Source organism: Mastomys coucha, unplaced genomic scaffold, assembly GCF_008632895.1.
Source record: "Mastomys coucha isolate ucsf_1 unplaced genomic scaffold, UCSF_Mcou_1 pScaffold16, whole genome shotgun sequence".
In the NCBI taxonomy this organism is placed as follows: domain Eukaryota; kingdom Metazoa; phylum Chordata; class Mammalia; order Rodentia; family Muridae; genus Mastomys; species Mastomys coucha.
In genome coordinates this window covers 22,929,121-23,001,209 of record NW_022196898.1, presented here as the reverse complement: position 1 = coordinate 23,001,209, position 72,089 = coordinate 22,929,121, and the positions used below count along the sequence as shown (strand labels likewise).

General features: G+C 34.8%; 1 long non-coding RNA gene and 1 pseudogene across 1 annotated transcript; both read right to left on the bottom strand.

Moving 5' to 3' along the window:
- Nucleotides 1-37,935: 37,935 nt before the first annotated feature.
- On the bottom strand, nucleotides 37,936-45,515 carry LOC116092999. Its single transcript, XR_004119588.1, has 2 exons — nucleotides 45,441-45,515; nucleotides 37,936-38,008 (listed from the first exon to the last, which is right to left on the bottom strand). It is a non-coding gene; the product is annotated as an uncharacterized LOC116092999 (long non-coding RNA).
- Nucleotides 45,516-54,643: 9,128 nt separating this feature from the next.
- On the bottom strand, nucleotides 54,644-56,480 carry LOC116094367 (annotated as a pseudogene).
- Nucleotides 56,481-72,089: the final 15,609 nt, after the last annotated feature.

Genomic DNA, 72,089 nt, shown 5'->3' with positions numbered 1-72,089 from the left:
AGAAGTGAATTAACTTAACAAATTTTCTTGCATATTTGAAAGATAATTGTTTGAGCAAACAGTGAATTAACCAACTAAATCAAATTATGACATTACAAAGACAGTGTAACACAAAAGAAGTTTGCTCTAACATACTTTTTAGTAACAAAAAGTAGTTGATAGTTTGATTAAAATATTAATAGATTTATAATTAATTTGTAACATGTTTGCCCATCCACTCCTCCATTCAGTTAAAAATAATATTGTTACAGTATGAATACAAAGATTGTTATTGAACACGACAAGTGGAGAATGGAATTTTTAGATATATAGATATTTAGATTTAGATATTGAATGATATGAAATGCACCTCGAAATTGCTGTATATGTATATATGTGCTAATACAAGGCACACTGTCAATTAACATGATATAACTATGATTTTATACCTTAGCTATTTGGTATAAATTTTTTCTGCCAAAAAATATAAGAAATACAGTAAAATATAAAAGACACATTTGGGGCCTAAAGTACTGATTTATGTTACTAAATATTCCTTAGATTATTCATGCTTAATGAGCACAAATCCATACACATATTTATATCCATTAAATTGTTTGGATTAATTAACTTATTTACTTTATGCTTAGCACCAGTCCCATCCTCTTAACTTTCCTTCCCCCATTCCCCTATCCATTTTTCTTCAGAGAAGCAGTGGCCTCCCATATCTTCCTGAATATCCATCATCTTTAGCTTATCAAGCTTTAGTAGAACTAGGTGCTTCTCCTATCAAGGCCAGACAAGACAGCCTAGTTAGAGCAATGGGATTCAAAGGCAGGCAGTAGAGACAGGCTCCTGGTGTTAGGAGTTTCACGTGAAGACCACACTGCACATCTGTTGCATATGTGTAGGGGGCTTAAATCTGTTCCATGCATGCTATCTGGTTGGTGGGAGCCCCTATATAACTAGATTAGTTGATTGTGTAGGGTTTCATCTGAAGTCCTTGACCTTTCTTGCTCCGGCCAGTCTTCCTTCCCCTCTTCCATAAGATTACCAGAGCTCCACCTAATGTTTAGTAGTTAATGTTTAGATCTCAGGAAAAGCCTCTCAGGAAATAGTTATGCTAGGCTCCTGTCTGTAAGTATAGCAGAGTATTATTATTAATGTCAAGGATGGGCTCTCACTCATGACAAGGGTCTCAAATTGGGCCATGCATTGTTTGGCCATTCCTTTTAATTTCTGCTGTGTCTTTATCCCTGTCCATCTTGTAGTCAGGGCAAATTGTGGGCTGAAAGTTTTGTGGCAGGGTTGGTGTCCCCATCTCTCCATTAGAAGTCTTGCCTGGTTACAGGAGGTGGGCCTTTCAGGTTCCATATCACCTATTGCTAGTAGTCTTAGGTAGAATCACCATCATAGATTCCTGGGAGGTTCCATAGTTCTGGGTTTCTAGCTCATCCCAGAGATGCTTCGCACCACTGTTTTAGTTCTCTCTCCCTCTGGCCACCCAAGTCTTGAATCCAACTGTTCACTCCCCACCTTCTCACCCACCCTATTCCCTCCTTGGACTCACTTCTAATTTGTATTTTATTTCCCCTTGTCATAGATATTCAAGCATCCTCCCTTGCTTCTTCCTTGTTCCTCAGCTTTTTTAGATCTGTGGATTGTAGTATAATTATCCTGTCCTTTGTGGCCAATAATGACTTATAAGTGAATACATACCATTTTTGCCTTTTGAGTCTGGGGTACCTCACTTAGGATATACTATACTTCTATCTATTTGCCTAAAAATTTTATGATACAATTGTTTTTAATAGCTGAGTAATATACCATTGTGTAAATGTACCACATTTTCCTTATCTATTCTTCTGTTGTGAGACACCTAGTTTTTTTCCAGTATCTGGTTATTATGAATAAAGCTTCTATTCACATGTCTATGATCAAATGTCCTCATAGTATGGTGGAGGATATTTTGGGTATATTTCAATGAGTAATATAGCTGAGTGTTGAGGTACAACTATGTCCAATTTTCTGAAAAATCCCCAAATTGGTTTCTAAAGTGGTCATACAAGTTTGTACTCCCACCAGTAAAGGAGAAATATTCTTTTTACCTCCCATCCTTGCCAGCAGTAAACTGTCATTGAGTTTTTAATCTTAGCCATTCTAGTGCATGTAAGATGGACTCTCAGAATTTTTTATTTGCATTCCTTTGATGACTAAGGACATTGAACCTTTCTTTAAGGGTTTCCCAGCTATTAAGGATTCATCTGTTGAGAATTCTTTGTTTAGATCTGTACCCAATTTTTTAAATAAGTTATTAGGTTTATTGGCATCTAATTTTTTAAAGTTCTTTATATATTTTGGATATCAGTCCTCTGTTGGATGTAGGCTGCCATTTTGTCCTATTGAAAGTGTCACTTGCCTTTCACAAGCTTTTCTATTTATGAGCTCCCATTTATCAATTGTTGATCTTAGTAGATTATCCCATTCTGTAGGCTGACATTTTCTCTTATTAATAGTGCCCTTTGCCTTACAGAAGATTTTCACTTCATGGGGTCCCACTTATTTATTAATTGTTCACCTTAGTGCCTAAGCTGGTGGTGTTCTATTCAGGAAGTTGTTACATAACACTTCTTTGACTGAGGCTGGAGAGTTGGAATATCAGTAAAGAAAACTTGCTCATTCAGAGGACTCAGACTCATTTTGTTTTCTAGAACCTACATGCAGCTTACATTTGTCTGTAACTCCATTTCTAGAGAATCTGATGTTCGCTCTGGCTTTAGTGTGCACTGTTTGTGTGTAATGCACAAATATACATGCAAGTAATACACACATGTGGAAAATAAAAATAAATAAGCATACGGCTCTAGAAATGGTTCAGGTGCTCTTCCATAGACCCTAGGTTCAATTCCCAGAAACCATATGGGAGCTTATAACTTCTGTTAACTACAGTTTCAGGGGATTTCACACCTCCATACAGACATTTATGCAGACAAAACATAAATACACATGAAACAAAAATCAATAAATTGTAAAAACAAAAAAATACATCTTTAAAAAGCTTTTTAGCTCCTTCAGTTCTAAAGGAGCTGAAAAAGTAAGAGGTTTGCAACCCCATAGGAAGAATAATACCAACCAACAAGAGCTCCCAGTGTCTAAACCATCAACCAAAGAGTACATATGGAGGGACTCATGGCTTCAGCCACATATGTAGCAGAGGATGGCCTTGTAGGACATCAATGGGATAAAAGCACCTTGGTCCTGTTAAGGCTCGATGCCCCAGTGTAGAGGAATGCAAGGGCAGGGAAGAGCGAGTGGGTGGGTGGTGGGGCACACCTTCATAGAAGCAGGAGGAGGAGGATGGCATAGGGAGGTTCTGGGGGGGAAATCAGGAAAGGGGATAACATTTGAAATATAACTAAATAAAATATACAATAAAAAGGAATAAACTTTTTTAAAATATTTAATTTTAATCTGCTTTCATTATGACATTGTTACTTGCATTTTCCATTTAGCCATTATCTAATATCTAGTTAAAGAATTTAATAAAAGCAAAGAAGATCATATTAATAAGTATAAGCAATATATCATTTTCTATTATAAGTAGCCCTAAACACAATTCAATGTTGTTTGAGATTTAGACTGTATCATAGTGGTTCAGAGGAAGCAGTGATTTCAAAACTGATTCAGGTACATGATAGCATAGCATTCCTTGTTTAGTCTTCCTCTGCATTTTAATTCAGAGAGAATTTTCAGAATGACATTCAGTATCTCTTTCATAAGACAGACATATTTTTAGAAGTATAATTATTTCCTATTTTGAAAAAATATTTACAATGTCATTATCACTTAGAGTACACTGTGGTATTTACTGATTTTTTCTTTCAAATTTATATTATAAAATAATTATAAGAATTCAAATTTGATATATACAATATGTGTCTCTGGATAGTGATATATTTTCTAATCAATTGTTTACCACTTCTATAAATACAAATTAGTCCAGTGATATCATTAGACAAGATGGGTGTTTTTAAACAAATAGTGGAACCATATTATTGAAGTTTCACTGGTACAACTTTTCAGCCATGAATAGAAGAGTCTCTATAGAAGCAAAAATCCTGGTCCTCTGGATCTTACAATCTTCCTACCCCTTGTTCCATGATTTTTACCTGAGACTCAGATGTATGGATTGCATTGAAGAGATATAATCTGGGATTAAACACACTGCAATTGCTAATTCTCTGCACTTTGATTAATTGCAAATCTCTGAAAATGTCTTCATCCATTGAAAAAGAACTTTCTTTGCTGAGGGCTGAGAATTACACTCACCTGTGGGTATAGGAATAAGTATTTAGAAAATAGAAATTATATTGATTTAGGTACCTGGCAGTAATCGATTCTCCTCTTAGGTCTATGACCTCTTCAGCCTCAGGCAATTAGCTTGGTTTATAGTACTAGACTGATTTCCTTCCTACTGGACAGGCTTTAAGTCTAACTAGACAGCTGTTGTTTACCCAAAGATAAAAATGCCACTAATACAGCATTGAGGATATATTTTTAGTCTAGCCATTGTTATGGTTCATAGACATCACGGATGTGTAGAAATGATGTTTTTTTCTCCCTTGGCAGCTCACATATTACCTCTTGTACTATGAGAGCTAGTCCTTTGAAAGGAGGCTTCTGGTCAATTTTTCTAAACCCACTATTAGAAGTTTACTGAGTTTTCATCAAAAGACTCTTACCTTCAAGTTCTGAAATGTCACCAATCATAGTGGCAATAACTGTTTTGCTTCTAGAGTATGTTGAACTCATCTAACCAGCAACTCAAGGGGAAATTTCCCATATCAGGGCTATAGATTTTACTTGATACTTTATTGATTTCTGAGCTACTGTCATTTCATTTAAATAACATAACTACATTTAAATACTAATATTTATCTTAGTTTTGTGATATCTGGCATTTAGGTCACCTTAACACAAGCTACAGTCATTTGAGAAGAGGGAATCCCATTTAAGAAAAGGCCTCCATGTGATAAATCTGTAAGCAACCTTTTAGTGCATTTCCTTAATTAGGATTAAAGAGCCCAATTCATTGTGGGTAGTAACAACATGGGTTGCTGGCTTTGTGTTCTATAAGAATGGAGGCTCAGCAAGCCATAAAGAGCATGATACTGAGCAGTAATACTCCATGGTCACTGTATCAGCTCATGCCTCCAGGTTACTGACCTGTTTGAGTGTCTCTCCTGACTGCCTTTGATTAAGAACAGTGATATGGAAATGTTTGCAAGATAAACTCTTTTCTCCCCAAGTTCATTTGTTCATGGTGTTTCATCATAGCAAAAACTATATACATATGTCATGTCCAGTATGATCATGGAAAGGGACCCATGACAGGGTTTCCACCTTGGAGCAGAGCCAGCAGAACATGCGTCTCCTCAAGTACCAATGGTTGCTGTAGGGACAGCTTGTTTGTATAATAATATATTTATTTTACTTCATATTCTTCTTTCAGGGAATGTGCTTCTTACCGAGATTATTGAAGAATGTTCTCTCTGCCAAGGTTTATGACTCCGTAATAATCAGAAACAGCACAATTCTAGGAGGCAGAGGTGTCTAATGTTCCTCCACAAAATAGTAATGCAGTGACTTTCAAGAGAGTCCTTAAGGCTTTTAGAGAGAACATTGAAAATGTGAGTTCATGAATATATAAACAGGATTTCTCAACAATGCAAAATATAAGGATATAATACAAATTGTATGATGGGCTTCGCAGACCTGAAGAACAGAGGCAGCTGTACTAATGAGTCAGTAAAGGGAAAGGAACAGTTAAAAACAAGGCTCATGTTTCAAGTAATAAAGGAGCACCAGAAGTGAAGGAGTGTCAGTCTCAAGGTGGGATTCCATCCGGGTAAATTTATTGTTTCTGTTTACAAAGGCAGGCAGATCTCTGAGCTCAAGGTCTGTCTACGGAACAAGTTTTAGGACAGCCAAGCTCATGTAATAAGGCAGTTGGAAAACAGAAAGTTAACTGTTGCACATAAAAAATAGCCTATATGGCCGGGCAGTGGTGGTGCACGACTTTAATCCCAGTACCTGGTAGGCAAAGGCAGGCAGATTTCTGGTCTACAGAGTGAATTCCAGGACAGCCAGTGCCACACTCAAAATCCTTGTCTCGAAAAAACAAACAAACAAATAAATGAATAATAAATAGCCTATATGTCTAGATTTGGCAATCACAACCACTGTGCCCAGAAAATGGCATATGACTTGGTATGTACGAAAATTTACTTGCTGACTTTTACTAAAAATCAAGAAGTTAAGGTCATAAAATGATGATTTTTGGAATAATCAAAAGAGAACTTGAGGTAAATGACTGAACTGATATGCAAATAAGAGATTGGGCTTTAGTCAGCAAGAGCTAAACTATCTAGAGAGCTAAAGCTGCTCTTTTAGAATTTTTCTATCATGTTTTCAGACTTTATTTAGAAAACCCGTGTGTTTCACAGAGAGCTGTCTAGAGAGCTACATTGAGCATACCATAGAGCTGTCATCTTGCATCACCACTGACTTCGAGTTGTTCTTCTGCTACCTCCAAGCACCCCTTCCTCAGGGCCTCAGACTCAGCTGAGACTGGATGTCAACATGCATACATACATATATACATACATACATACATATATACATATATATATGTGTGTGCATGTGTAAAATAAGTTTATAAAATAATGTTTTCCTATGGATTTTTCAAACATCCATAGAGCTCTTTGTCTGTTCTTCCTCATTTTCCCTGTGTATTATATTTCCTTCCCATCCTCTCCCCTCTTGTTAGAGGTCCCTCTGTTTCCCCTCCCTCTTCGAAGAACCTGTGACCTACTATATTTCTCTCTAGAACTTCTTCTCTCCTCACCATATTCCTGCCTTCTGCATATATGAGTTTTGGAGGTAGAGTCCACGAATTAGATAAAACATGTGGTTCTTGTCCTGAGTCTACATTACCTCGTTCAGTATATTTTCTAGTTCCATCTATTTGTATTCAAATTTCATTATTTTGGTTTTTTTAATAGTTGAACATAATGTTATCAATTGTTAATGTTGGTTTGTTCCCATTGCTTAATACTGGGAACTGAGCAGGAATGAACATCACTAAGCAAAGTATCTGTGCACTAGGATATTGAGTTCTTTGGGTGTATGTCAATGAGTGTTATATCATGTGAGAGATTAGTTTCTAGTTTTTTGAGAATCTATACACTGATTTTCATAATGCTGTACTAGTTTACAATCTGTACAACAGTAAATTAAGACTACTCCTGAGCTCCATACTTGTTAACATTTGTAATCAATTGTTTTCTTGATCTTAGCCATTCTTAAATTGGATGAGACAAACCTCAAAGTAGTTTTAATATGTATTTTCTTGTTATTAAGGGTGTTGAACACTTTGAAAAGCATTTTGCAGCCATTTTTATAAATTGACTTTAGAGCTTTTCCTTCATCCTCATGGGTTTTATTTTCATTGTTTTCTTGGTTTGTTTGTTTGTTTATTTGATTTTCTTTTTTAGTGCTCAGACCTGCACAATGACAATGCCATATCATGTAACAACATGCAGGATGAAATATTATAAGAGCTTAACTCAAAAGGGAGAGATATGTGCAACCAAATAATACTGAGAAAAGAATAACCCTTATCCAGGGAGGAGCCCTTGATAAGTTCTTCATTATCAAGTGGTCAGCCCTAAACATGCATATATAAGAATAATGATAAATATGCCAGTAGGTTGTGTGTGTGTGTGTGTGTGTGTGTGTGTGTGTGTGTGTGTGTATGTGTGTTGAGGGTTAAAAGAACAGGTCCTGAATATGAGTGAGAGTTGGGGGAACCTTAAGGATTGGATGCTATTTCTACTTTCCCAGGAGGGGTTGTCCAGAACAAGGAATGAGTCATATACTCACATGACTTCTTGTGAACCTTCCCCTAATGAATACAGAAACCAATCACCAGGAGAGTAGGTGGAACTTCCAGATTGGACAGGGGAAGAGAGGAGGTATGAGAGAGATAGGGGCTTTTTGACAGGGACAGTTTATTGGAGAAGATGTAGCTACTAGTGTTTCCCAGTTTAAATGGTGAATCCTTGTAGATTCTCTAGAGGATTTAGATTAATATGGCTTACAAGATTAGGATTCTAGTTGATGAACCCAGCAATTGAATTATCATTGATTCTGAAAAAAAAAAAGAGGGGGGTAGATGGGAGGAAATACAGTAATGATATCCACATAATACTCATATAATTCTTGAAATTTTCAAAAATTTGAATAAAACTAAAAAGTAGTACCAATGTGTTGTAGGGACAAGATTTAAAGGAAATTGAATATATTTCTATTATCCTATTTGTGTCTGAATGAGTCTCAGATACAATGAAATCTGTTCAGTGATGTCAATTGATTTTATAGACTTGAGTTATAAGGATATTGGATAAATGCAAGAGACAGTTTTTAAGCATACATTATTAGACACAGATTAAAATTTATTTTATTTTAATACTATAAAATATTAAAAAATAAATATTAAATAGTTAAATATTATTTTATATATACTTATACTTTAGTTTTAAACATGATACACAATACTTTATATTTTGTTTAGAATCTATATATAGTACATATAAGAGTTTTAGTTATAATCTTTACCATTTAATTCTTTTCAGACACTATGTTTTCATTTTAATTAAGAATAGTCTGATACTGAAATACATGCATGCAATGCACAATAATCTAGTCAGTGTAAATTTATACTTTTTTGTGTTATATAAATTTATAGATGAGAAAATGCTTTCAATTTCAATGTATCTTTTAAATTATCTAATAGGTAATTCTATGCACTAAGTTCTTCTGTAGCCTTTGTCCAATTTCAGCATTGAGATCTGAAGTGACACAATAGGGTAGCATGTTTTTATCTCAGTAATTTTTAAGTAGCTTTTAATCTTTTTACTATATTCCTCACCCTAGAAAGTTTCATTCTCAGATTCTAAACTAGAATTTCTAAAAGTTTTCCTGGAGAATGTTGGTTTCTCAATGTGTAATTTTGTATTTAATCAGAAATAGGCCCTAAAGAACACTTTGTCTTTCTATGACTTATTTGATCACATCTCTAAATGTACATGAATGTGCACATGTGTAATACTCATCTTCTGGACATTATGCACTGAACCACAGCCAAGTCTTAAGAAGTTTTTTTTATATTGGTTATTCTCAGCCTCAGCACTTAGCTCCTGAATGGAGAGTGCTTGTCTGCATGCTGAAGTTACTTCTTTGGAGTCCCTCAGATGCTTAGCACAGACTCAATGTCTGCTTAGTAGATTCCAGTAACAGTGGAAAATGCTGCCAAATACCACCAAACATGTTCTGTGGAGCAAAATTGAACTCAGTTGAAAATTATTGTCCTATGTAGACAAAGTTAAGCCCTCTGTAAACAATGCAAATAGTTTCCCATTCAGGTTGGAATTTTGTTCAGAGTTGGAATGTTACTGTGAGTATTTTCTTGTTGTAAGAGGTCAGTGATAATATCAGAAGACACAGGATGTTAAATGCCTACAGCATTGGCTGGCTGATTTCTCAAGTGTGGCACTCTCATGCACTCTTAATGTTACTGCAATTCACCAATAAAAAAAACTAGTTCTTTATACTCCAGGAATGAAAAATTCATTTCAATATTTTATACTTTATAGTTTAACTGATCTTCCTCCTATTACAAGTAGTTAAGGATTTCTCAGATTTTTAAATTTACTTTGAAAGTCTGCCTGGAGAACCATAACTACATCTGCAGTTTAAAGTAAAACCAGTGTCTGGCACATGTACATCAGCTGAATCCTGACTCCTAATCACAAATTTATACCACCATGGAAAACTTTAAATCCACTAAAGCCTGTTTTCAGTTAATTTACTTTTACTTTTGTGCCCCTGTGTGTAGGTTTTCTCATTAATATGGGTGCCTATGGAGGTTAGAAGAGAGTCTCAGATTTCCTTTTTTTCTTTTTTTCTTTTTTTTGAAAGTTACAAATAGTTGTGAGCTACTGTATTTGGCTGCTGTGAATCAAATTCCAAACTTTTGCAAGAGCAGGTGCATGTATTAAGTTTTGAGCTATCTAGCAAGCCTCTGTTTCTTATGTTTAATTAGAAAGTCTCACCACTTTCTAGTTACCCATCAGGAATGTTATCATAAAAATCTGCAGTCAAGGGATTTATACTCAGAATTTCAACAAAAGTTCAAGAAATAAAAAATATATATACATTGCTAAGTTAAAAAGGATTTTATATCCCTAAGAATCAGGGAAATACAAATTAAAACTACTTTGAGATTCCACCTTACCACACTGTTGCAGACTGGGATTTCTTGTGGGGTCCCTTGTTCCGCGGGACGAGGGGTTCTGGCCAGGTGTGCATGGGATTCGGCTTTTGACAAACAGACTACACACGAGTGGTGTAAAATCTGAGTGTATTTCTTTACAAATGACATGAGGCTTTTACAATCATTGTAAAAGAGAAATGAAAAATCTGACAGCTCAACAGTTGAGGTACATCTGAAGCTATCTGTGTTGCATCCCCCCTGGCCAAGTGCTCTGGGCCCGAGGGACTGCGAGAGATACATGAATCTGAGTCCTAGCCCATCTAAGTTCTAGTACTAGTCCTATATGTGAGTCTAAGTCCTTCTTCCCCCAGTCCTAGTGCTAGACTGAAGTTATGTAAGCAAAATGACCCCCACACACCAAGGTCACCTGACTTCTAAAAGCCAGGTGTAGATAACTCTTCTTCAGTTCGTTGCCATGGTTACAGACTAGGTGGGTAAGCTCTTCAACTATGTTGCCTTTCTGGGCCAACAGAGGTTAGTCCCGGGGAACACCTGTTAAGCTACTTCCTAAGAGTGATTCAGCTACAAATCTAATATGGCCTGCCTATGTTGACTAAGAATGAAGATTTCACCTGATCTTGTCCTGAGATATTTCTCTCATTCTGTAAGATTTAATGCCCTACCCCCAATGCTGGAGGCTAATAGTTTGGATGGCTTAACATTCTAAGCCAGGGTTTGACTAGGACGTTGGAACATTGGTGAAGGTCAGAAAGCAATGTCTGAATTTTCTCTTGCTAGCTGTAAGAAAATGATATCTTGGTGAGTTCCTAGCACACTAGTACGAAGACATATCTGGGCCACCTTTGAGTTTGGGGTGCCAGGTGACAATTCAGAGGCTAGAGACTGACTTTCTTTGAAGTTTACGCCTCAGATACTGCCTTCAAGCAAAGTGTGCGTGGCACCACACTAGGTATGACTATCATCAAAAAATTTGACAACAAATGCTTGAGAAGAAGAGACGAGAAAAGAACACTTATCCCCTCTTGGTAGGGGAGCAAATTAATGCAGCCATTATGGGAATTAGTTTGGAAATTTCTTGAAAAGAAATGAAAAATAGAACTGCCATGTGACACAGCAATTTCACTCCTTGGCCTCTACCTGGGAAAGCTGGTGGGATACTCCAACAAGATTTGAACTGCTATGTCTATCATTGTTTTATTCACTATAACAAAGGACTGGAATAAACTTTGATGTTCATTAACAGACAAATAGACAGTAGAATTTAGAGTTTATGTATATTTGAGTATCACTCAGCTCTGACAAACACTAAATTAATTTTTTTATAAAAATCAGTGAATGCAGAATATGTGTTATTAAATGTGATCATACAATGTCAAAAATAAATAAAAACCAGTATGTTGCCTCTCATACAAAGAATCTAGCCAAGCATGTTAAAATGTAAAAACATTATAAAATTGTGAAAAATTATACACATGGACACAGAATATCATGAAAAAATAACCCAACAAATGCTAAATAAAAGTAAATGAAGAAGGACTAAATTCATGTAAGGGACATAAGTTAGGAAAGTGAATATACAATTAATTGCTTTGCTAGTTGTAATTTTTCATGGATTTCTTAGTTTTTAATGGATATTAAATAAAATATTTACAATACTACATAATTGTGATGTAATATGTAATGTGACACTCCAAATCTTGTCTTCTGAACATCTATTCTAACATAGAAACTCATTACATTGTATAGATTGTAGGTCTAGTAAATGCTGGTGTGTGATGCTTCATTTGCTAGAATTATTTTAAATAATAAAATGTATAAAATGTGCAAAAAAGCTTCTCTCCCCAAGGTTAAGAGCAACCCAATGTATGAATATCAGCATGAATATTTAGAAGACAACAACATGACTAATTGGTAAAACTGAATCTATCAAGTCCTTCCCAAAGGCTTGTGACCTCCAGAGCCACTAGATTCTGATCAAGATCACAGTATCATAGTAGGAATAGGATTCCCTCCTACGGAGCAGGTTTCAAAGCCAATCAGACAGTTCTTAGTTCCCACACAAGAGTAGATTTACTAATGTACTAGTGGGTACATCTCATCTGCATTTCAGGTTCCTTACTATGTAAATTATCCTGTTTAAGCTTTGTTGCTCATATTGCTTGTTTATTTTTCTTCTATTTTCAACATCCCTTAGTTCACACTATCAACTTGAATATTGCCAGGAGCCTTTTCTGACTAGTCTTCTCTGAAACTCTTTGTTTATGGAGCTTTAGTGATAATGAATCTTCAAAGTCAGTATGAATGGATTTGGGATTGCTTCATACATGCATTCTTATGTTTGTCCACATGATGTTTCCAGGGAGATTTACCAGAACAGAGAAGACTCATATGACTGTGGGTGTGATATCTTATTGGCTAAGATCCCAGATTGAACAAAAGGAGAAGAGCCAATAAGGGCAAGTATTAATTTTTTGATGCTTGCCAATCTAAAGGGTGAGAGAAATATTGCACCATCCCTGTGTGCAGTTTCCACTGCCAAATCTTCTCTAACACTGAGCCAAAATAAACCATCTGTCCCTTAGGTTACTTCACGTCAGGCACTTGGTCATAGCAACGGCAAAAAATCAATAATAAAGCTCCCCAAAGTAACTTTCTAAAATATTGCCTGTATTTAACTTATGGATACAAAATTCTTGGTTGGATCTTCACTGTGTGCTAGCAACTGTGATATACATTGCATGTAAAGCAACTTAGAAATGAACATGAACTTCTTTTCTAATTAAATATGTATTTAATTTTGGAGCTAGATTTTAAAAAATAAAACATATTAGTATGAAGATGAAGGATAATATATTCTTTCAATGAAATAAGCCAAGATTCTGAGATAGAGTTTAACTTAAGAAACATAGAGAAACACATTCTAGGCAATATTCCTTGGAAGCACTTCAGATGAGATATAGAAGTTGAAGCCTGAAGGAAGCAATACTAGATCTCCCAATGAGCATCATAAACATTTTGTTCTACGATTTGTGTTCATAGACATACAGATCTGAATGAAAAGTCTCTCCAAGGATGCTGTTATTACTGCACCTGCAGGCTGAAGACAAGTTGATGGCAGGATAGGAAGGGAAGTTATGTGTTGTGAGGAGGACCAGCCCTAGTTAGAATATGTGGGGAGGACTGAGAAGGTCATCTGTTCTTAGTATTCAAAGATACTGACATCAATGATTCTCATGATCTGAGAAAAATAGATCCTCTGGTGAAAGGAGTAAATGTGGATATGGTTCAGGAGGTGAAGAGACCAGAGGCAGGTCTGTAGTTCTCAGAGGAGCTACTGGCTCAGTAGATACATCTTGCTAAACAAGGAGAACAGCTTCTGAACAGCAGCATCTCACATCATTCCCTTGCTCAACCGCCTAGCTATAGAAGGAATATATTTTGTGTCCTCATCTGCCTCCTAAATCTCAAGCCAAATACTTTCTGTGTTCTCTATCATTTCACACTTAGGTAGCAGTATATTTGGTGGGAAATATAATTACTTTTAGGGAAATACACTCACTAAAATTTCATCAGACTAGTCAATGAATGATTCAAGAATAGTGTGTCCTAAGCCTTGGGGCTACCGTGAAATCTCTGCACAACTTGAGTGCCTGGTGTGGCTCATGATGTAAGAATTAAAGTAGTTGACTAGCAGTAAGGACTATAAGAAGAACGTGAAATTCTATGAGAGAAAACCAATGTTGATTTTAGACAGTGACACACAGGTTACAAAGGTGGTTCATGATCATTTTCTGCAGTTCTTCCCTGAGGAGTAAGTTCAAGTTTCCTGATGTGGTATCCTAATTGCAAAACAGCAACATCAATAACAAAAAGTTTCAATATCCACACTAGTTATTCTTACCTGTGAACACTTGTTTTAACCACGGGGGAAATGTGAACAATCCCATTCTTGTTCATCACAGCCAGAAGTTATATTTCAATTGTATAGTTGTGTTTCAGCTATTGGATAACATGTCAGAGAGATGGGCTTCCAGAAGTACAGTCCTATATATTTGAGTGTTCTCACTCACAATGAATTATTATCTTTTTCTGGGTTTTTGAAAATAAAAAATTACCACAAAATAGAGCTACAACACCCTTGGGCCTCCACTAAAAAAAAACCGCCTATCCTACCAAAAAATACATTTGCTCAATCATGTTCATACCGACTTAATTTATAATAGCCAGAAACAGGAAACAACCTAGTTCTTCCTCAACATAATCAATAATAGATAATGAAAATGTATATTTAAAACAATAGAGTATTACTTAGCTATTGGGAAAAGTAATGTCCTGAAATTTGCAAAAATGAATGGAACTAGAAAGAAAAAAGAAATAAAGAAAAAAAAAGAAATCATTGTGAGCAAGACAACCCAGGCCCAGAAAAACAAACACAATACACTTATAAGTGGATATTAGGTGTTAAGGATAATCATACTGCAATCCACAAATGCAGACAAGTTATTCAAAGAGAAGAAGTCTAGGGGGAACATGTGGAGTCCCTGAGAAAGGGAAGTAGAATATTTGTGGGTGTGGGTGGGGACTGTAAGAGGAGGAATCAGACAGTGGATGAAGGAAAGGATGGAGAGAGAGAGAGAGAGAGAGAGAGAGAGAGAGAGAGAGAGAGAACCATACCTGGAGATGACTGCAACAGTTGGAACAGTTGGGACATTAGGATGGGGCGTGGAGGGTAGTGCAGTAGAAACTTCCTGGAACCTATATGATTGACTCCACTGAGGACTCCTAGTAATAGAGGATACTGAGCCTGAGCCAACAATCTTCTGTTACCAGGTAGGCTCCCAGTGATGGGACTGAGAAACCAAAGCAACTACAAAATCTTTGACCTACAACATGTGCTACCTGAAAGGTGCCCCATTACTGGCTCAGAGCTAGTGAGAGCAGCCAACCAATTATTATAACCTGAGGCCCACACCAGGAGAGGGAGCATGTACCCAACACTGCCTAACAACAGTGACTAGATTGGCCAGGATCTTGTAGCTTGATGGCTCATAGACATGACAAAAAGAAAAAAAGTAATGCTACATTCAGAGATTGGTGCCTAGTCCATTTGTCATTATAGAGGGTTCCTCCAGCCTCTAATGAGAGCAGATACACTCTACCATTGGGCCATCTCTCAAGACCATTTATTTTCATTATTAATAAATAAAAACAGCCTTCTAAGACCATGCCAATCTTACATAATTTATTACATTGACTGGAATAGTAATCTTTCACCTTCTTTCACTCACACTATCTACTGTCTATGTGAAAAATAAAAGGAAATTAATGACATATATTGGATGTGTAATAGACACTTTGGGCTTGGGTTATTCTTCTTACTCTCAAAACATTTAAGTTGCAGTGAAGGGGCAGTTAGAAAAAAAATAAGATATTTGGAGTAAAAAAATGCAATGATAATTTTCAATTTTCATGTAAAAGTTTTGACAGTAACTATTCAGTTTTGTCATTTCCCAACTACTATCTACTTCCTCTGACTACATGACATTCAGCTAAGTCAGCTTTGATTAACTGTACTACTTTCCTGGTTCACACTCTATTTGGATGTGCGTATTGAGTAGGAAGATATGCAAAATACATCTCTTGCCCCATGAGAACAATCGACTTCATGAAGACATTGGCTCTAAGGCAAGCTGGAGCCTGAATTATTCTGCTGTCCACTTTTTGTATTTTGGATACAATGTGTGAAAATGATTGAATTCAGCAGACTTATTGTGAACACTATAAGTAATATGAATTGCTGAAAGCTGTGTATGGTTTGAAAATATCCCCAAGCAAACAACATTTGAAATTGTAATACTCATAAACAATGCTTGCATGTGGTACATAAATGACCAATAAGTGTCAAGAACACTTTATTTTCATTAATGGATTAGTGTTTATCATGAAAGTACTGGAAGCCAGAAGTTCACCTTTTCCCCCATGCCATGTGTATTTTTTCATCATGTGATGTTTTCTGTTGAGAGAAGGATCCCAGGATGTAAAGTCTTCAATTTAACTTTTCAATAGAAAAAAAGACAAACAAAAGAATAAAAGTCAAATAAGCTTGAGTTTTATATTAATGCCATAGTTTGTGATAGTCTGTTACAGCAACATGAGACAGAACTGAATACTCCATAATATACTTGACATTATTTGAATTTGTGTTGATTTGCAAACATGCACACAAATATTCATGAATTGTCTATGTATTTAGGTTTACTTATATGTATTTACATTTGTTTTTGTGTTAATTTGCAAACATACACACAAATATTCATGAATTGTCAATGCATGTAGGTTTACTTATAGTATGTATTTACATTTGTACATATGAATATATAATTTTTCAGGCAAAGTTCTTATAATAATTACATAATTAATAATTTCTAAATTAATAAAAAAGTATCATGATGTATAACTCCTGAGAATCTGAACAATAGAAATATACTAGCTAGGTTAAGGGGGAGAAAAGTAAAACTGCAAATATTGAATGTATTTATTCACCATATTGCTTAGATATTCTGAAGCCTCATACAGAGTGAAGAGGAAATTAGAGTGTCACAATTGCCATGTAGCAGGATAGCATTTCAATTATTATACTGTTTGGAAAAGGTTATTGTCTCAAACAGGTAATTTTTGTTCAGCATTACTGTAGAGTATTCAATTGATTCCGTTCATTTCAGTACATGAAGTCAGAGTCATAGATGATGAATCTCTTTAAAAAGAGAAACATTTGCAGCTTTAGATAGTAATTCATGTGGCTTCAGTTGTGTCATGAACAGAATAAAAAACAGCAAGATACAGTAGCACTGTGCTGTTACTTACCAGTGGGTTCCTTCTCTATTGTTTGTGGATCACTCAAAGGTGTGTTATGTTTTAGTACTGTCTTTTCTCTTTCCACATAAAAAGTTATACTCTTCTATAAAAGGTCATCTTGACCCTTTTCATTCCCTTTAGCTGCATTTTTATGCTGCTCGAAGATGCTACACATGCATGCACTTAGACTCACATATAAACACATACAGATATATACATTCACACAGACACACACACACACACACATACACACACACACACACAACCCTAATTTCCAGCTAAGAACAAAGACAGAAGATAACTATAAATTATACTTATTTTTGTTTTATTTCATATGATACTGTAATATCAACAAAGAAAGTCATCATGAAGTAGACTGAGAACCCAAGTAGATGTGATCATTTATTTAATCAAATTTTCCCATTTTCCTGAGGATCGACAGAATCCCAAAGAGGTCACACAGATGTAGCAGAATATCAGTCTCCTTAGAGTTAATAAACACACTATTATGGTTACTGCATTAGGAAAAATTGCTCCAACTCTTCATGATTTGGTCTTGATCCCAGCACTCTCAGGAGACAGCACAAGTGTTTAGAGATGAGGCACTGGAAGAGGTCCTCAAGTCGCTAGAGATATCACCTGAAAGGGAACATCAGGAACTCAAGCTCTTGTTTTTCTTCTTTGGTCTCCAGTCATGCAATTGATAAGTTCTTTTGCTTAAATGCACATTTCTCCTATCATGTTCTGCCACAAACTCAAAATAACAAATTCAAAGAAACATGGACTGAAATCTATTAAACTATTAACCCAATTCAAAAACAAATGAAGCCAAATTGTTCCTCTTTATAAGTTGATCAAATCCACTCTCACAATGGCTCAATAGTCAAAAAGTAAAATGAGTATAATTATAATCAGAAATGACTGACAGCTTAAGAAATAAGTAACTATATCAGGAAGTAGAGACATTCAGCAAGGTACATGACAAACTGGGAAAAAAATGGGAAAAACACTGCTGGAAGGCCAAGTAATTTAAATATTGGTTTTATAAAGGCAACCATTAACACATATGACCATATAATTTTAAATAAAATTAAATTTGTCCCTGTAATTATACAGAAAAGTCATCGATACCTTTGTGGATGAAATTATCAAAGATTAAAAAACAAAACAAAACAAAAACAGTACCATGTTATATACAGTTGAATTCTAGGTGTTTGGATTGGGAGATAAAGGATTAATAAAATAGTGTCATCTAAAATTTTTGAAATGATTTGTAATGATAAGCATAGCAGATTGTAATATGATTATAGCGTGATCTTGGGAGTTATGAGGGAATAGCTTACTAAACTTACAAGGTATAGTAATCCAGCAGTTGAATAACAACTTATAACTACAAATTATATTTTTTTTCATAAAATACTGTAGTATGAACAAACAAAGCCATCATGAAGTAGACTGAGAACTCAAGTAGATGTGATCATTTATTTAATCAAATTTCCCCATTTTTCTGAGGATGAAATATGGCTCGTTCAAATAGGATCTAAAACTCTATCAAGATTTTAGAGCTCATCCACAGAAATCCTGAATCCTCTCTTCTAAGGTTTCAGGATTCTTGGCACAAAGCAACAGACCTGCACAGTTCAGTTCAAAGTCAAAAGAGTTAATGAAAGACAAGTGGTTTAAATATCAGGTGATTCACTGGCTTTTCTTGGATTTACACAAATATCATGCTATGAAGTTTCTTATATGAAGACCTCTAATTTTAGATGTTTATTTTAGGATGCTTTTAAAACACCTTTAGACATCAGAAATATCTCTTAGTGCATTTCTTTTCCCATCAGCATCTTTTATCCATCAATTTCAACTTCCCCTAATAGCATGTCTATGTCAGGGTTTCTATTCCTGCACAAAATATCATGACCAAGAAACAAGTTGGAAGAGAAAAATATTTATTCAATTTAAACGTCCACATTGCTGTTCATCACCATAGGAAGTCAGGACTGAAACTCAAGCAGGTCAGGAAGCAGGAGCTGATGCAGAGGCCATGGAAGGATGCTACTTACTGGCTTACTTCCCCTGGCTTGCTCAGCTTGCTTTCATGTAGAAGCCAGGACACCCAGCCCAAGGGTGGCAACACTCACAATGGGCCCTCCCACCCTTGATCACTAATTGAGAAAATGCCTTACAGTTGGATCTAATGGAGGCATTTCCTCAGGGAAGCTCCTTTCTCTGTGATAATTCTAGCTTGTGTCAAGTTGACACACAAAACCAGCCAGTACAGCGTGTTAAACGCAACTCTATCTTGCTCTCAAGTTCATCATACAGCTCCTAGCTCCAAAAACCTGTTACATACTGCTTCGTGTTCTTATATTTATAATGAAACTGAGAAATAGAAAATGTTAAAGAAAAACAGATTTACTTACAATTTAGTCAGAACTGTTAGAGGATTTTTTAGGTCTGTCTCTCTTTCCCAGGGGTAGTCTTGCAATGTCGGGCTGGAACAAAACCCAGAAATGCACACACTGAGAAAAGCCTGGAGACTCTGGATTTTCTTCCTAGGATGAAAGTTTCTCCTCAGTCTCAGGGATTTAGCTTTTCTCTCTTCCAGAATGGGATTACTGTCAGGCCTTTTAAGTAGAGAGGGTCCATTACGAAAGGCACAACTGCTTCAATCATATTGCATCTCTATTACTATATCCCTGTCACTCACCTCTACAGATTTCCTTGACCGAGGAAGCACCATTTTATGATTTTAACCTTAGTGCCTAGCAATATGCATGGTATATTGAAAGGATAAGGCAAATTCGCATATGGTAAATTCCTTCAGTGTATATGTGAATAAGAACACCTTGTCTGGCCACATAGTGTGGTGCTCTAAAGGATGAAATCAGGTCTCATATTACATAATATAACACACTCTTCCAACTGCATAGGATAAACTTCCAACTTTTAGATAAAAGGTGTTAAATATACCTTATGTTATAATTTATCTTGAGTCTGTTGTACTACAGTGGCATTCCATGCTATATTATGCGGTAGTTTACATGCTTTATAAATACACACACACACACACACACACACACACATATATATATATATATATATATATATATATATATATATATAATAAATTTTAGGACTTACAGATAAGATTATTGTTCTCTATAATCTTCTAAAATTGCAAAATCTTCTATCAATAAGGTGTCTGTGTAGAGAATTTACAGAGTACACATGTTTACAGGATGAACAAGACCAAGATGATTTGTGCTCTAATGTGTATGGAATAGGGCTAAGTGCAGTTCAGTTGGGTTCAGGCAATGCAGTGGAGTTAAAGTGAGTCCAGTTGAGTTCAGATTAGTTTAGTTTGGAGCAGTTTGGTTTATAAGTTAGAGGCAATTTTTTCAAGTGGAGCAATTCCATCAGAAGCTGAGTTAGTGGAGAGGAGCTTGAGCCAGAACAGTGGAGTTGAATCATCCAGCCAGAGTTGAAAAAGAACTTAGAAAAGTTGGGCTTATTCAGTAGAAAGCCTCTAAGACAACAACTACATCTGGTGAATAAAAGTTACTTTTATAAATAACTTATTGCTCTAGCACTTAATCCTTGAGAGACTTGAGACCCAAGGAGGGGAGAAGGTCTGGTGGGGTGGGGTCGGGTGGGAGCATTCTCTTGGAGATAGGGGAGGAGGAATGGGAGAAGGAACTGTCACGGGATAACAGGAGACGGATAGCAACTGGACTGCAGAAAGAGGATTAAAAAACAATAACTACATAAAAACAAAGAAACAAAAAACAAATAATCTCTTGCTCTTATTGTGAACCTGGGTTCATTTTTCTGATCTCAACCATTCATAACCAGTTTCAAGGGACGTCTACAGTCACCAGGCACATATGTGGCATACATATATACAGGAAAAAACATTCATACAGTAAAATAAAAATAAATCTAAAAATAAAAAAAAAAAAGACTCACGAAGTGAATAAGAGTTACAGATCTCAAGAGACCCATAAAAGTATTAGACTCATAAGGATCTTCCCCAAGTCTATACAGGCAGTCACGGCTGCTGGGAAAAGGAAATTTTCTAGCGAGTTCAGTTGTCTGCAGGTTACACAGTGAACTCAAGAAAAGATGCTTCTGCATCTTCTCAGCCAGATTGAGAGAGACGTGTAGGGGATGCAGCTGCCTTTAACTTACTTATTCTGCCATCAGTAACTTCTTCTACACTCTCCTAAAACCTTACACAGAAAAAAGTCAAAGGTACACTAAGGCATACTTGGGTGCGATTGTCATGGTCTTCTATCTTGTCAGTGGAAGCATTTGTCCATGTCTCCTTTGAAAAAAAAAATTATATAAAAGATTTTTAAGATGGAATATGTATTTCTCTGTGAAATATTCAAAGTTTATGTATAACCTACTGTGAAAGGGGACAGTTTCTAAGAATTAATGTGCGTAGCCAGCAGTTGTTTTAAAAAGCAAGTAGAGCCCTATGTTCAAAAGAATGTGTGGATAATTAGGATGCTAGATAATTTCCTTCACTTTTTATGTTGCTCTTTCTACTTCCCAAGAAGCTGCGTTTTAATGAAAATTCAGGATTTAAGCATTACATTTAAGTTTCTTCTACAGCATCTGTGTTATTTTCATACTTTCAAATATAACAATAGGCCTCTTCCTCAGATTATCATTGACATTTGGTTCTTGACAAATGTTGCATGCTCTGCAAAACCATTCATTTATCTGAAGTAAATTTTCCCTCACCTTAGTCACTAAGGAATCATTACTAAGCCATTATGGTTCAGCTATTCTACATATTTATGTATATTTATGTCATAAGCTTGAGTTTCATTTTGAAAAAAAAAAAAACAAGTGTGCTTAAAATTTTGGCCACAAAAAACATTAATTGGAAATATACATGGATAAGCTATAACTCAGGGGACATTTTTCTGCAACATAAAACTTGTTTCATTATGGAAAGTTGAAATGATGACACCAAGAATGTCTTATCAGACTCTCAGTCATTAACAAATTACTCTTTCAAGTGTGAATATATGCAAGAGCCTGTTGGAATGGCTTTCCTTTTATTTCTACATTTAGAGCTAGTTGTCTGTAATAATCCGACGATAAGCAGATTAACAGGAGAAAACATTTGCAAAATTTAAATATCGATTTAAATATCTCTTGTAGGATATAACTTAGAAAAGGTAGATGAATATTCAAAATAGTGGTGATATTTGAGAAAATAGTTTTTTTCTTGAAAGGTAAAGTGGGGATAATGTACAAATCCTAAGAAGAAAAAAATTTGGAAATTCAAAAATTTTAGGAACTAAGACTGTCTTTTTTCAGAAGAGTTGGGCAGTTAGATAGCAACATTATGGACGTTGGCAAAGTTGGAGTGTGGTGTTAATTTCCACTTTCAGGAAACGAAAACTCAAATTTGAAATACCCAAAGAGGGAATTTAAGACAATGGGATTTCCTTGGATAAACAAGGCACTGAAAGTAACTTTTTATCTGTGATTGCTATATAATAGAGCTTCCAGCTCAAAATAATCAACCACGCCAAATTGTTTTGATTTTGCAGTTTTATGTCCAGAACTTATTTATAGCTCTGACATAGTCTAATCTCCCTGCACTCCCATGAAAAATGAAAAAAAAAGAAAAAAGAAACAAAAACAAACAAAAACAGCAGATATTGGAAAATAGACACTGAGTTGATGAGTCTACGGAGAATATGAGTGTCAAGAATGTAAGTGTACTTATCACAGTTGATTAGTTCATCATAATGCAATGAATAATTTACAGAAACAACCTTCTCACAATCGGTCTTCCTTAAAGAAGACCTTAAAGAAGTTTCCATTTGTAATTATCATTGTTCCCTAAGATACAGTGCTACTTCACTCTGACTTTTCTATCAGAATTATATAATAACAAAAAAATTCTTAGTAATATTACAATAAAGATATTTCCACTGATATAATTTTTCTCAAGAAAATATTTCCATTTCCTTACTTAATGTATAATATCTTCTCCTTTAGAATTTGTGATACCAGAATCAGTGAAAGAACAGATATTCATTGCTGTGTGAACTGCCTGTTATTTTAGGTTCTAGGAGACAAAAAGAATTTGAAGAAGGGACACAGGAAAAAGAAAATAATCAAAGGAAAGAAAGCTATGTTTATAAACTAACTATGTCATGTTAAATTGACATGAAATATTGGGAATAAGCATAATTTTGATAATAGTGGGGACATGGTTAGAATTAATAGGAAAGTCTTTTGTAAACATGAAAAAAGGTAATAGCGCATTAACAATAATTAGACTACAGAATGGGTAAGTCTATAGTAATAGAAAGTGTGGACAGAAGCAGTTTAAGATAGTTTTGATGTCCACAGCAACAACAGCAAAAGCTATGAGATGGGCACAAGGAAGGTAGATAGTGATAGAATACATTAAGTAGGCTTGCATACTCTGAGAAGGTGGAGGAGTTGACTGCACAGTGCCTGCAAAGACGAAGCGCTTGGAACTTTATTTTCCAAGTCTTCCTATGTACTTAAACAGGAATTTAAATTTTAGCATAACATCTTACAGGAAGTAACAAGGTTTTCACACATGCTACTTTTTAAGCCAAATGCAATAAAAACAATACATAACCCCAACTTTGGCCATTATTCCTAAACATCAAATAACTTGAAAGCATAGGGCTACTTCAACTTCACAGAGAAATGCCTAGAGTTTAACATTTTTGAGCAGATACAATCAACTAAATATGACTATATAATGAATCAAAATTACATTTAAAGACTGTGTTAAAATGAAGACTTATAAAAAAAAGTACATGTGCTCCATATGAAATTTGCACTTCTAGAAATTTGTGTTATTTAACTAAAAAGTTATAATTATAACAATAAAATGAATTTTGACCATATCTAAATGTTTAATAAAAAGTTCTGAGTGTTTCATATTTTTAAACATAAAATAAATTTGAAATTTATAAATGAGTATTATGCTCTTAGGTAACAATATTATTTGATGGCATATCAAAAAGTAACTTTTACCACATAACAAAGGAGAACTGACACATATTAAAAGCTTAAAAATATTACTATTATAAACTATCTTCTATTCCTTTCAACTAACCAAAGTGAAGTTATTTCTTTAACTATGTAACTATAAATTAATTAAAGAAAATTCATATAAGGTTTCAATGGTCATATTCAAGTACAGGTAGTCTAAATTAAACTTATGTTTCAAAACACATTTTTCTAAATTTGTTTTGATTGTAAAATTTATAAATTTAATCACAGCAAGTAGTTATAGTACAAAAATAATGATTAATAATAATTACAATGAAAGTGAAGTTCTATCTCTTTGACAATGAGTCTACATAGTAAAGTGAAATTTTATTGAATTAAAATGAATATATTTACATCCATTTTGATGTTGAAGAGTAACATAAGAATCCAATGGACTTAATATATTTGATAAACTGACAGATGACACTAATTCAAGGAATTAATAAATTAATAACAATGTAGCCTAGAGAAAAGAGAATATGGTAATCTAACAATCAAGCTTGTCTGTATTTTAATGAATGATAGATGTTTTAGTTCAAATATGCACATGAAAGGGTGACCTTTGCCAAATTTGAAACATTTGTATAATCTAAAGAATACTATCCTTCATTTAAATTTGCAACAAAACTTTTCAAATTTATAAAAAATATCTCTATTTTCCTGAAAAACATAATGAGATTCAGGCCACAGTACTGTAAAAAAACTATTAAAAGAAATTGATATTTGAGTGTCAGGTGGACCCAATATGAGAAGTATCTAGAAAAATTGATATTTTAATGTCATGTGCTACTGGATCTTCTATTTTCAGTGACTGACTTATCTGATACCTTGAGAAACAATATTTCTTTATGTAATCATGAATGGATTATAAAATTAAACAAGACTAAGCACACCCTCTGTGGTTGTTATGAAGGTCAGACACTAACAAAAGAAGATTAAAGCATGAAAGTTCTATAAGACCAAACCGTGGACAAATTTGAAAACCTAGCTGGTTTTTAAGTCACTTATAAGTAAATAGCTATGAGACACTCAAAAATGGTTACTTCAAAATAATGTTGAGAATAAAATAAATGTAAACTTTACAATAGGAAAATCCTGTTATTTGGCATTAAAAAAAAAAAAAACAAAACAAAAAGTAAACATTTTGAGCCCCCAGGGAAGAACTAGTCAAAAATAAATGAGTCTGAAATTATGAATAAAAAATCACGAATAATACCATTCTTCTAACATGTCAAGAGTGTACTAGCACTCAATCATTCAAAGTTAAATTCATTACTATTGCTGACAACTTTGTCAGATTTATATAAAACTTAAAAACATCTTCTGTTGGATAATAGATAAAATACTGTCTTTAAAAATCCATTGAGCTACAAAAAAATATTAATGGTATTCAAACAAAGTAATATTAATCATTCTTATTTAGTGTATCTTATAGACCAAGAACTTTAGAAAAGATTTCCCTGAGGTAGCAGTGAGGATTAGTGAGTATAGCACTTGCCATATGAAAGTGAAGACCCAAGTTTCAATCCCTAGAACACATGTTAAGCGAAGCACTGCAGCATGTCACTGTAATCCTAAGGTTTCTAAGCTGATTAGAAAGAACTGGAAAAATCCCCACAAGATCATAGACTCCCTTTCTTAGTGTAGACAGCGGCAAACAGTAAGAGCCCTGACTTAAGTTACATCGTTAGGCCTCACACCTGGGTTGTCCTCTGACTTCTACATGTGAGTCATAGCGTGTACTCACCCAACTCTAAGACATACATATCATGTACATAAACAAAAATTAAATTTTATCTGTATTAACTACTTATGGTAGCATATTGCCTTTTTTTCAGTCATACCTATGAAGAAGATACCATTGTCCATATGTTATTTTTAGAGGTGAAAAGAAAAATTTGTAATGTGAAAAAATTATAATCTTTTATATTTCAAAAACTAAACCCACAGATAAAATTTTCTTCGTTTTCAGAACTAACAGACAAATGCTTACTTCCTTGACATTGTGTATCAATTGAGTATTTGTACCGAGGCTGGACATAAGACCATTAGTGATCTTCAGACTCCACATAGATTTCATTTATACATCTATATTTTATCTTTTCAAGGAGAATAAAAATAAACAAATGAAATGGTTATTTTGGTAAGCAACCAATTAACTCAGTGGCATCTCATGGATATGAGGATAAACAAGGGTTCTTGCAAGATCAATAACCACAATAGCCACCTCAGGCCAATGGGTTCCACGTCTTCTACCTTGTCTGTTCAAAGAATAACTTTCATAAAAATATGTGAGAACATTTAACAATGTTTGTTATAGTTCTATGAGTTAAAGTTTAATAGATATCCATTCATATGTTTATTATTCTATTACAGAAGTTAGTGAATGAATTTATTTCAAATTTAGCAAGAGTTTTCATAAATGTTACATATTAGTAAACAAAGATTTAACAAGTAATTATTTTTGTTGGCATTTCCCATATGAGTTTAGCTTGAGGGAAGAGATGAGGGTGGAGTTGATCAAACACATTTTCTGCATTTATAAAATAAACTTTAAAATGGCTAATAAAATTATTTTATTTGGGAATAAGTATTTTTTCATTTAAGTTGGAGTAGTGCATGAGTCTGTAGAGTGCTTTTGGTAGAATTGTCATTGATATAGTATTAATCCTTCCAACTAACCCATGAGCACAGGAGATCTTTCCATGTTCTGCTGAACTTTACAGTTAGCTCAACATTGTCCTAAGAGTTTTATTGCAGAGATTACTGTTTTGCCTCTTGGTTAAGTTTATGCCCAGGTTTGCCTTATTTATTTGTTTGTCTTGTGCCTAATTTCAAAGGGATTGTTTTCAGGGTTTCTTTTTATGAATGTAATTGATTTCCGTGTTATTCTTCTTTTTTGCTGAATGTGTTTATCAGTTTTAGAAGATGATCAAATCATTAGCAAGTAAGGATGCTTAAACATCTTTAACCTGTATTAACTTCTTTTGACTTTTTGCTGTAGTTGAGATTTCAAACACTGCAAGTGATTGTAATGAAGAGAGTAGACAACCTTTCTTGTTCTGGATCTCAGTGAAACTCATTTAATGGCTCTCAATTTTCATTATATTAGTTTTAGGTTTGTCATATATGCCTTCATATGTTGAGGCAGGCTCCCTACATCCTTGCCCTTTTTCATGACTTTTATCATAGAAAATAAAGAATATTAAATAAAAATCTCAGTGCTAAGCCCAGTTTACATTTCTATGAATAATTCATTAGGGAGAATATGGTGGCATGTCAAACCAAGACAACCTATTGTTATTGGTTGTCCATTAAAAGAAAAGAGTAAGTGCCTAGTGAACACACACATGCACACACACACAATTTAAGACATAGAGAAATCAGTCTTAAAGCAACCTGGAAAATTTCCCCTTGCTGGCTTCATTTCATAGTACTAATATGTGAAGTTTAGGTTGTTAGGAGAGAAACTATATCAATTGTCATAACTTACATAGTACCCCAAATACTGTAACACTGATCTGCCAGGAAAATGTGCCCATTAGTGCATTTGTGGCATGATGTTTATAGTAGTAATTAAATACTCTCTTGATTGTATTTAAGACATGTTCCATTGAAGGGAATTCAAGACTGAAACTACAAACATGGTGAAAAACCTATGGGTAGAAAAACCATAGGCCCTAAAGGAGAGCTTATTAATGTTCTTTTTCCAAATAATCATTTTTAAAAATTGCTTTCTAGATATTTATATTTATATCTGTAAATTTGTACTATCCTTTGTATTAGTCAGAGAAGCTCCTTGTGGCAGAAGATAATGCCACAGTGTAGAGATGTGTAAGTGTTCAAACTACTAAGAATAAAAAAAATGATGATGTGTGTGTATGTGTATGTGTGTGTGTGTATGTGCATGTGTGTGTGTGTGTGTGTGTGTGTGTGTGTGTGTGTGTGTGTGTGTGTGATTGTATGTGAGCACATGCGTTAGCATAGCTGGGACATCTATATCACACTCCCATATCCCATGGCTCAGGGAATATCATGGAAATGGAGGCAGAAAGAATTTAAGAGCTACTGAGTATAGAGTGAGTGTTGTACATATATGGCTGCTGCACACAGGAACTCACACCTTATGTCTGTAATCTATATAAGACGTCCCCTAGAACAAGAGTTCAATATTACAACATGGGTGGGAAGGGATGCTAGTTGTCTCGCCCCTAACCTGAGAAGCTAGTACAGGGAGAATGCTGTGGAGGGAGAGCTGTCTTTTTTCAGGGATAGGGGACAACATTGACAAGATTCCCTTACCTTAGTGATGACCATTCACACATATGCATGTAGGCAGCACTAATTAGACTTACTAGGTTTCAGAAAAATATGTAAAATATGAAGAATATCTAGTTACGAGGGGATGGGAAATATGTCAAGGGTAGGAGAGTTGAAGGGAAGAACTCAGGGATAAATATGACCAACATCATTTTTATACAAGGTTAATAATATCAAAGAAGAAAAATGTAATTGTGAAAACAGACCTACTTCTTTTTTCTATAATTAATATAAAATCTTTAATATCTATGAAAATATCATAAATGTCATAAAACAAAACATACAACACAAATCTATAAGAAATTAATAATGAAGTATTATATGTAAAAAGAAGAAACAAAATTATAGCCTTTTCTCTTTTGCAAAAAGAACAAAAATAAGGAATTCAAAACCATCAAATTATTAAAGAACCATTTACAAAGTTTCAACCACAAATGATTAGAATTCTTAAGACATGCATTAAACATAAAGGAGAAATCTGAAATTATGGTTAACTGTCCTGAAAACTGAAAGACGTGAGCTTCTAAGTTGTAAAGAATCATTTATTTCCCATCAAAATAAATGAAAAGAGACAAATATGGCCATTTATTAGCCTGAAATTTCAGAGGCCACAAGATAAACAACTGCAGAAACTTCTAGAGAAATAATATGAAACACTATTTAGACAGAATGACAAGAGACTTCTCAAAAAACAAGACTGGATAATAACAATAACAATAACAACAAATCAAATCCTTCAACATTGGGAGAAAAATTATCATCCATCCAGAATTATACATCAAGTCAAAATTTAATTAGATGTGAAGGCCGATTAAGGTCACTTTCAGTATGCAACTCCTTTCTAAAGGAAATTACTTGTGTCAGTTTTTCATCCTTTGAGAAAATATTGTAGGGTGAATTTATTTAGTTATATGTTTTGTTTACCTAGCACCTCTGTTAAACTATAAAAAGAATCAATTATTTAGTTAGATACAAGCTGTTTATTTTTCTACAAATTTAAACGGACACAGAAGTCTTATTACATATTTCAGAATTATTGAAAAAGCTGATCCATACTAAAATCATCAGATCACAATAAAGAAAAAATAGAAATGGCAGGAAAAGTAAAAAAAAATTAATAATAATAATAATAATAATAATAATATAATGTGATCACATTCACTGAAATTAAGAAAACCGTTGAATTCTTTGATCTATAAAGGCTCACATTAAGAAAGACTGGCTCAGCCTGGCAGTGGTGGCGCATGCCTTTAATCCAAGTACCTGAGAGGCAGAGGAAGGCAGATTTCTGAGTTTGAAGCCAGCCTGGTCTACAGAGTGAGTTCTAGGACAGCCAGGGCAATGCAGAGAAACCCTGTGTCAAAAAAAAAAAAAAAAAAAAAAAAAAAAAAAAAAAAGAAAGAAAGAAAGAAAAGAAAAGAAAGAAAAAACTGGCTCAATATGTTTGCATATACAAAGTTAGATATTTTGTACAAAGATCTTTGAAATATTTAGAGGAAGAAATCAGAAAAAAAATGATATTCTACAGCTCTATTTCTAAATTCTCCTGATCAATGTTGACATAAAATAAAACCTAAAAACAATGGGGTCATGACTATAAAATTCTTTTTTTTTATTCAGGTTTGATTTTGACTATAAAATTCTTAAGGTCAAGAAAGGTGTTAGTAAGTATTTAATTTCTTTAAAGCATGTTTATCTTTTAATTATAGAAACTTAAAATTTATGGGTGCATATTTATTTGGGCATGTATTTATAGAGAGCTCTTCACGTTTGACGTCTTGGGTTTAACAACACATAACAATAGCCGGGCGGTGGTGGCGCACGCCTTTAATCTCAGCCCTTGACAGGCAGAGGCAGGTGGATTTCTGTGTTCGAGGCCAGCCTGGTCTACAGAGTGAGTTCCAGGACAGCCAGGGCTACACAGAGAAACCCTGTCTTGAAAAACAAAAACAAAACAAAAATCAACACATAACAAGGCAAAGCTAAAATAAAAACAAAGCTGTACAAATGTACACACACACACACACACAAACACACGACACATAAATAAGCCCTTCCCCCTCCTCTGTGTCTTGGTTATGTTTCCCCTTCCAGAAACAGGGTTCAGACTAATCTTAATTTTTTGATTAATTTTTAATTTTTAAAATCTAGTTATTCACTTTAAATCCCAATATTAGCCCACTTCCACCTCGCTGTACATCATGTCACTACACGTGTTTGTGCACACGTGTTTGTGCATCCTCTCCCAATGAGGCCAGACAAGGCAACCCAATTAGGGAAAAAGAGGGATCCACAGATAGGAAACCAAATCAGGCACAGCTCACCCCTATCCGCGCAGTGGTTGGAGAGCCTACCTGAAGACCAGCTGCACATCTGCTACATAAAAGCATGTGCCTAGGTCTAGTGCCTGCCTATCCTTTGGTTGCTTGTTAAGTCTCTGGGACCCTCCAAGTTTCCCGGATTTATGACTCTGCTGGTCTTCCTCTTGAGTCTCTGTTGTCTTCAGGTTCCTCAATCCTTACTGCAACTCTTTCATAAGACTCCTGAGCTCCATGTACTGTTTGGCTGTGAGTCTTTGTATGTGTTTCCACTGGCTGTGGGGTGGAGCCTTTCAGCGAACACTAAATGCTAGGCTCTGGTCTGAATGAATAACAGAGTATGGTGCTTGCCCATTGGATGGGTCCGAAGTTGGTCCGGTTACTGAGTGGCCATTTCCTCAATCTCTGTCTTTGTCCCTAAACATCTTGTAGCCAGGGCACATTTCAAGTTGAAGGTTTTGTGGGTGTGTGGCTGTCCTTATTGTCCACTAGGAGTCCTGCCTGGCTACAGTAATTGGCCACTTCTGGGACCTTATACTTCGCAGTTAGGAGACTTAGCTAACACAGTCCCATAGAAACCCTAGGGCTTCACCCATCCCAAGGTTCTGAAACATCCTGGAGTTTCACTCCTCCCACTACCCCCCATTTCCATTTTCTCTCCCTTGTTCTCTCTACATCTGATCCCTCTGGCCAGCTCCCCTCCCCATCCCATCTTCCCCACACTTTCGTATATCCACCCACCTCCGACGTTGGTTTTATTTTTCACTTACGAAAAAGATTCCACCATCCTCCCTTAGTCCCACTGTTATTTAGCTTCTATGGGTTGTAGCATGGTTATCCTGTACTTTAGGACAAATATCCACTTGTAAGTGATGCATGTCATTTGGGGTTGGGGTTGCTTTACTCAGTAGGGTATTTTCTAGCTCCATCTGTTTGCCTGCAAAATTCATGATGTTCTTGTTTGTAATAGCTGAGTAGTAGTCCATTGTGTAAATGAACCACATTTTCTTTATCCATTCTTCAGTTGAGGGACAACTATGTTGTTTCCAGTTTTCTAGCTATTGTAAATTAAGCTGATATGAACATAACTGAGTGAGTGTCTTTGTGGGAAGCTAGAGCATCTTTTGGGTATATGACCAGGAGTGGTATAGCTGGATCTTGATACAGAAATATTCCTAATTTTCTGAGAAACTGCCAAATAGATTTCCAGGGTGGTTGTACAAGTTTGCCCTCTCACTAGCAATGGAGAGGTGTTCCCTTTGCTGCACATCCTTGTTAGCCCGAACTGTCCTTGTATTTATGATCTTAGTCATTCTGACAGGTGTAAAGTTATTTTGATTTGCATTTCCCTGATGACCAAGGATATTGAACATGTGTTTGTTTCTTAGCCATTAGAGATTCTTCTGTTGAGAATTCTCTGTTTAGCTCTGTACCATATTGAAAAAAAAACTGAGTTATTTGGGTTATTGGTGTCTAACTTCTTGAGTTCTTTATATATTTTAGGTGTTAGCCTTCTGTCAGATATAGTGTTGGTGATGATCTTTTTCCAATCTGTGGGCAGTTTGTTCTATTGACTGTGTCCTTTGAATAATAGAAGCTTTTCAGTTTCACGAGGTTCCATTTACTAATTGTTGATCTTGGAACCTGAGCCATCGGTGTTCTGTTCAGGAAGGTGTCTCTTGTACTACTGAGTTCAAAGCTATTCCCCACTTTCGGTTGTATTATCTAATCTTAAGTTTCAGTGTAATGTTTATCAAAATTCTTCATTATGCACAAATTAAAAATAAATAAATAGTTAATTAATTATTTATTTTAAGGAAAATATCATCATCATAATAATGGTCTTACTGCCAACCACACCAGTTAGGAAACGTACGTGGGAAGGGACTGAGTGAAGAATGTAGACTTCAGTGTGAGTGTGTGTGTGTGTGTGTGTGTGTGTGTGTAAATGTGAATGTGTGTGAGTGAGTGCATGAATGTGTGTGAGTGTGTGTGTGTGTGTGTGTGTGAGTGTGTGTGTGTTGGAGTCAGAGACTGAAACAGAGACAAAGGGAGATATAGACAGGTAGTTTCTGTGGATGGAAAGCAGGGCTCAGTGCACACTATGAATTTACTGCACTAATGACCCATATCCCTAGCCTTGAATTTATTGTTATTTTTTGTTTTAATGGATCTATAGATTTCACAATATTCTTCCTCTTTCATCTGAAATGACTGTCAGAAGGCCAAGTAGATAACTCTGATTGATCCCATGAAGGTAGAAGCCATACACTTTACCCATCTGGTTAAAGCTAATAACTACCAGGAATTTTGAAGCTTTTCTTTTGTTCCTGTAGTGACTCTGGAAGACTCATTTACAACTTACTCTGTTAGAAGCTTTCCTGTACATTAGTATCAAGTACAATGTAAGCTCTATGTTATAATTACCCATTAAATATTGAGGATATTCATGTCTCTATTAACTAACTCTACTAACACTAGAGTAAACTACAACCAATCAAAATTCAGAGTTGTGGCACCCCGTACCAATGGACACAATTATAAAATGCTCCCAAATCTGGACTCAAGAAAACCTGTGAAAGAGGGTACCAAAAGATTGTGTGAGAGTCAGATGATCAGGGATTATACTGTGTGAATTATTCTCCTATTAATGTCAGAAGCTACACTCATAAAGTCTCACCAATATGCCTACTCAAACATGAGCTAATAAAGAATGACACTAGTGGACATATCAAACTGGATAAGGATGTACCCACAAGTGTCAACCCTATCCAAAGAACTGCAGGCAGCTAAGGAAAGTTGACAAGAAATGTCCTCTGCCTGGCATTGGTGGCTCATACCTTTAATCCCAGCACATGGGAGGCAGAGGCAGGTGGATTTCTGAGTTCAAGGCCAGCCTGGTCTACAGAGTGAGTTCCAGGACAGCCAGGGCTATATAGAGAAACCCTGTCTCGAAAAAACAAACAAACAAACCAACAAAAACAACAACAACAACAACAACAACAAAAGTAATGTTGTCTTCCCCAGGGTAGAGAACACTAATTCCTTGTGAAGTCTCAAACAGTCAGTTCTGAAAACATATATGCAGGTAAGTTTATATAGACTGAAATGTTATATTTGGGAAGATGCATGCATATTTATATACATACATGTATACAGTAACAATTAGTGTAAAAAATAGACCATGAATTAGAAGAAGATTGAGGGAGGATTTAAGGGATGGTTTGGAGGTAGGAAAGGGAATGGCAAAATGTAATTGAATTATGATCTCAGAAAGAAAAAGAAAAAAACCTATCTTCCTTGAATTAAATACTACAATACATAATTTAACAACTATGATAATGTTTAATTTATATAGCATATGAGATCTATGCTTATGCATCTATTAAATACCAATTTATCTGTGAAAATGACCAAATCAGAATTGGATTTAACACCATTTGTAAAAGGACAATTGTACATACTAGAATTTTAAACTGAGTTTCAAGTTCTGTTTATTGTATAACCTAGAGCTACACATTCTTTAAAATTCATAAATTATTTTTTATGATACAATAATAATATAACACAAAAGATGTCAAACACAATTTATATTTTTGACATTTTAATATTATATTAGATAACTGGATTTTCATACCATGGAGTTAGAATCTATGATAATAACAATATCTGGTAGGTATAGATTTAGGACCATGTTCATTTTGCAAAATAATAGTGGTGGGTTTTCTCTTAAAGCCTATGGACTACGGCCTATGGCTTATTTGGACACAGGTTTTTGGACCTTGTTACATACTTCTATCTATGGGTTTTATCTTGTGATGCTTCCTTTACATACCAACTGAAAGCAAATAGTATTTGTGTTCCATGAGTTTTGTGTCACAATCATGTGATGTCTAGTGAGGGCAGTTATCATAGATTAAAAGGTTCACAGCTAGATGAACATGTCCTGTTTTCTCTTACTTATGTTAAGAGTTGAATCTTTAGATTTTCAGGTATGTGTAGCTCCTAGATTCAGGAATACTAAAATATTATGAGGTCAGGAAATTAGTAAGGGGCTATAGAAGCATGACTTACATGGCAATGGAGAAGGAATACAAGTGTGTGTGTGTGTGTGTGTGTGTGTTTATCTTTTTTAAATTATAGATTTATTGCCTGAGTGCTAAGCAGAGAGAGAGAGTGAGAGAGAGAGAGAGAGAGAGACAGAGACAGAGACAGAGACAGAGACAGAGACAGAGACAGAGACAGACAGAGAGACAGAGAGATAGACAGAGAGACTTGGGAGGGTGAAGATGATCTTGAGATCTTGGAGGAGTTGGTAAAGGAGAAACTATGATTACAATATATGCTATGAGAATCATTTACAAAAAGAGTTAAAGGGTGAAAACAGAATAGGAAATGTTAAATAAAAGTGTGAAACAGAAAGTGAGTGTAGAAAGAGAAATATGGGGAGAAATACTACTACTAAAGACCTTTCTTTTTTTTTTTTTGTTAAGACTCTTAGTTTATTTCTAATTTGGCTTATATTTTAAATGTACAGGATTGAATCAATGCTTTTTAATTTATTTTTTAAATTCACATTAAGTTTTTTAAATTTTTTTATTAGATGTTTTCTTTATTTACAATATCTCCTTTCCCAGTTTCCCTTCCAAAGAAAAGAAAAAAAAAACTAAAACAATCCCCTATTTCCTCCCCCCTCCCCCTGCTCACCATCCCACCCCCTCCTGCTTACTGGCCCTGGCATTCCCCTTCACTGGGGCATAAAACCTTCACAGGGCCAAGGTCCTCTTCTCCCATTTATGACCTACGGGGTCATCCTCTGCTATATTCTGGCTTTTACAATTTCTACTTAAAACCCTGCTGTTGGTCATTGGTCTGAAAGCATTCCCTGGCACATGTCTAGATTATTATTTGGGTTTTTTGTTTGTTTATTTTTGTTCTGTTTGCCACAATTTTCATTTTGACTTTTGCTTTTGACAATTTGAGTGTACTATGCTAACTAAGATGCCACATCTGTTTTATTTTAATAGTCATTGAATATTCTGGGGATGATTTTTTTTTTACCAAGCTATGGGAGATTTTCAACAATTACTTCATTGATTATGTTTCCTGTAATTCTCCTTCTGGAACACTCAAAATGCAAAATTGTCTCATTTAATGTTGTTCAATGGGTTTTATGGTCTGTATTTTTTCTTTATAATTATTGTTTGATGTCTTTTTGTCTGGCTAGGTTATTCCAAAATTTCATTTAAGCTCATAACATGTTTCTGCTCCTGGATTCAGTTTTTTTATTCTTGAAACTCTCAACTATGTTCTGTACGATACATGCATAGGAGACTGTCTTAGATTTCCATTGCTGTGAAGAGATACCATGACAAAACCAACACTTATAAAGGACAAAATTTAGTTGGGGCTAGCTTACTGTTTCAGACATTCTCAGTCTATTATTATCAGGCAAGAAGCATTGCAGCCTGTGAGCAGACATGGTACTGGAAAAGGAGTTGATAGTTCTACATCTTGAGGTAAAGGCAGCAGAAGGAGACTGTCTAAATGGTTGCAGCTTCAGCATTGGAGATCTGCATGCCCACCCCTATAGCAATGTACTTCCTCCAACAAGGCCATACCTACTCTAAGAAGGTGACATCTCCTAAAAGGGGCATAGCTTATGGGACAAGCATGGTTCTGTCAGCTGCCTATAGATTTTGAGATTGTCTGTTTGTAATTCTAGGAAATTTTCAGAAGGTAAATAAGATGCTGAGAGGAAGTGTGTGTTGTTTCTTGGTAGTTGGTTGCTAATGTTCATTGTTCATTTAGTCGTGTACAAAGAAAGGAGAAGAAGAAAAAAATCAGATATCCTGATGTCAAAGATCAAATTTGCCCAAGGAAATCAACATTCTTAATCAATGGGAAGTAGTCTACTGATAACTCTGCCCCCATCCCCTCTATCATTTTTTTCCTCTCCCATCTAGTTGTATGGGGTTGAAAGGGTGGGAAAGGGATAGAGAAAGGTGAAAATAAGAAGAACCTACAAAGTAGTTAACGTCCTGATACAAATATCACCTAACAATCAGAAATGGCATCTCCAGAGCCACAGGACATCTGCCACATATTCCTACTCACCCTGAAGAAAGGTCAAAACCTCACAATGGAATATAGTTAAACCATCATACTTCAATATTTGCATACTTGACAGCAGCATTAATTTTACTGAACTGTGTGCAGGTACCTATAGAAACACAAAGCAAAATACTATGGTTGTTATTGACCAAGGTCCAAAGAAGGAAAACAAACAAACAAAATAACTCTATGAAATAAATTTGTAAAGATTGACACTAAAAAGATTGATAACACTGATAAGAACATGAGAGAATTAAAATATGATTACCATTTTGGCTCAGAATAAATATTTACTAAATTTCAGTTATTAGAAATGAGTGTAACTCAAATAAGAATTGAAAATTTCACTAAAGAGACTACAGTGATGTAAGACTAGATTTCACACTACGTACCACACAGCAAAACGTTAGAAATCTGTGTATTTTATAGCTTGCTTCTTCTTCATTAAGACTTTTTCCCCTACAGCTCCTTGTTCTTCACTTTCTTACTGTAGATATTCTTGAGTCCATGAACTGATTATTTTAAATTAGTTATAATTTTTATTCTTTTACTCTAATCCAGAAAAAAACAGAACAGAAGTTAACACTGCACTCTGAATTTATCATCCCCTAACACACTGGTGGGAAAGGATTGAATTTGCTATTAGGCTATGAGTGGCTTACCATATAAGTCTACACATGACTATGAGTGGCTTATCATATAAGTCTACACGTGACTATGAGTGGCTTACCATATAAGTCTACACATGACTTTTATGAAGCTACTTTCTAAGAAACTGAATAGGCCTAAACCACAGCATATAGAAATCATAATTTCTTTGCAAGCTTGTGGAACAAATTATACCTAAAAACAAAACAAAACAAAAAACAAGTAAACAAAACAAAAACTGTATCAATACCACACGCACAAGAGTTTTTTCTTTTTTTGTTTTCAAAATCATCAGAAGTCTGGGATGTGATTCAGTGGTTGAGCACCTGCTTTCTTTCTTCAATCCTCAACACTGTAAAAATGAATAACATTAGTAATATATAACAGTTATTTCTATTTGTACTTTTAAGAATTTACATGATTTTTTTCTTGAAACAGCATTTGAACTTACAATGCAACCTAAATAATTTGAATACTTCTTGTTAATAAAATATTTTAAAAAGCTGAGCAGATGCTCAGTAGGTAGAATGCTTGCTCAGCAAGCACGGGGACATGAATTTTGGGCTCCCTATATGAAAAGTTAAAAAAAAAGCCTGACTATAATCCCAATAATGGAAACTGGAAACTGAAGGATTCCTGTAACATACTGGTTAACCCAGCTAATCAACTGGTAAGCAGTTGAGGATTTGTCTTTATAAGGAGAAGAGTCATAGAAGAGTGCATTAAAAGCTCAGCTGTGGCCTCCACATGACCAGGAATGGGCAACTAGATGCTCGCAAACATATATACATCATACATCACACACACATACACACACATATGTTTATATATATTGCAAGAGGATAAAATATTAAAATTAAAATTGGGCTGCAAGTATGAGCCACAGTAGCTAATTAATATTTCTTATGTATTCTGTTATTCATGAGATTTCAAATACCAATTTAAAATGGATACAACTTAAGATAAAGTGAGAGTCATTACACAGCAACTCTTAAACAACAGACTGTTGTAATTACTCTGGGGCCTTAAAACCTTCATCAGTGTTTCAAATTTTATTTTTGCCTTTTAAACTTATAAAATAAAAAGTAAATGAAAAAGATTTCACTGCTTTTTTTATGCTCTGTAAATGTTCTGTGATTATAAAATAAATTTTCTTGGTTCATTTACATGTTATTTTATGCTTTTTAGAATTATCAGTCTAAATCACAAATAGAAGCTTTCCTAACCTTTTAATATTTTGTGTGTGTGTATGTGTGTTTGTATATGAATGTACATGAGTGTATGTGGAAAAAAAGTTCACACTTAAGGATCTTCTTCATTGACTCTACACCTAATTTCTGAAGCAGTGCTTCTCCTGAATCTATATCTTGCAATTTCAAGTAAATTGGTGTCCAGTAGGCTTCAGAATTCCTGCTGTCTCCATGCCCCGCAACACTAGTTACAAACACTGCTATGCTTGGCTTATTGTGTGAATGCTAGGGATACAAGCACAGGCCCTCATGTTTATGCACTGAGCATTTTATCCTTGAGTTATCTACCTAACCCAACTTTAAATATTTGAAGGTTAGGTAACATTACATATTGTTTTAAAATAAAATGAATGGCATTCAAAAATGTATTGACAAAATTATTTTTTAAGTCTTTTATACATATGGAAGGGAAGCTGAATGTTATCCTTCAGCTATTCTGGCATAGTGTCAAAATGCCTTCTAAATATTTATTCATCAACAAACTACTCTCAGCCTTAATCAAAGAAAGTTCTTTCCAATGAGAGTGGTCAGTGTAGAGGCTGATGCCTGCACAAGATCCTAAAACAAGAGATTAACAATGTCTTACTACTAAACAAAACATTTGCCACCCCCCTTCTAGATTCAGAGAATGTGACAGAAGAAGTGGTGCAAAGAATATAAACCTGGAAAATACAGAGAATTGTTCATCTACCCCATTTTCCCAACATGTCCCAGCCATTGCAATCATGAACTGATAGTGCCTGCAGATGCCTACACTGGGGCTATGAAAGAATAAGTTTTTCAGCAGTTAGGCATCGGAGGAGAAGAAACAAGACAGATCCAAATCTTAACTACTAAACTACTTGCTACTGGAAATTTCAGAGAGGGGGAGTCACTGCCTTTAGGTGTATACTTACTAGTGACCACAACAGACTCCACTAGATAACTCCACATTCAATGATCATATGGATGCCTCTGATTAAATTAACTGAATGTGTCACAAAACAAATCCTAACATCATGAATCTTGGAAAGCTCTGGTATGGGGGAGGCTTGAAAGGGATGGGAAGAAGAAAAGGGAGCGGAGGGGGAGAACAATTAGTATGTGTCACATATGTATATTTCAAAAAAAAAATCTCATACGTAAAATTTTAAACTGAAAATGTTTATTGTGTTTATTGTTTGGCTGGGGTTTTTGTTCTGTTTTGTTTTGTTTTGCTTTTGCATTCTGTTTCTGAAGATGCACTATCAATTGGTGGGGCTAAAACTGAAGAAACTTACATAAACCTTTGCTCTTTTTTACCCCCGATGTAAGAAGAAAGGCCAATGCTAAGTGACAGAAAGGAAACACAGCAAAGATTCTTACAAGCACAAGAAAATGCACTTTCTACTTCCTAAATAATCTACTTCAGGAAGGAAAATTAGCCTATTTTTAGAACAAAAATATACTGATTTGACATGAATAGCTGTTGGATCAAGTGTAGGGTGAAAGAGCAGGAGAGACACAACTGTGTGGGGAAAAAGGTCAAGGAAGATTCTGATCTGGTCTGGTTCTTTGGTAACATCCTAAATCCCATTTCTTGAACATATAGTCTGTCACAAATGTTATATTTCTATGAAATAACATATAAAAATACTTCTGTAATTTATCAGAAGTTATAAGGCATAATGCCACCGTCTTGTCAAAAAACAAATCTAATAAATAAAAATTTCAAACTGACAATGTTTTTGTGTTCTGTTTCTGAAGCTGTGCTATCAATTGTAAATCAATTATATGTATATTTATGTGTATGTGTATTTGATGTATACATATATCCATATCTATATCCATATCTATATCCATATCTATATCTATATCTATCTATTACAGAGAGAGAGAGAATGATGAGGCAATATGTTTTAGATTCAGGAGATACTAAATGAATGCTTATTGATTTTAATTAGCATGGCTATATTTATATACTTCTAAATTCTGATTAGAAGATAATTTCTGTTTCACCAAAAATAGGAAAAAGGAATAACTTTGGGGACAATCATGATGAGCCCAGAAGAACTGATAAACTTGTCAATGACTTTGACTAGAAGTAATTTACAGAGCTCAGGCCATATATGACACTAGCCTATAGAAAGTAATCTATGAATACAAGGATGGCTCCAGAGATTTAAGATACATAAAATGTCATCATCGCCAAAAGATCATTGTAGTTAAAACAAACCAGTGTCTTTGTACATAGTGTGTATATGGGCAAATAATGTCTGCTACAGGACATAGATAGGGACCAGTGTTATTTCTTACTTCCTGGACTGAAGCAATAATTATTGGGAAACATCTTCTACTCAGTAACATGAATTAATTATTGTGTTGATTCCTCTTGCTTGCATTTATCTTATAATTATATTTTAAATTTTTAACTTTCCTTCCTTTAGATTATCAGTAGTTGTTTTCCATAAATCATTAGGAATACTCATCTCCTGACAATTGAAATCTCAAAAAGTCAGTATAATTACTTATATAGGGAATTTAGCATATTTGGTTGATATAAATTATTTTTAGAAATTCAAAAATCTATTTATACAAAATAATGTATCTTTCTAATAGTTTTTATTTAAGCCAAGATAGACTAAGTACCAAGGAACAAATTTATTCTTTCTCAGGAAAGCAAAAATAATGCCAAACATCATTAGTTATAATTTTTACGATACTAAAGAGTAGAAGATAAAGGCAGTGTTCTCTGAAAGATAGGAATTTAATGACTGTCTCTGCAAATAACTTGAAGAGAAGACTTCTTATTGGAACAGGGATGGGGGAACCCAAACAAAATCAAATGAACTTGTGAAAATTAAGGAAATCATCTGAGAGCCCAGAGAGGAGGAAGGTGACTAAAAGTCAGATATTTGAAGATTGTAGAGAACTAGAGAAAGGGGTGGTGGGACTAGGAAAGCTCAGCTGTGAACCCAGGCATTGTTTTTGAATAGTCAGGACAATTCTGTTCAGTGAATGCCTATAAGGAAATTATTTAAGACAAGAAAAGGCCCTTCAAAAGGTTGAAAGGAAAGATACTTGCAACTCAAAAGTCATGAAATAATGATGCCCACACCAGGAAAAAAAAAACATAGATCATTGAATAGTGGCAGAATACTCAAAACCATCATGCTTAGCTTGTATAGATTAAGGACCTTCATGATGGATACTGTCCTAATCCCATATAACAAACTTCATAGACTAAACCATTGAAATGGTCATTTCCTGGTAACATTCAGTTGGATCATAGGTCAAAGATGTATAATATATAGTAATGACAGGATAGTCAACATTTATAAGCAAACTGAAACTACAGTTAGCACAAATAATTTAAAGTAACTAAGTAACCACAGACTGGAAAATATGAAAGATAGTGATGAGAAGAAGTCACTTGGACCAGAGAATTAGGGTTAAAAAGTATATTTAAAATTGTTACTATCAAATATATCCATAAAGGTAGATACATGGAAGATTTTACTTTCAATAAAAGAAATGAAACCTCCAAATTACAAGCAAATATGGTATTTTGAGAATAAAAACATATATAGATAAACAACTGACAAAAGGGTTCAGAAATTTTATTCATAAAATAAAATTGTAGCAATAGCTGATAAATTAAAAGCTATATCATCACAGCCGGCCTTAGGAAAAGGACAACTAAAACTAAAAGCAATCAGTAGGGAGGGGAGAATTGAATATTTTGATACCATAAAATGTAGTGAATAGGATCATGGGAATTTCCATCTGTCTTTAGTCATAGTAGTAGTAGTAGTAGTAGTAGTAGTAGTAGTAGTAGTAGGAGTAGTAGAAGTAGTAGTAGTAGTAGTTGTTGTTGTTGTTGTTGCTGCTGCAGTTTGATGTTTTAGTTTTCCCTGTTTTTATGTTTTGTTTTATTTTGCTTTGCTGAAAAGATTGGCATCACATTATTAACAATCACCAAAAGATATAGATTCTATGACACAGATATTCCTAACTAAATATGCTACATTAAATCTTACAGCTAAACATCAGGAGGCTTACAGCAAGTTTTTAAAGGATCTAAGTATTAAAAACAAAATTTTAAACCTGAGAGAATACAAAAAATGTATAATGAAGTAGGTGAAATTGTATACAAATGCGTTGAAAAGTTATAGATTAATGGAAGTGAATATGCTGATGCCATAGATACCAGCTTTCAAAAATTTTCAAAAGTAATTTGCATCAAAAGACATGTTGCAAAATATGTAACTTTCTACGTAAACAACATTAGTCAGCAATTTAGGCAGATGTGGTAAAACCACCATGTAAGGATATATTATATGTGCAATGGCTACCGATGGTGATTGTGGTAGTTTGGGTGAAGTGATGTGCCAGTATAGAGACATTAGGACCTCCAAACTCCTGATAATATGTCCCTAAATCAGCTAAAGACAAGGAAATATGCACCCAAGATTCACACTTGGCCATTTTGGGGCAGTACTTATTAGAGAAAAGTCACAGTGATGGAATCAATAAAAGGATTCATGTTCTGTATTTACTTGTCACTAGTAGGGAATCTACACAGTCATCTACAGCCCAGGCATCAATCTCCAGGAGACAATTACCAACACTTGGCATTTGGTCCTTCAAGCATCATGATTAGAGAAGATATTGTGCACTCCCTGATACCAGTAGGGGCTACTGCTCAGTGTTAGTTGCTTGTTTTGAGTATCCCTGAGAGCACTCTGACACATAGCAAGTCTATTGGCCAACCGGCGACTATCCTTGGTGTTTAAGACCAACTTCAGTCTCAAAGCATTCTCAGGGTGACCTCATTAGCACAAAAACTACATCCAGGGTTGACACAGCTCATTTAGAAAGAACAACTAGACAAAAGTGGAACATAAAACCCAAAAGGCAAGGGTAGTATATTTAAAGACTTTCCAAGAACAATGGACTTTGATGGATTAGGTTTTGTTTTAGTTTTGGCAGGTGTTGCTGTCTATGTACTGTGTTCCATGACATAAATGGTCCATCCAAGAACTGAATGGCATTAGTTGTACTAACATCTGGGAACCTACTAATATCTGGGTACCTGTTACCAATGTTACAGTTAGTGTGCAAGCCTTGTACTTGTGACTTTATGCCAATTCAGATAGCAAATTTTCCTATGTCATGTTGTAGACTTACAAGAACCAACCCTGCCCCTAAAGAAACAAGTGGCTTCAAAGCTGAGAAACTCACTAGGAACCATCATACAAGACCATCTTTGCTTCTAGGAATTCAATAAGGTAGCAACTCTATTTTTTTTCTCAGAAATCAACATACATTTGATAAGTCTATGGCATATCACTCTGACATATGCAACAATTGTCAGAAATTCCTAAAGTCTGTAAAGCAAATCTTAACGTTTGACAGTTCTACAATAGAGAGGATTTTAATAACCTACTCACAATGATGACTAAGCAATCCAGGCAGAAATTTAACTTGAGAGCTACTTAGTTAATTGAGAGCTAACTTGAACAAGGTTAAATACCAAGTGGACTAGTAAACTGGTATAGCAAATTTTTCATTCAACAATGGAGACATACACTTTCTCAAACACAGAAGAACCTATTAGAAAGATAAATGGCATGTTCTCATCATCTTATATGTAACAGCTACAGCATGGAAACAATCTAAGGGCTTCTTCATAGAAGAACACATCACAAATGCATACAGTCTATATCCACATCCATTGAGACTGAATTGATCCTTTTAAAAGGAGGAAGTTTTACTATTTTTGATAAAAGGGAGAAAACAGAAGTCATTATGATAATTAAGTGAACAAGTGGCATGAAATCAACCAACCGACAAATTATCTTCTTTATATATAAGATATAAAATGCTTTAACTCGTTGAAGCACAAAACGTCATGAATTGTCAGTGAGAGAAAACTGAGTAAGGGAAAGGGCAGATTCTATACATTAGAGTTAACACAGTTTGCAATTCACACCGAATACATTAGAAAGTACTAAATCTATTTTGTTTTTAATAACTAATGTTATTAATATACCAGTGGCTGATAATGTTGTAGTATACCTAAAAATTCTAAGTTGGACTACAAGTGTTCACACCAGAAGCAACACTAAAATATTAAGTAGAAATAATAAGAAACTAAAATTTCTAAAATAGTAGTGTCATTATTTAAATTAATTATAATTATCTCCAAATTCATAAGGATATTAAATTATCAAATCATATACTTAATTTGAGACATTTTGTTAGTTAAATGCATATTAATAGTTTAAGAAGAAACTCCTGTTGAATTATTTCACATTGTTCTTAAAGTGTGATAAAATATTCTTTCACAGCACAGACATGATTCATTCTGTAATCATTCAACCCATGTACAAAGCCTATTTCACCTTTTCTAACAATAGCAATAGTCACATTCTTGAACAACATTTTATTGTACTCTGAAATTTTCTATACATAGTGGAAGTTTTGCTCAGTAGGAAATGGCTACACTACAAAATATTTTGTAGACATTTTCACTGTTGATAATCCTATAGCAAATGATGTAACTCTACCTACCACTTTAGGAGGGATATTCCATGGTACATAGTCCATATTTCCTGCCATGTCAGTGCAATACGGGCTTTAGAGAGATAAAAGCCTGGTCCTATAATAGTGGAAATTTAGGGAAACATCAGAGAAATAAAACAAATCAATCAATCAATCAAACAAACAAACAAAAAAACCCAAAAACCAAAACCAAAAACAAAATAAAAATAACAAGAAAACTCACCTGTGTTCATTGTGATAACAGCCTAGGACTGAAGTGGAAAAGGAGCAAAATCTTCTGATAAGAGGCCATTTACATAAAGGATTTACTATTTACCATTTAGGTAAAAGACTTACTTTGTAGATTACATGAAAAAACATTAAATGATGTCATTGCATTCATGTACTCTACATGTAGATAGTTGAGGTTAAGTAGGTTCATAGGGTTTAGCGTTGCCTAATGAAAAAGTTGATAAAAATGGAAGAGGAAACAGAAGAATTTGCTTTGGCCATGTGAGGACACAGAGAGAAGGTGGCAGATGAAGAGACTCAAAATTGAGAAAAAGTAGCTGTCATTAAGCGAAACATTATATGCTTTTATTTTATTGCAGTAGTCTAAGATGACAAATGCACAATGAAGAGAAGTTCTAGAAAGTTCTCTGGCCTAAAGTTTTGAGAGATGTGGGGACTGAGAAGCTTTTGAGATTTAAAAAAAAAAAAGATCTTCTTAGTGATATTTGAATTCTGTTTTAAATATTGTTGCAAGTAAAAATTTGAATATTGGACTGGAAATAGAGAAAAATTTTACTATCAAATTTTATTATCAAAAACTTTTTATAGGAGCAAAATAAGCATTTCCGAACTAGAATCTGAGCTGAACAAGACAGAACTTGAATAAGTACACTCTTTATTGCTGTGTCCTAAAATATACCTGAACCTAAAGTTGCCTTAGAAATGAATATAACAAAGTTGTGTTTCCTCAAGCAGAACGAATCCAAAAAGAATGAGAGCATATATTTATGTGGATGAAGATAGCAAGGTTAAACACTCTTATCAGGAACACCACCCTCAAGTTGGAATGTAATGAAGTAGTGAGATTGGTGAAAAACAAATGTGTTTCAAAAACAGATGGAAAGGAAACCTATTGTCTCAGGGAAATTATGAATGGTCATGTAAGGTGTCAGGAGTTGACTCTGAAGCCATAGGATTCAAAGGCTGCCTTCTATTTGCTGGCCAAGTTATCTACAACCTCTTACAAACTTTAGTTTAGGAGAGAATTCAGCAGGAAATAGTGAAGGGTACCTTCCAGTAAACTTCTCAGAATCCAAAGTAATTACCATAAGCTCCTGAGAAATTGCTACATTAATGCTTTATATGTGACAAATTGTCAGCTGAATCAATTTAAGCTGGTGTCAGATCTGTTGGAGACTCACACAGTAGAGTTCAGGTGATAACACCTGCATTGATTTTTTTTTTTCTTGTTTTGCCCATGGTTGGCTTCAGGGGAATTGGCATGGGCATTAATCAGTGTTTGTAGTTCAGGGGTTGGGAAGTCCTCTCCTCTATTCATCCAGCACAGGAGAGTGAGAGAATAAGCGCTCAACCTTAGGAAGCCAAAATTAATGAAAAGAGAGAGGAACCATTAGGAAGTACTTGAACCCACAATGATAGAGAGAGACTGGGATTGTAAAGACCCAAAAGATGCAAGCTTTTGTTTAAGAGACACTTAAATGCAAAGTTACAAAATATGTATACAGATCAATTAACGACTATCATTTTTAAAGTATAACATCTCACATTTCCAATTACTATTTAAAACAAAAATTTAAGAATGCTTTCAATTAAAAATAAATCTTAAGTGGCTGCATCCATATCCATCCCCCTCCCTTCTGAAGGCCTCTAGAAACAAGACCAGAAAAAACACCTCTTCTATCTAAGTCTAAGCAGAGAGCTACAATAACACACTTACAGGATGTGATGAATGATTCTTTGTGAGCAAACACACCATTCTTTGAATTACTATCTTTTCTGCCTTTTTTTATCATCTTCTTTCAAGAAAATGATTTTTAACATTACCTAAGAGTCAATGTTTTTCTTAGATCTGGGTAGATTTGTTACAAATAGAAAAAAAAATGAGTGAAAGTAAAATTTCATTTGATCTTTGGCTCCATCTGTCTCGGTTTAGGCCTGGTGTTGGAAATTTGAGGTCTCCCTTATGCAGCAATTGCCCTGAAGGTCAAAGTAACAATATATATTTCTTGGCAGTAAATATCTCCTGCTGTCCCAGCACAGTGGGGCTTTTCATCTTTAGATTACCTCCTTATCTACAGGCAGTCCTGCTAGCAAATTTGCTCACAAACAATTTAATGTCGTAATTTAAAAATATTTAAGAGTTTGAAACTAAATTAAGCCGTGACTATAGAAAAACTTTCTAATTTACTTATTAAAGAAACAAAGTCTCATCTTAAATAAAATAGAATTGGAAGTTACATGGGACATTTGGTGTAGAACTAACACTTTAGAGTAAACAATGTCAGACCCCACTAACTAAATATTTTATGTCTCCCCAAAGGGATTAAAGTAAATTAATCTGAAGCCTTTAATTCAAACTATATAACGTCAGAAAAAGAGAATCTGCTTTAGCTATCCAGTCATCCATTGTTTCATTTGTGCTGATGAGGTTTTAACAACTCCATTGTTTGGGGATTGTGAGATGGCTCAAGGGTGTTAAGGTGCTTGCTGCCAAGCCTGAGGACCTGAGTTCCATCCCCAGGACCCACATGGCAGAATGAGATAAAGGATTCCTGCCAATGTGTGCTTGGCACCCACAAAATCATATAAATGTTTAAAAAGGAATTCCATTGTCTTAGAAATTTCATCTGGGATCTTAAAATGCTGTATAACAAGGTTATAACAAGGCTATACAATAGGATTAAAGAACACTGAAGAACATAGTTTGAACTAGCTTCTCAAAACGAGCCTTGATGTTTTTTTCCTCCAAAAACCTGAACAAAAATATATAAGAGGGCTGGTGGGAGTCTGCAATCTTTACCATTTCCTGAGCATAAAAAATAGCTTGTCTCAGGATGGTCTCCATTTCAACTCCAGAAAATAGGGAAATACCTAAACTCCAAGCCTTTTTCCAGAAACATTTTTCATAAATTATATTGGAAGATTTTTCCTTCGAGTTGTGACAGCAATAAAACAAGCAAGAAAAATTAACTCCACACAAAATTTTAATCATCCCCATAATTAAATGTACATTCTGATTACTCTTAAAGTAGACATAAATTAATTTACAAGAAAGCCAAATACTCAGACTGTCAATATTTCACATGACCGTGATGTTGGCTATCATAGTGTTTATCAATGCATTATGAGCATATTTTCAAATATATCCTATAAAAACAAATATTGAACTTACAATTTGAACTATTTTCTTATTACCTGACCAATGGATTTCAGATTACAAATTACACAGATTTTTTTTTCCTAAATGCTGTGACATTAATCCAGAAATATTGTTGAATCAATGTCAGTATATCTGGTAAATTAGTGTTTATAATTATCCTATAAAATGCATATTTTGTCTTTAAATCATAGCCTTAATAGTAAATTAGTAGTCCCATTACAAAAAAGTATTGTGTTACTCGTAAGTAATATGGACTTAGTAAAATACTGAAAGATTATCACAATTTCATAGCTATCTAGAAAGAAATAATTTTATGTGGAAAATTTCCCCCTAAAATAGCATTTTCATTTAGGATTAGGAAATAGTTGTTTTAATTAACATGAAACTAAATAAATCACACCATTCTATTAAATATAGGAAAGCTTTGGAAAATCTTTGTCATAATTTTGCATGTGATAGGATAGTGAATAGGATAGGATAGGATAGTGAATGTTTGTGCTTCTTCATCCCTTCAAATTAATGATTTAAATTTTCTTGATTACATGGTTGTTAGGATAAATGTGGTGTAGGGTGCAGGGTACTTTTGGTGGACCTATTTCAAGATTTATTTTTCTGAAGCATTCTGTCTCCTACTCTGGTTTAATCTGCTGACATCCTATGTCAATTATTTATCAACTTTGTGCCACTTTGTGTCACTTTGAAATTTTCTAGAATTGTATATGAGTAGAAACATACTGTCTTAGTTGCTTTTTTAATGGTGTGGTTATCACCAGGACTAAAAGCAACATATGGAAGAAAAGACTTACATCTTACAGTCTGTACTTCTAGTTGAACTACTTTATATCATTCCCACTATGATAGACTGTGACCTTTGACCCCAAATAAACCTTTCTTCCCAAAAGTTGTTTATATAAGGCATTCTATCACAGGGACATAAGAATGTCCAGTTGTGGCAGCACTATAATTTAGTGGTTCTTTCTTCTCTATAGCATTTCCTACATACATTTGTTGAAAGTAAATTGGGAGAGCTATAATTCTGTGTCCTCTCAATATTCATATATTGAACCTGTTCCCCAAATTAGTTGTATTAAATAGTAATGCCTCTGGGAACTGAATAGTCATGGAATCTTCATGATAGTGCTAAAATGCACCATAGGTGGTTCCTTTCCTTATCCTGTTGATGCTTCAGGAAGGTACCATTCATGACCAGGAAGCGAACATTCAACACAGACCAGCATCTTTCAAATTTACCTGCATTCCTGAATGATGTGTGTGTGTGTCTATGTGTGTGTGTGTGTTTCCTGATAACTTTCCTATCTATGATAGGTTGTTACAAGAATAGAGTTGGACTAAAACAGTAAATTTTTTAATGTAGTCCCAATTTCTATTCTGTTTGATTATTTTTATATTTATCTATCATGAAGCATGACAAGAACAAAGCTTTATTTTTGGCAGTTCTGTAATAATTCTCAAAATAAAGTAGATCTAGTTCTCAAACTAAGTTTTGGTAGATTTTATGTGCTCACATGTGTGTGTGTGGGGGGGTCTGTATCTGTGTATTTATGTGTGTGCTTTCTGAAACAAAGTAACATTTAACCCATGCTTGAACACACTATGTATCTGAAACTAGCCTTGATATCTTGATCCCTTTGAATTTAAGTGATGAGACAACAATCGATAGCTACCACTGATTTTTAGGGTTTTTTTGTTGTCGTTGTTCACGTGTAAAAGACTGTTTTATTATACAAATTTAAATATATCTTTGACATGTAATGTTCTAAAATTCTAGATTTATAAATGAGGACATTTTAGAAAATGCCATTGAATTTGACTCAAAGATCAGCAGGATATTTTAAACGAACATAATACTTCACTATGTCATTTTAATCCTTTAGACATATTAATAAGTTCATTCATACTCAAAGTTGCTTTAATTTTCCAAGAATATTTCCATTTCTGTAAAGCTTCATAATCTCTATGCCCACATCCATGGGGAAAATATTATTAGAACTTTGACAGAGATTAAACTAAATATATTGCTCAATTCATAGAAATTAGCATTTGAAAAATAATGATTCCTTTAATGTTTCCTTATATTGGGCTTCTTTAACTTTGCTCTATTATATAGTATCTTTGTCATGTTATACCATTTATAAATATATTGCCAGATTTTAAATACATAGATTGTGCTTGCTACAATGCTTAAATTGGCTTTGTCATTATCTCTTTTTACAGAAATTTAATGATCTTCACTGAGTTGGTTAAGTCTATTCTTATATATTTTATTTTATTGGAGGGTATTATGAACAGGAATCTGTCTATGATCTCTTTCTCTGTATGTTTGTTATTCATATATAGAAAAGCTATTGACTTGGGCAAGGTGATTTTGAAGTTGGAGGTTGGGTGAGAGCCCAGAGATCATGGAGGTTACTATGAGATTGTGTCTCTTAGTGAAATCAGAAGCTGGACTCACAAGGTTTTATCAATGTGATTCCATTAATAAGCTGAAGAAGGACAATAATCATGCTACCCAGATGAGAAAAGCTCATGAAGTCTCAGTGTTACACATCTAACTACAGGCAACTGAGGAATCTGAGAGTGGAAGAAAAGAGTCTTTCCCAGGAAAGGGTACTCCAATTTGTTGTCCAATAATAATTTGTCAGTCCCAAAAACAAACGAATGCAACTAACATTATATGTTACTTGCTATTATATTAAACTTGCTTTTGTCCAAGAGCAAGTACTTTTTTAAAATTAATTATTTTATTTACATCCCAAATGTTTCTCCCTCTCCCTGTGCCCTCTAGCAGAGTTCTTCCTCTGTCTCCATTGCCTCTGATAATGTGGGCAATGTTCCCTTCCCCAAACCACCCTCCAACCCTAGGACATCAAGTCTCTACAGGATTAGGTTCATCCTCTCCCACTGAGATGAGCCCTCTGTTGCATATATGTTGGAATCTCAGACCAGCTGTGTATACGCTTTGATTCCTAGCTCAGTCTCTGGGAGCCCCTAGGGGTCCACCTTAGTTGACACAGTTGAGCTCCCTGTGGGGTAGCCATCATCTTCAGGACCTGGGAAAGCACCAATCCCTGACATTTGCAGTCAGAGTCTAACATGGCTGTCCTCTGAGAGGCTTCCAGCAGCAGACTCAAACAAATGCTGACACCCACAGCCAAACAGTGCATGGAGCTTGGGGACACTTATGGAAGAATAGTAAGGATTGCAAGTCCCAAGGGGGATAAGAACTCTACAGAAAACCAACAGAGTCAACTAACCTAGGCCCTTGGGTCTCTCAGTGACTGAATCACCAACCAAAGATCATATAGCTTGGTCTTCATGTGAGTACCGGTTGGTGCTATTCCAAAAGCTGTTGCCAGCAAATGGATGGAACTAGAAAATATCATCTTGAGTGAAGTAACCTAGACCCAAAAGGGCATGCTTGTCAGAAGCCTAGCATGGCTGTCCTCTGAGAGCCTCTACCAGTAGCTGAGTGACACAAATGCAAATACAGCCAAGCATTGGACAGAGGTCGGGGACTCCTATGGAACAATTCTGTTTTAATGAAGAAAAGGGGCAATGTGTTTGAAATATCTGGGATATCTAGGATATTTGGGATATCTGAGATGTTTGAGAGGAAGAAAAGCCAGGGGAAATGAAATAATTCTGTTATTCTCAAAATATATAACAAGAATTTTAAATGACATGATCTTTTAAATTTCTGAGTATCTACTGTTAGTATGTAGAGTCAGTTACTTTTCACATTAAACATTCTATAAACTTGCTCAACCTTGGTATTTTTCAGTGACCTTCTTTGTGAAAGCTTCAGATTCTGACAATCCTTTTAACTTCATCCTACTTACTAACTTATTAGAAAACCAACACGTTATAAAATCCCTATGTTGGTCCCAAAGAATAGGAGAAAATATTTATTGACTGAATGAATTTCTATAAAGTAACATGACTAAAATCGTAGATGGCAGTGTAAGGATCTTTTGAAGATAGCAGGAAACACTATGGTGCAGAAAGTCTTCCTGAAATTAGAAAGAGTTCACAAGTTTTATTTGTATCATAATTTAGAAGGTTGTAAAATTAATTTATTTAACTTTTAATTGCATCTATTACTATGTTATAAAGTTATATTCTTCAAAGCAAAAATATTAGTTCTCAATTTGTGAGGAAGCATAAGTTATTGAAAGTAGAGGTAAGTGTGTAAACTCTGGCCTTCTTTTCATGGGATTCCTTTCAGGAGTGACTGCACACTGAGTATCTGAAAGAAAACCCTCCAACACCTCTATGCCATCGTTTCTTTGAAAATAAAACCACCTACACTCACCCCATGGACCACCATATGGGTTAACTCACTAAAACAAAAACAAAAAAAAACCAAAAACACAGTTGACAAACATTTTTTTAAACAATGTCCAATTCTCTAAAATATTATTTCTATGGGATGTTCAAATGCTCTGTCTATTGCTTTGTTCAGAAATATTTAAGGAAAATCATTCATGAAATTCTTGACTCTTAAAACTATACAGCAAACAGATACTTTCTGTCTTTGTAGAACAATCAAAACAAGTTAGAGGATGAAGTGGAAAGTAAAAACCAAAAAGAACCTTTCATGGTCTAAATATCTTCCCATCAAAGAATAGATGTGCAATAATATTAATATTTATATTTACTATAAAATATAATGTATTATACAATTACATATTAATTATATAATTATATATTATAGAATATATTAATATATTTATATTATGTATTGATCATATATATGATGTTTGCATTATATTATATTAACACATTTATATACATATTACAGTATATCACATAGCATATTATAAATATTATGTACATTTTATATAAATCTAATATGTATTGTATAGAAATATTAGATTTATACATATATAAATATGTATTTATATATAATTATATTATGTAGAATATTGTATAATATATATTAGATTAGATAACATTACATATACTAAGACTAGGATTTTAATTCTAGCTTTTATTTTTCCTCACTTACACTGTGACTGAAACCACAGCCCAGGACTTGACTGCCTTTATTTTATGCTTAAAATACATATAAAATGGAGGAATAGGGGGAGATTAGGTGAAAAGTAGACTATGCCAAAACGAATACTTGGAATCCTAGCCAGCATTAAGACCAACGGAAAAGGGTCAACTAATGTCTGAAGGAAGTAACTTCAAGAAGTCTAATTAAAGTCCAAATGAATGGTTTCTCATTAGCTTCAGACCTTCTGTGTAAAGTGATCTTCAAAACACCTGGCATTCACAGTCATCGGGTATATTTCCACATGGTACGTGAGTCTGAATATGTGTTCTCCATGCCTGTGGTGTAGACGCAGCTTCTATTGGAACAGAGTGGAGAACTTAGGGGATACCGGCAAGGTCAGAGTCAGATCGATCGCTGGATTTCACCTCTACTGCACCAGTTCTTTCCAGAGCCTGGCTAGCTCCTCCCTCTGCTGCTCCTCTTCCTGCTGCCTGACTTTCTCCAACTTCTGCAGTTTCCAGGCCTCCCTTTCAGGCATTTGCTTCTCCATCTCCTGCCGACTCTTTGACTCTCTTCTTGGTGACCAACTGAAAAGGTTCCTGAACTAGAGAATCAGAAAGGTTCTCAGCAACTTATTTTTTCTCTTTCTTGGGAACAAAGGGCTCTTGGAAGATGAGGGTGTTTGGACGAGCCTTGAAGCAAGCTGCTTCCTTCTGTTGCTTCTGTTCTTCCTCCAGCCTTGTAGGCACCTCTCTTGTCTGTCTCCAGGGAGAAAGGCTCAGCTTGAGTCTTTCTTATTCCTCAGATGGTATCCATTAGAGTTTCTTTTGTGGAAGACTTCAACCTGCTGTGCAATGGGCACATAAGTAGAAGCTGCTTCATCATTTTTTTTTTCTTTCCTTTGGACAAATTGAAAGGCTGAATGACTGTACAATCTCTTGTCCCTCGGTCAGGAGTAGAAGAATGCTTTCAAAGTTCGGACATGAAGTTCACTTCCTTATACTCTTCCTAGTTCTTGGGATGTTGTTTGATTTGCTCATCTCTAAGGAAATAAAAGTCAACTGTTTTGGTAATCTGGCTCCTTAATTTCTTCACAGGTTGTCCTGGCCCAGCAAGAGCGAGCTTCTTGAACTCTTCGTTTTTCCTCCGCATCTTCACCACTTCCTGCTGCATTCTCAGCCTTTTCTCTATCCCCTGCTCTTCAGTACTCTACAGAACCTTCTCCTTTGCAGGTGGCACACTAGGCACAGTGTGTTTCCCCTTGGCTTTCTCCAGGGTTTCTCTTTCATCCTTTCTTGAAGTAGCTGGTGCACTGCCTTCCTCCTCTTCCTCTGGTTTCTTTTTAATGAGAAACTTTCATTCTTTTGTTGGGGGGAAAATCAGTGGCGGAAGCAGTGCATCTCTTGGCTTTCATTTCAACACAGACACCATATTTTTTTTCTCTTTCTGCTCCAAGTCTGTCTGAGCAGAGAGTCTAACAGGTGTTCTCTGAGGCTGGACAAGAGTATTTCCTGACACAGCTCTCTTAGCACTCAGACAACAGTCATTTGATGGGGTAGATTGTTTCTGAAGATTTTGCTTTTCTGTCTCTTTATAGTAAGTGTTGTCAACTGACTTCAACAGAGTGACAGAGCCTTGTTAACATTTGCCTTTTTTCAAGGAATTCTTCCCCTGAAATGTGCTCCTAGTCTACTCTGCTGAAGAAACTTATTCTCTAAGTTGGCCTTCTCATCAAACCATGAGTCTATATTTTCAGTACCCTCTTCAGCATCCAAAGATGAAACCTTGATAAAGTCTGTGGGGTTATCAAAAGAGTGAGCAGTCGGGACTTGTGACACTGCCCCGACTTAATGCAGAAGAACAAGCTTTTTCCAGGATTCTAATACTTTCCTCAATAGATTGTCTTCTGACCTATAGTAAAGAGTCTACCTCGTACAACCCTGCCTCAAAGCCACAATCACGTTCTCAAGTCTCTTAAATTCTTGCAGTCTGAAAGACACTTTTCATGAAGAACCTTCATGCTACTTTCCTGGCTTCAACTTGTGACAATTCTACAAGTCCAACACCTCATGACTGCTCCGGGACTCAGCTGGTACGCTTCTAATTCTAGCTTTTTAGATGTTATTTTAATACATTTTTTCTCATTGAATTATAGGTTTGGTATTTCATACAGTTTGGAGAATGATCTTTAATAGACATGTACTTTTCTTTTGAATTAGAGTATATTCAGTAGACCGAGGTTTAAAATATCATCACATCAGGTACTCAGTCATCCAGCAGAATCCTACTGAGGAGGGCCCTTGATGACTGCCAGCTAGAGGGTCCTATTTAGTGTGCATTCTCTAGCAGGGTGAGACGTCCATGTAAAAGAACAAATGACAGGGTACAAATGACAACATTAAATTTCATGTTCATGATAGCATGCAGAATCTTACTTGGGAAGTTGTGTCAGTCAGCTGTAATTCCTGTTCGAGCTTTCTCTCCATGACTGACCTTCTAGCTTCCCTTGTCCAACGCTTTTTAAATTACAGAATAAAGAGCAGCAATGTATGTTGGAAATGTTTTCTTTCCTAGCTGCTCTTAAGGGTCCAATGTTTTTACCCTTGTGCTGTTTTCTGTTATCTTCATTTCTTGTCATGGAGGTCAGGATCACCTCTTTACGAGGTCTTGGAGAATGCTATAAGACAAGCATTCCTGGGTCAGAAATGGAGATAGGTGTCAACCCTACTTTCAGATCAGCTTCACATGAACTAAAACAATAAGAACAATTTACCAAGATAATGTACATTTCACATACCCCTAAAATTCTTATTCACTCTTAGAAATAGATAGCGATTAACATCATTATAAAATCATTCATGATGAAGATATATAACAACTTGTAGATAAATTTATGGACCAATTAGAATACAAGAGATATATGGCAGAGAAGCTTTGGAGGAGGTTGAAAAATGATAAGTAGGAATTGAAGACTGACAAAACAGTTAGAAATTATTTGTCAGCTCTCTTATTATTTTTTAAGTCAACATATAACATAAAGGGTATTATGAGGATAGTTCATGCATGTGATGATATACTTTTCTCCAATTGATTCACTTTTCCCATCAACTGCCAATACAGTCCATTCACTTCCTGTAGGTCTTTCTTCAAAAACCAGTAGTTAACCCTTCAACTTTCCTTTCATATGGATTCCATTATGGCTTCTTTCAGCATTGTCCTTGTCCCACTTTAGATCCTATACTTCCCTTTCTTGGTCCTCCTTTTAGTATTCAACACACACACACACACACACACACACACACACACACACACACGCCTGAATGCAGGCATACAGGCACACATGCCTGCACAATTGAATTAGTAAATATACTAACAAAAAGAATAAATAGTTCTCAAACAAAGAAATGGAAATGGTCAGAAAATGCTTGAAAGTGAATTTAAAACCCTTATTATTAAAATGTACATTAAAACTGCTTTGATATTGTATGTGAATTCATTTTAATATAATTTCATATAGCTACATTATCACCCAATAAAAATATTTCTAAAACCAAAAATATTAAATTAATTTGCAATTACTTGAATAAGACTTCACAGAGAAAAAGGATAAAGTGAAACTCCTTAAATTGAATACTGAAAGTGTTCATGAAAATATATTTTCTAATTTCTACTCTTAATTATTCATTTTTCTTTCTTAATGAGAATATTTTCTGTGGTAATTCATTTGTAAAACATATGTGAAAGGCTACCAGATTTAGATATTTATTCCTACTAGAATTACTAGGTTTTATATACAGATACATTATATATTCAAAAGAATGAGAAGAAAAATTATATTCAAACAATTTGTATGGATTTTAGCTATTTGATAGTCCTCATTTTAATGATACCTCATACTTGTATTAAATATTTTTTTTGAAAACATAAAAATTTACTCTGATTTTCAATAAAGTATTTGATAGTTATTAGCATTACAAATATCAAGTTTGAATGGTGGCCACATATATATATGTTCAGTCAAACTTCATGTGTATATATAATTTTGATATACAAATATGCAGTACTAGAGAAACAGTGCAAAAAATTTTTCTTTTCTTTCTTTCTTTATTTATTTTTCGAGACAGGGTTTCTCTGTGTAGCTCTGGCTGTCCTGAAACTCACTCTGTAGACCAGGCTGGCCTCGAACTCAGAAATCCGCCTGCCTCTGCCTCCCAAGTGCTGGGATTAAAGGCGTGTGCACCACCACTGTCTGTCTCCAAAAAATTTTTCTTGACAAATACTTTCAGAGCTACTGTTCAGTCAAAATAACCCTTTTTAAAAACAAGTTTCAAGACCTTGAAAGATCCTGTATGAGAACAAAAGATAGAAATTTATTTCAAATAAATGTTTTATTATCATTTATATTCAAAGTGATAATAATAAAGGAAACATTAACACAGGACAGAATTTCAAATTCAAGAAATAAATAAAAATTACTTATAGTAGAGTATAAAAATGATTATAAAACCAAGAGCCAATGAGTGATTTAGCCACTTTACTTGATCTAGATGATTCACTTTTCTCTTTTGTAGACATGTTCAAAATCTTATTAGTATAAAGACACTCAAATGTATAGAGAAAAACTATTAACTCAGAAATTACATATCAGTCTAGTCTTTTGCTCAAAAATTGCATCTGTCTGAATTTCTCATTTATAAAAATAGCTGATACACAAGCAGAAAACTTAATTGGCATCATTGTTTACTTAGCAACCTCTAGAAGTTAATCAACAAATCTAGCTAACTTTATTACTTCTACTTCACCGTCTGGGTTTCACTAATACTTGACTCTAGAAGTTCACACTACAGAGTAAAAATATTTGTATATTTAAGAAGCCACTAGAGTACAATCTTTCTATATTCTTCTAAGTAAATGGTGAGTCTGTTGTGTGAATATTGCTGTTTGTAACTATGACCTCTACAAAGAACATATGTCCAGTCAAAAAAATACAAAAATATACATATAAAGCAAAGACAGAGATCCACCCATCAAGTATACTCCACATTGTTATCCATTCTTTTGCAAATATTTCTTAAACAAAATTTATACAAGTTTCCTGTGAAATAGTTGATATTTCTGATAATCTAGTTATTCAACTTCTTTTTTTGCATTTCATTCATTCATTGTTTTGTTAAGACAGGGTTTCATGTCATCCAGAGTGGCTTTAAACTCTGTGCAGCTCATGGTGAACTTGAATTTCTGATATTCCCATCTTTATTTATTTATTACTTTCTTTAAAATTTTTTTTGGAAAATATATTTTTTCAGGCAAAATGTCCTTATTATATACCTCCCCCCAAATAGTCCCAGTTCCTACTCATCTATACCCAACTCAAATCCAAATTCCTTCTTGGTCTGTTCCATCAGAAAATGAACAGTCATCTAAAAAAGAAAAGTAAAAAACAAGCAAATGCACAGAAAAAGAAAACTAAGAGCCAAAGAAAAAGCATAAGAAACACATATCTACTCAAAGACACACATTCCCCATAAAAAAACACAAGATTGTAACCTATATTATGTAGTTAAAAGCCTGTGGGTATAAAATTTTTGTGAATATCTAGATAAAGCATTAAGGGACCAAACCTTCAAAAATTCTATTGGGTTTGTTTTGTGCTGGCCATCTACTACTGGACAAGGTGCTTGTTCTTAAGTCTAGTTTGTGTACTCAGTGAAAGTCTGCTGGAGAAAACTAATTTTTCCTTTGTGTGTGCTAATCAATTGAAGATAGGTTCTAGGTCAAGAATGGGGTTTGTGTCTTTCAGTGCTGGGACTCTATCTGGCTTAGACATATACAGACTGTGTGCACCCTGCTGGTCTCTGTGAGTTTACATGTGCCTCTGTCTTATGCTTAGAAGGGTTTGCTTCCTTCGAGTCAGAATTCCAACTGGCTCACATAATCTGTTTCCTCATTCACATCCTTCCCTGAGAAAAGGACTGAGTTTGGTGGAGACGTCCCATTCAGGGATGTGTGACTCCTGGTTCCTCGTTCTCTGCACTTTGCTGTTGTAACTGTTGTGGATTACTGTTGTTTGTTCCCATCCGCTGCAGGAGTCTGTTTCTCTGACTACGGCTGAGGAGGACACTTAGCTAGGAGTCTAACAAATGACATTAGAAGTCATTTTATTGCTCTACTCCTTTACCAAAACAGTAGTATTTAGTTTTACCCTGTACCACCATCCCTGATGTCAAATTGCACTACAGAGATTTAGTAATAAAAAGAGAAATAGTATTAAAATAAAAACAGATATTTTGAACAATAGAATTGAATTTAAGACCCAGACATAAGTCCAGACACCTATGGACACATGATTTTTTGACAAAGAAGCCAAGAATACATACTAGAAAAAAATACAGCGTTTCCAACATATGCTGCTGAACAAACTGGATGGCTACACATAAAAGAATAAAAATAGATTCATACATATTACTCTGTGTAAAACTCTACTCCAAAATGAATCAAGGGCCTCAGTATAAGGCCAGATTCAAAAGCATCCAACTGGAAATTACATAATAAGTATCCTTTATGATAAAAACAAAGAATGTTTCTGATGACTTAACATAATGATTTTTAATAATATACTTGGCATAGATGAATTCTTATTTATTTCTGTAAGATAAGATCCTAATGTAAGATTGAAGAGGAAATAAATGTAAATAATTTTATTATAGAATAATCTTACAAATAAACTACCAACTTGTGAAATGACTCTGTACTCAATCTGGAAAATTGACATTGGTCATGCTGTCAACTTCTTCTAAAAATTCATGTACAAATGTCCTGTCTGTTCCTCTGAGATAAATGATAATGATCTTTCTATTACTGATTCCTTAAAAGTCCTTCCACCTGACAGAAACAATTACAGCCTACCTAGAGGAGAAGTCAGACCATAAGTTAATTCTGGTTCATGGACATTAGCAGTTTTAGTAGGGACAAACAGACCAACAAATAAACAAGCAATCCAACTAATTATCAAAAAAAATCTAAAACTTGAATATTTGTAAATTACAACAAAAGTCATGCATCCCTAAACAAATTTTCAGATATTGTCATTGTAGTATATATTATTTAAGGACATTTAATGAAACTAAGAGGGCAAGACTATGGTGCAGATCTCTAAATTTAACAAGAAATTCTTTGTGTACCTTCAAAGCCCAACTTTCTCTTTGGCTACAAATTGTACTGCTGCAACATACAGTAATTTCTAGAGCTACATTAGTGTTGAGTTTACCATAAGAAAACTTACGGTAGTAACAACCCAATAGAGCAAGATTATTTTCAAGTGATTACCTGTAATGTCAGAATCACAGATTCTCTTTGGAGCCAGAAGACTTTTAATATATATGACACTCAAAAGACAAGTGAAGAAAGATGGGATAAAACAAAATACAATTATTTACAAAAGTATCTGGTGAGAAATAATAAATCAGGGAACAGCACCATCTCAGGAGAATGTGCAACATAAAAGCATCAACACAGAACAGATGCACTGATATGTATAATATTTATGTATATATTGTGTAATGTATATAAACATGAATACATTAGATGATATGAAGATATTATATATTCATTTTACACACATACACTAGGAAGTAGAAAAGAGCATGTGATGGTTGAATAACAAGTAGAAAGTCATCCTTTATTTTTAATAGATTTGATCAGCATTTTTGCTTCCCATTTCTCTGTGTCAGAGAAACTATGCCTTTTATAGTTGAATGACCTGGAAACACAACATAACGCTATACCTAGCGTCCACCTGAAAGAGCCCAGAGCCTGTTCAAATGGATAAATAAAAATGTGCTGCCCCTACGTTTCAATCACCCTTTATTTCAAAAGCTCAAAACCCTTAATTGTAACAAAGCAACTACCAAGTCCACCAGATTCTCTGACCTTGAGGATGCAAGTGGGAGATATTTTTCAAAGTTTCTGGGATAAATCTAGTATAGAAGGAGCTGAGCACTTTCCTAAAATGGAATTTCTTATCCATTTACATGGGTCATTATCAAAAATTTTGTATGACTCACAGAGCAAAAGCAGTAATATAAATGAAAAATGATGTTAGTTTAGAAAAAACAAAAAACAAAACAAAACAAAACAAAAACAAAAACAAAGTTCTTCCTAAGACTAAATGTCCCCTGGTATCAGACTCTTTAATAAGGGCAGCCTCTGAGCATGTGACTACTGAATATACTTCAGTAGGAAATGGGACTTTCAAGTGTTTTTATTTAACATTGAATTTTACTACTTAAAGCTTCCAAATATATTTATAAAACGTTTAAAATATGAAGTTACATTCTTAGCTGCAATCTGATGAAATATGTATTTGTGTATATATTTATAGGAAAAAGACAAGTGTACATTAGCTGAACACTGGTGCAGCTTAAATTCTGAAATAAGTTCTGAATACTTTGAATAAATTAAATATATTTTTACAATGAATTTCAATGAATTTCAATGGACTCTACACACTTTTTAAAATATGCTGCTTAGGAAATACTAATTCCTATATGTGCTTTCTTTTACAATTTGCATGGATGAGCACTTGGTAGATGTGAGGGATAAATTTATAGAGTTTGCAGCTGCCTTGAGTTACCAACATAAGGATTAAACTGCAGAGCAGAGCAAAGCCAAGCTACAGACGAAGGAACAGGAGTATACGGATGGATAATATGCAGATTTAGCCAGGCTGCCACACAGTTTCTGTCAACTGTTTACCTGTATTAATTACCTTTGATGCTTTAAAAAAAAATTACTCTCAAAATCACTGATTAGAACAGTACCCAAACATCCACTTTGTTGTCTTAGTTATTTTTCTTGTTGATTCTGTGGAATCATCTGCTTCTTGGCTAAGTAACTATTTTTCAAGATCATGTATAATGCTGTTACCAAGGAGTCATCCAATGTCATGGTCTCATGTGATAGCTGGGCTACAGGTGGAACAGCTTATAAGCCAGAACATCATTATTGTCAGAAATCAGTTTCTCACTATTGACAGCTAGCTGGAGGCCTCTCTCAGTCACTGATCATATGTGCCTCTCCACAGGATAGCTCTTGATGTACAAGTTCATTTCCTCAGCATAGGCAAACAAGAGTACAAGATAGAAAATTCAACATCCGTAGCAATTATCATTTTGAAACTTAATCTCTAAAAATGTAGAGCATGATTTTTCCCATATCCAATGCATTTGAAAAGAATTATATCCTGCACTCCACACTTGAGAAGGGTGATGTCAGGGATAGTGAATATTCAAAGCTAAGAGTTTCTCAAAATCTCTTAGCTGAAATCACAAGAGATTTTATGCACTATATATCCAATCTCAGTAGTAATCTTCACATTCAAAACTATTTCTTAGCATTTTATTGGGTCATACATATGCATATCTGTTCCTTTTTAATTTCTAACATTGTAATATTTCTGTGTAGAATGCTGATTTTGATGGTCTTGATCTTGCAAATTACCTGCTTTCTACTATATAGTTGAATAAATAACCTACAGTTTGCTTATGCAGACTTTTATCAAGGAAATCTTCCTTTCCTGTAACTATTTCAAATATTTCCACAAAAGACAGGGTTTTTACTGGTCTCTGTGTAAGCATGAAATACTATCTTCTGAATGAGAGCATTGAATTATAAATGGCTCACAACTCCAAATTTATTCAATATTTTCCAAGAACTTATACTAATTTATATCTCCTTTGTAACAGTACCCATTCTTATTTTTTTAGCAGTTACACTTACTGAGGTGTTTTTAGCAATGTGCTCAGAGTAGAAACATTCCATCCCAGAGGGATTGGACAGGCTCACAAGACTCATGATACAATCAATTTGCAAGTCTCAAAAATTTCATGAAACTAACTGGATATACAGGGTCCCTCCTTATGTTACATAAACAATAAATACCTGTTTGCTGGAAAACTGGTTCACCTGCTCAATTACTTTGAGGAGATTCTCCCCACTGATTGAGCTTTCTGTAAGTCATGCAGAGAATTCCAAATTAACTGCTTCAATGAGTTGTCACTTACTTGTGGTCAGCTTCCTGATGATGTAGCTTTCTTTCACTCATCCTGCTCATATAATAAAATTCTCATCCATACTTCTAGAAGTAACTTCAATAAACTTACTGATTTGCCAAGTTGGACATTGGTATAACATAACTTAAAGCATATATTGTTCTTACAGAAGACCAAGTTTATTTCCCAGCACCAATGTCACTCACACTCATATACAGACACATACACATAATTAAGATTTTCTATTTTTTTTTAAGATAGGGTTTCTCTGTGTAGACTTGGCTGTCCTAAAACTTAATTTGAAGACCAGACTGGCTTTGAACTCACAGAGATCTGCCTGCCTCTGCCTCCTGAGTTCTGGGATTAAAGATATGTGCCACCCCCACCAACACCACCAGCAACAGCAGCAGCAACAACAAAAATTATCTTAAAGGGCAAAGAACAAACAATTTGCTGCAAGAAAGTACAGAAACCATAGTGTTATTTTCTTTTCCTCATCATCAGCCACAGAGCTGCTTGGATGGAAAACAGATGATGCTGATCTGTAAAGACTATCTACTATTGAGTCTGCTGCCCCACTCTATCTTTGATGATCATAATAGAATTGAATGGATTGTATCAGCCACACTGTTGTCAGACAGTATGAGAAAATGATTTTGGTAGAGTGAGTTGTAACAGTAGGTCCCATCTTTTCCCCTGGTCCCAGCACTTGGGAGTCAGAGGGAGGCAGATTTCTGAGTTCAAGGCCAACCTGGTCTACAGAGTGAGTCCAGGACAGCCAGGACTATACAGAGAAACCCTGTCTCGAAAAAACCAAAAAAAAAAAACCAAAAAACAAAAAAATGGTGTGCACCACCAGTGCCTGGAAAGAATTCATCATTATTGCATACACACTGATACACACGGATACAATGGATAAGATCTCAAGTCCTTCACATAAGGATTTATTACTGTTTACTAATAAAATGTTTGGAAATTCTACATCATTAAAAAACAATTTTATAATCATAATGTACATGCTTTATTATTTAACTGTAGATTTTTATCTATAGTTTCTTTACTTTATATTTCATACCAATAGAACACTCACTATCTGGGTGTGTCAGGAGAGAGAGAGAGAGAGAGAGAGAGAGAGAGACAGAGAGACAGAGAGACAGAGAGACAGAGAGACAGAGAGAGAGAGAGAAGGGGGAGAATGGAGGCCAAATTTATTTAGCATGGGTAAATATCTAACAACTCCACAAATTATCTTTCTGTTTTCTTTCCTTAATAATCTTTAAACTGATGGTTTATGTAAAAATTATATATATATATATATATATATATATATATATATATATATTCACAGCTAAAGCAATGTGTGTGGGCTAAGCAGTAATTTGACTAATATAAAAGAAGCCAATAAAGATTAAGCTGCCATAGGTTTTTCCTAGAGAGCAAACATGACTTCTTCCTGGGGGTAATTCTGAAGATAATGCAACTCAAACCTGAAAACGTTCTTTAGCAAGAGACAGGAAACGTAGATGTCTCTACTCTATTATGTATCATTTAGTCTTTTAGTTTCTACTGTGGTGATGCAAATTTCCAGGCTTTGGCACCTCCTGTACTCTACTAAAATTCTAGATTTTATTTTTACATTGAAAACACTTAGGATTTTTCAAAATAGTCAAAATTCCTAAAGACAAGGGGGTGTCCTACTTGCTGTGTATTCTCACGGCAGAACTCTGAGTTTAAGGATGAAGGCAGCACAGTTTCACGTGCAAGCAGAAGGAAGATAAAGTGACAACAATTAGTGAATAGATTGATTATAGTAACAGTGGAGTAGACATAAAGAGAAAGACTTAGAATTGAGGTGGGGGTTTTGTAGTGAAGTGTAACAGCATAAGTATTCCTCCCAGGGGAAATGGAAAGGACAGTAAAGGAAAGGTCAGGGTGAAAAGGTAAACCAAAGGTTAAAGGAAAAAAAAACCTTATGCTGATTAAAGGTTTATTAAAAAGTGCTTAAGGCTGTAGATACGTGACATTTGCTTTCAAAAGGAAAATGAGTTCTAAGATATATGTATGAAGAGATAATATTAAAAGGGTGAAAATCTTCTAGAATATTCTAATTGATAGGATGGAATTTAGAGTACTGCTAAAACTTTCTTTTCAGCAAGATAGAGAAAATTTACTTAAGAAAAATAAATAGTATTAAGACTAATGGATGGCCAGGCAGTGGTGGCGCACGCCTTCAATCCTAGCACTTGGGAGGCAGAGGCAGGCAGATTTCTGAGTTCGAGACCAGCCTGGTCTACAGAGTGAGTTCCAGGACAGCCAGGGCTATACAGAGAAACCCTTTCTCGAAACAAAACAAAACAAAACAAAACAAACAAACAAAAAATACTAAGACTAATGGATGTAGGAAAATAAAAACAACTGAAGTGTTGGGTTCTATTTCTGATGAAATAAAGTAATCAAGTCAAAAAAGTATAAAATAGAAGGCCTAGAGAAGAAGATAAACTCAAAATAAAAACTAAGATACCACACATAATTGCCCGTAGATAGATTGTGACTGTAAGAGGTGTGTGCTCACAATGAAGGTCTATGAGAATCCAAATAGTTCACTGAAAAATCTACCCATATTTTGGTGAGTAAATATTTTTAGAGAAGGATGTCTAGTGATTGCACAACATTGGAAGAGAAAATAAATTCAGGCTTTTGGCCAGATAATGACTGAGTTATCCTACAGGAGAGTTTTGACAAAGAAGATGGGAAGAATGCAGAATTATATATATTGCTGTGTACAATGTTCATCTAGAGTAGGCTTCCTGGAACAGATGGCTTGTAAGGAAAGGAAACCTGTATACACACAGTACTGAAAATTGGAGTATAGGGGATTCAGGAATTCAGATTAGAGTAAGACATAATATAAGATGTTTAATAGAATGTAAGAAAATCTAACCTTAAGGTAAGAAGTTGTTCTTTTCTTTATGTAAAAATTGTTTTGGATGATAGATTTAATAAAAGATCAGGTAAATATTATAATTAAATTGGAGTATAATATACTATGAAACAAGTTTGTTAAAGTGCCATGATTATAGTCCTGATGTTGAAAAACATATAAAACTAATTGTGCATAATATTGTCTATGCTCCCTTGTAAGTTAGTTGCCTTTAAGTGGTATTCAGATAATTAAATCTGATGATGAATGTAAAATCTTAAGTGATTTGAAATGGGCTGGGCAAAGTTTTCCTCCACAACTGGATTTCACACTAAAAAACCCACATTGATGACAAGGATTGGATAAGTGAAGCACTCATCCATTATGCTTGGAAGTGCAATCTTGTTTAGCCAGTATGGAGAGCATTATGGTGGTTTCTCTGAAATCTAGGAATAGATGTGCTTCAAGGTCTAACAGTCTACCTTTCTTGGACATACAACCAATGTACCCAATATCCTACTCCAAATATAGTTGACCATCAATGATCATTGCTGGTTTATTCAAAATTACTGGACATTGGAAATAGCCTAGATGTCAATAAAATCATAGATAATGAAGATATGGTGCATTTACACTCAGACTATTACTCAATTATTAGAATGAAGGAGGAAGAGGAGAAACCATGAGGCTCACAGAAAAATGAATAGATTCAGAAAAAGTGATCCTAAATAAGGGAAGTAACCAGACCTCAAAAGACAAATATATTATATATTCTCTTATATTTGGACATTAGCTTTTATGCCCTTGAAAAGCAAGATACAATGCATATAACTGCAGAGTTTAGAGATAGAGTAAGGAACTAGGTGAGAGTGGAGAATCCACTCCATGTATGGGAAATGAATGTAGAGCTACAGAGGGATAGCAGGGAGACTGGAATGTGAGATTCAAGACAGGCAGATGAGAAGAACAGAGGGACAGCTGACATGTAGGGACATCTGCATTGCTCATGTGGAAACCTACTACAGTAGAAGTTTCTTAAAACATGTACGTATATGAAAGAAATCAAAATGGTGTCATCAAATAAAGGGAGAAACAGAAGACCCATGTGGACCTCACTCACCAAGTGAAATCTCCAATGTTAGGATGGAGTTGTTGGCCAACACATTCTCTAGGAACCCCCAAACAACGTAGGCTATTTCCAAGGATATTGGTCACACTGCACAATTGATGATAAGGCCCTACTGTTGAAGAAAATAATTACGCATTTTATTGAATATTGAGTCGTGCTGGTCCATCGATGGAGCCTTCACCATCATTGATTATTGTTCTTGATACTGAAAGGTAGTCTGCATGCTACCAGAAAAGAAAGTTTAGCATAAACTAGCTACAAAGCTCACAGTGGTGTTATGTTTATTTAATATGCTGTCATAATATTCTCGGAAACATTCAGGAAGCAATCAAACACCACTTGGTCAGATTTAAGGCCTTCTTGATAAGTTGGAACCTATTCCTGACACTACTCAGGTAGCCAAGAACCTGAGCCCAGATAGGCTGTGGATCTAGGGGAAAACCAAATACTATTGTTCTGATGAAGGAACGTATCAATACAATGAATCATTAATATCATTCTGCTATACACGGGGAGCAATGCCTTACTCAGCCATCACCAGTGAAGCTTCCTTCTGCAGGAGATAGGAACGAATACAGAGACACACAAATGGATGATGTGGAGTTAGAAGAAGGCCTTACAATAGTCAGGCCTAAGTGGGATGGCTTCATCAAACCCCTCCACACAGGGCTTAGAGGACAGTGCTAATGAAAGGAGATGGAGGATGCCAGCAAAAGAGTCCCTTACAGGCACAACGGGACTGATACAAATATCAACTCACAGAGACTATGGCTGTGTTCACAGGCACTGCACAGGTTCAAGCCACATGAAGCTTATTACTAAGAGTAGAATGTAGACAAGAGCTCCCATCACTAACTAGGAAGCACTTGAAAACCACTCTCAAATGAAACATTATTTTTCTCTGAGCAAGTCTCACTGGGTATACAAACCTTGCCTAAAAGTAACCCTCTTGTTCAGCAGGGGTGAACACAATAAAGATACAAAGGCATTTTTGGAGATACATTGTCTAATGTTGCACTGTTTGTTTGTTTGTTTTTAATCTTACTGGTTCATATTATGGTTTCCTATTTTGTATATCTATAAATTTTGTGTATGAGAGTGTTTCTTAAATTTTTCCTTCATATTTTTTTATTTTTGTTATTTACCTATTTGCTTTCTTAAGAAATAGGGAAAGAAAGCATAGGATTAGAAGCATAGGGAGGGAGGGAGGATCTGACAGAAAATAAGAGACAGAAATTCTGGTCAAAATATATTGTAACAAAAATATTTCCAATAAAATATAAAATCTCATATAAAGACAATCATAACATAACTAACTTTAATAAAATGTACTAAAGTGTATTGAGCAAATATTTAAAACTGCCACATATATTTGATTTTTTCTCCAATGCATGAAAAGGAGATAGCTGGCCTCAGATCATATAGTATAGAAAAATGTGTTCTTTATATAAACAGGAATAATTGGAAATAAGTTACTATCTGCCTTTGAATAGGAAATACAACAGGATTTTCAGCAGGAAAACTAAATTGTAGTTTCACTTAAGTAATGAGACTCAGCAGGGTATAATATTGTTACATTAACCACCCCAAAGTGAGTTGATGAAATTACAATATCTTTTCCTTAAGCTATCCAATTATGACTTTCACAGGTAATGAATTATTGTCGGTATTAACACATAAAACCACATATTGCATTTTCTGTTTTCCCACACATGAATAGAATATTTAAAATACATCTACTGAAAACATTGACCATTTCATAGTTTACTTAGCTAGGAATGATTTACTTTTTATTGGCTTAATATTTTTCATTAATGTGTTTATTTTTTCATTCTATTATCTAGAACCATCTACTAGTTAACGCTGTACATAGAAATAAAATGTGATATGTGATATACTTGTAGTGCCTGTGTGCTTGATAATTTTGATTTTAAAAGAAGTTCACATGATCATGTTGTTAAAAATCACTGGAAATCAGAGAAGTTAACCTGGTATGGTTGCAAGAACAAAGATTGCTATAGTTAAACTGGGTCTCACAAATTTTAGTCTTGCTTATGGGTTTTGGTAATAAAATCCTTTCATTTTATTAGTGAGAAAAGGACACTATATACTATTCTCCAGGTATTTGGCAAATCAAAACTTGTCTACTCATTTTTACAGAAATAAATGTTTGTGATATCACAGAATTAGTTCCAAGGGAAGTAAGTAAGAATAAAAGCCATATAGCACTGTAGCATTACTCCAAACAAGTAGTACAGACACAAAAGTAATCAACATTTTGATGTCATTTGGAAAGTGCTTAGGATATGGGCTGGAAGCAAAGTCGAATGTGTAAACATCAAAGATATGAGCAAAGTAGCACGCTTATGAATGGACATAGTAGAGTAAGGTTGAAGGTATCAAAAAGAGATGTATAATATTGTGCTGTCCATCAAGAGCAGGAAGTGATGCATTTCAATAATCTGTTGGAAATCATAATTTAAAAGCAGCACAGACCATGTCTTCTTTATTTCTGCATAAGGAAGTAATGAAACTAATGAATTTCCAGTAGCCTGTTTATCATGACCAACTAAATCTGAATCGTGGCCCCTATGACTACCCTCCTTTTAAATGAATAAGTAATGAAGTCACAGGCAGAGTACAACTATTAGTTGCTTTAGAATTAAGAGTTTAAGTTAAGTGAATATGGTGCCAAGTAGCCTTTCATAAGTAGCATGGTTTTTTTTTTGTTGTTGTTGTTTTTTTGTTGTTGTTGTTGTTTTTTAATAGCACGTTTTGATAGGACAGGATCAGAGGAACTCCCATGACTACAAACACTGTGGATCCAATTAAAACTTGGATCCAATTAAATCTATTAAGAAGACAATCTGTAAGGTTGATGATTATTTTCTTTTGTTTCCTTTCTGATTTTTCCTTTTTTGAAACAAAATTCTAGTAATTGCCTTGATGCTAAGTTATACTGAGTTGGAGATTGTACAAGTTGTGCTTTAAATCCAGCAAAGCTTTGAGGATACCTTACATTATCATGAAAGACCACAGATCAGATTAGGTGCATCTATCACTAAAGGCAAGACAAGGCAGTTCTCTGCTGCATATGTGCACTTACGGCCACAGACTAGCCCTTGTATGGTGTCCAGTTTAGTTGAAACTCTTGGTCTTGCCATCCCCTTCAGCTTCTTCAGTCCTTCCCCTAACTGTTCCATAGGGATCCCTGACATCAGTCCATTGGTTGGTTATAAATATCTGCCCTATCTTCTGCTAGATTCATTCTCCAAAAGAAGACATAATTGGCTTTGATATTCCTGACATGACTCATCAATTTTTCCCATGCTGAGTCATCTAACTCTTACTGATCACTCTCCTCCCTTCATTTATCTTAGGAATCAAGAACAAAGAGCACAGCAACCAGTTGTTCAAGTTCTTCATTTACATCTGAATTACTAATGCCCTTTTCTTGAGTATATGTTAAAGTTTAAACATGTTCACAAATTGAGCATTGCTGAGTGAGATGAGAGGCATGTCAAGCACAGTCATTATACTTTCAGAGATTATTTTTCCCTTTTAATGAAACCTGTTTTCGCTGAATCCATTATCATTCAGCTGCAGTGAATTTACTCCTAGGAACTACATACCCCCTAGATGTTTTAATGTATGCCCATTTCTTATGTTCTCTTCATCAAAGTTTAGCAAAGGTGCTTTTCATAAATACCTCTTTAAGTAACCATGTATTGAATGTGTATATCATTATTTATCTCCAAGCAGCTGCTTGACCACCATTCAAATATGTCTGTGAAACTAAAACCCAATGAATGGAAGATATTAAACAATTTTCTTTGCCAACTTTATCAGAGTTTCAGATTTACTTCATGCTTGAAACTGGGATGTATCAAATTAAGTTTTAAAATTCTGAGCTCTTTAAACATAGGAGCTGAGCCATAAATATTTCTGGTTTTTTTGTCTTTTTTCCACATTTCATTTTGGCTTCCAGTCTACCTGCAAATAGTATATATAGTTTCTCCTTATGTACATTGGCTAGATGAATAACATTCCCATAATTTTCTATAATATACACTGGGAATGGGAGTTTATTCTGGGCACACATATAGTCAGACAAATTAAGTCTGATTTTCTCTTTATAAGAATAATTGA